Source organism: Dendrobates tinctorius, unplaced genomic scaffold, assembly GCF_039654945.1.
Source record: "Dendrobates tinctorius isolate UK_male_01 unplaced genomic scaffold, ASM3965494v1 ptg000605c, whole genome shotgun sequence".
Classification (NCBI taxonomy): Eukaryota; Metazoa; Chordata; class Amphibia; order Anura; family Dendrobatidae; genus Dendrobates; species Dendrobates tinctorius.
In genome coordinates, this window is record NW_027362260.1 from 61861 (window position 1) to 133949 (window position 72089).

Below are 72089 nucleotides of genomic sequence, written 5' to 3' on the forward strand. Positions count from 1 at the left end.
AGAGGGAAGAATAGGAAGCATTTAAGGAAGCCAGGATGGATGAACACAGAACTTAAGCACATGCTAAAAAGGAAGAAAAAAATGTTTATAAAATGGAAAGAGGGAGGCATATCTAAAGAAGAATATAATGCTGTCTGCAGAACCTGCAGGGAACAAATCAGATTATCTAAAGCTGACAATGAATTGAGGCTTGCAAGAGATGTCAAAAGCAATAATAAAGGATTTTGGGGATATGTCAAAAGTAAAAGAAAAGTCAAAGATGCTATAGGATTTTTACAGGATGAAAATGATGAAATGGTAAGACAGGATGTTGAGAAGGCTGAACTTTTAAATTCCTATTTTGCATCTGTTTTCTCTCAGAAAGGAAATGTAACATCAACTGTTCTTCACTGTCCTATTAAGGGAATAGAAGAATCCAGGATATCTATAAACAGAAATATAGTGAGGAAACACTTAGCTAACCTAAATGAATTCAAGTCACCAGGTCCAGATGAATTACACCCCTACACCCCAGAGTACTGAAGGAGATAGCAGAAGAAATTTCTGAACCCCTCTCCATAATATTTGAAAATTCTTGGAGAACAGGAGAAGTCCCAGAAGACTGGAGAAGAGCAAATGTTGTTCCTATCTTCAAAAAGGGGAAGAAGGTGGACCCAGGCAACTATAAGCCGGTGAGTCTGACTTCTATACCAGGAAAGATCTTTGAACAAATTATTAAACAACATGTATGTCAGTACCTGGATAAGAATGAAGTGATTAAACAGAGTCAGCATGGGTTTGTAACTAATAAGTCATGTCAGACTAACTTAATTTCCTTCTATGATGGAATCACTGATTGGGTGGATCAAGGAAATGCTGTAGATATAGTATATCTTGACTTCAGCAAAGCATTTGACAAAGTCTCTCATACAATCCTTATTGAAAAAATGACTAAGTATGGAATGGACAAGGCAACTGTTAGGTGGATTCATAACTGGCTTAGTGATCGGACCCAAAGAGTGGTCGTAAATGGCTGCACATCCAGTTGGAAGAATGTCTCAAGTGGGGTACCACAGGGCTCTGCCCTGGGCCCTGTATTGTTCAACATCTTTATCAACGATTTAGATGAAGGAATTGAGGGTAAACTGATTAAATTTGCTGATGACACAAAGCTAGGAGGGATAGCTAATACTAGAGAAGAGAGAGAGAGGATTCCAAAAGCTATAAATAAACTGGAGAAGTGGGCAGCAACAAACAGAATGGTTTTTAACAGGGAAAAATGCAAAGTACTACATCTGGGCAATAAAAATGAAAAAAGCATATACAGAATAGGAGGAATAGGGCTAAGCAACAGCACATGTGAAAAAGACTTGGGCATACTAATAGATCACAGACTGAATATGAGTCAACAGTGTGATGCAGCAGCAAAAAAGGCAAATGCAATTCTAGGATGTATTAACAGAAGCATACAGTCTAGATCACGTGAAGTCATTATTTCCCTCTACTCCTCTTTGGTCAGACCTCATCTGGAATATTGTGTCCAGTTTTGGGCACCACATTTTAAAAATGACATCAACAAACTGGAGCAAGTTCAGAAAAGAGCGACCAGAATGGTGACCGGTCTGCAAACCCTGTCTTATGAGGAAAGGTTGTAGGATTTGGGAATGTTTAGTTTGCAAAAGAGAAGACTGAGAGGAGACTTAATAGCTGTCTACAAATATCTAAAGGGCTGTCACATTGTAGAAGGATCAACTTTATTCTCATTTACACAAGGAAAGACTAGAAGCAATGGGATGAAACTGAATGGGAGGAGACACAGATTAGATATTAGAAAAAACTTTTTGACAGTTAGAGTGATCAATGAGTGGAACAAGCTGCCACAAGAAGTGGTGAGTTCTCCTTCAATGGAAGTCTTCAAACAGAGGCTGGACAGACATCTGACTGGGATGATTTAGCGAATCCTGCTTTGAGCAGGGGGTTGGACCAGATGGCCCAGGAGGTCCCTTCCAACTCTACGATTCTATGATTCTATGATACTGACTGCTGAGCTGTGTATCTAATCCTCTCCTGTGTGATACTGACTGCTGAGCCGTGTATCTAATCCTCTCCTGTGTGATATTGACTGCTCAGCCGTGTATCTAATCCTCTCCTATGTGATACTGACTGCTGAGCCGTGTATCTAATCCTCTCCTGTGTGATACTGACTGCTGAGCCGTGTATCTAATCCTCTCCTGTGTGATACTGACTGCTGAGCCGTGTATCTAATCCTCTCCTGTGTGATACTGACTGCTGAGCCGTGTATCTAATCCTACTGTGTGCTGAGCCGTGCATCTAATCCTCTCCTGTGTGATACTGACTGCTGAGTAGTGTTGAGCGATACCTTCCGATATAGGGAAATATCGGATCGGACTGATACCCACAAAGTATCGGATATCGCCGATTCCGATACCGGAAACCAATGCAAGTCAATGGGACAGAAATATCGGAATTAAAATAAACCCTTTCTTTCCTTGTAGGTTAATTCTACATGAAGGAAAACAACTAATAATAATGTAGAATGTATTGGGGGAGGTGGAGGAGACATTAAAGCCATAGAGATTTAGCCCAATCAAATGGAATAGCAGGAATTTTTTTTTTTTTAGACGTTCAGAGTTACAAAGATATTGACTATGTTAACCTTTTTAATATTTTGTCAGATATGTATGTTTCACTACTTCTATGCTCTTCTCCTTCTTTTTTACTTCTCCCACACTTTCTCCTTCATGATCCTCAGCAGCAGCATCTTTTTCATCAACTTCTTCTTCACCTTATTCATCTTCTTTTTCTTCACTTTCTTCCTATTATTCTTTTTATGTTACATTCTTCATCTTCTTCCTATTCTTCTTCTTCATCATATTCTTATTTGTGACAGGCATTCCTGTAGTTGTTATCTATAAAAGTTTGGAGATTACACCAGCCGTTCTGCCTGTCACAAAAGATTTACAACAGGATTTGTCCGCGTTCAGTTCGGCCTGCAGCAGCAGGCATTTTCCAGGGGCACCACAAGGAGGAACGGACTCACCCCCATACACTGCTTAATCTTCTTCTGCTTATAATTTAGATAATATCTGTTGCTCTGATTTTTAGTCTTATGCTTAATGTTCTTCTGATTTTTGTTCTGCTTTTTGTTCTTCTGCTTCTTGGTCTTCTGTCTCTTGTTGTTCTGTATCTTGGTGGTTGTCTTCATGTTCTTTGTCCTCTTGGTCATCTTCTTCAGGGTCATCTTTTTGGTCTTGTTTGGGGTGGTCTTCATGGTGGTCGTCTTCAGGGTTGTCATCTTTGGGGTCGTCGTCTTCTTCGGGGTGGTCTTCAGGGTCGTCGTCTTCAGGATCATCGTCTTCGGGGTTTTCCTCTTCTTCGAGGTGGTCTTCAGGGTTGTCGTTTCAGGGTCATCGTCAGGGAGATCCAGATTGATTACCAAAAACCATTTCAAAAAGCTTGAACTTGGAAATGTAGCAGAAGGTACAAGAAGGCTGAGGAACTGCGGAGAACCAGCTGACAGTACTGGAACCCGGATGGGAAGCAGAAGGAACAAGAGCCATTGGCACTACCGAGGACCAGCTGATGGTACTGGAACCCGGTTACTAAGCAGGAGGTACCTGTGCTAGAAAGCACTACCAAGGACCAGCAGACGTTGCTGGATCTCGGATACTGAAAAGGAGGCACCTAAGCCAAAAGGCACGGCCGAGAACCAGCTGACGGTGCTGGAACACGGATGGGTAGCAGAAGCTACAAGAGCCAATGGAACTACCGAGGACCAACTGACGGTGCTGGAACCCGGAGGGGCAGCAGAAGGAACAAGAGCCAATGGCACTACCGAGGACCAGCTGATGTTACTGGAACCCGGTTACTAAGCAGGAGGTACTTGTGCCAGAAAGCACTAAAAAGGACCAGCAGACGTTGCTGGAACTTGGATACCGAGAAAGAGGCACCTAAGCTAAAGGCACTGCCGAGAACCAGCTGACGGTACTGGAACCCGGATGGGTAGCAGAAGGTACCCATGAAAAACAAAGTTGCAAGGCCTAGAGCCGGCCGCAGTTACCGAAACCCACAGTCCTACAGGGGGTGCTTGTCCTATTGGCACTACGGAACCAGCCTTTATTGACAGATCCCGCAGCCCACATAGGAAGCACCTAAACTGCAGGCAACATAGAGTCGGCTAACCCGACCGCAACACGACAGGACAACGTATTAGTGGCAAAGCGACGTTGACACTACCCGGAAACAGCCGGCGTGCTGGAACCAGGCTTGGTAGGAGAGAGTACCCGTGCCAAAGACACTGCCAGGAACCAGCTGGTGGTGCTGGAACCCAGGGTAAATACTACAAACAGAGTGGAGACAGAGGCCTAATTAGAGCAAGTTTAAAATCTGTAGTTGTGTGAGTGTGGACAGAGCAGGAGAAACTGCCGGACACACAGCTGGGGATCAGCTGACATTACAGAACCCCAATAACACTGGAGCATATGTTGACTGTGCAGACGGCACTTCTGAGCAGCAACTGGTGGTGTTGGAGCCCAGGGTCAATAGTACAAACAGAGTGGAGGCAGAGGCCTATTTGGAGCAAGTTTAAAATCTGTAGTTGTGTGAGTGTGGACAGAGCAAGAGAAATTGCAGGACACACATCTGGGGATCAGCTGACATTACAGAACCCCAATAACACTGGAGCATATGTTGACTGTGCAGACGGCACTTCTGAGCAGCTACTGGCGGTGTTGGAGCCCAGGGTTAATACTACAAACATAGTGGAGCCAGAGGCCTAATTGGATCAAGATTAATATCTGTTGTAGACTACTACTGATTTTAAACTTGCTCCAATTAGGCCTCTGGCTCCACTCTAGTAGGGGAATGTGGACAGAGCAGGAGAAATTGCCGGACACACAGCTGGGGATCAGCTGACGTTACATAACCCCAGTAACACAGGAGCAAATGTTGATTGTGCAGATGGCACTTCTGAGCAGCAACTGGTGGTGTTGGAGCCCAGGGTAAATAATATAAGATAATCCTTTAATCGTCCCACCATGGGGAAATTCAGAGCATTACAGCAGCAAGGCAGGAACAAGTACAGATACAGATGCATAAAGGCATCACATTGACAGTAGGTAGGTACATAAACGGAAAAAAAAAAAAAAAAAGATATAACCGGACTATCACAACTTTTGGATCTATCAGTTCACTGTTTGGGTCGTTCTCCGTTTTGGACAGTGCTGGTTATACAGCCTAACTGCAGCAGGAAGGAAGGACTTTCGATAGTGCTCCCTCTCACATTTAGGATGAAGTAGCCGTCACTGACAGTACTGCACATCTTTGTCACGGTCTCATGCATGGGATGGGAATCATTCTGCACCATGTAGCTCACCTTGGCCAGTATCCTCCTGTCGCCTACTTCCTGAACTGGATCAAGGGGGCATCCCAGGACAGAGCTGACCCTTCTAATCAGTTTGTCCAGCCTATTCCTGTCCCTAGTTGATATGCCACTACCCCAGCACGCCACACCAAAGAAGATGACTGATGCCACAACAGAGTTGAAGAAGGATGCAAGGAGTGCCCCCCCTAACTCCGAAGGCTCTCAGCCTTCTGAGCAGAAAAAGCCTACTTTGGCCCTTCCTGTACACTGCATCCAAGTGATGGGCCCAGTCAAGCTTATTATTGAGGATGACACCAAGGTACTTATAGGTGTCGACTATCTCAATGTCATTTCCCTGAATGTTCACCACTACTGGTGGATTTTTTCCCTTGCGAAAGTCCACAACCAATTCCTTGGTCTTCCCGGAATTAATCCTAAGGTGGTTCCTCTGACACCACTCCACAAAAGCTTGGTTAGTATCTCTGTACTCTCTTTCATCTCCTCCTGTGATGAGGCCTACTATTGCAGAGTCATCAGAACACTTCTGCAAGTAGCAGCTAGATGAGTTGCACTTAAAATTCGCAGTGTACAGTGTGAAGAGAAAAGGGGCAAGAACTGTACCTTGAGGTGCCCCTGTATTGCAGATCACCGTGTCTGACACACTGTCCCGAACCTTTACAAACTGAGGTCGGTTCGTGAGGTAGTTAAGGATCCAGGTGAAGAGTTGGAGGTCCACGCCAACAAGGCCCAGCTTGTCTCTCAGTAGACCTGGCTGCATGGTATTAAAAGCACTAGAGAAATCAAAGAACATTATTCTCACAGTGTTCCCAGGTTTCTCCAGGTGAGAGAGTCCTATCTAGAAGGTGGATAATGGCATCATCCACAGCAATGCCCAGCCTGTAGGCAAACTGGAGAGGGTCCATATCCGAGCTCACTAGAGGACGGAGACGTTTGAGAACCAATCTCTCTAGTACCTTCATCAGGTATGAAGTCAATGCTACAGGTCTATAGTCATTAAGGTCTTTCGGATAAGGTTTCTTCGGAACTGGTACCACACACGAAAATTTCCACAGTTGTGGTACTATACCTATTCTCAGGCTCATATTGAACAGATATGTAATGATCTCACTCAGCTGGTGCCCGCAGGTTTTGATTAGCCTTGCACTGATGCCGTCAGGACCTGCAGCCTTCAAAACTTTGATCTTATCCAGTTCTTTTGCAACCTGGGTACTTGTGAAGAACAGACCCTGGCTCAATTGACAAGTTGCAGCAGGGGGGTGAGGTTATTGTAGCAGAGAGGTGTGAATGAAATGCAGGGGCAGGAGCAGCCAGTGTGTGATTAAATCTGTTAAAGAATAGACTAAGTTCATTAAGCCCCTCTTTATCTACAACCATCCTGGTGACAGTCTGTCTATGCCCAGTTATAGACTTTAGACCCTCCCAGACTTCATGAATCCTTTTCTGTGACAATTTCAGTTCAATCTTTCTCTTATAATTAGCCTTTCCCTGCCTGATTAGATTATTCAGATCTTTCTGCACCTCTCTCAGCCTGCCCTTGTCACCTGATCTGAAGGTCAACTTCTTCTCTTTGAGAAGAGCCTTTATTCCGGGGCTGATCGATGGTTTATTGTTAGAGAAGCACCTCACTACTTTTGTGGGTACCGTGTTGTCTACACGGAAATTAATGTAGTCCGTTATACAATGTGTATAAATACTAGAGACAGAGGCCTAATTGGAGCAAGTTTAAAATCAGTAGTAGTGTGAATGTGGACAGAGCAGGAGACATTGCCGGACACACAGCAGGGGAGCAGCTGGAGTTACTGAACCCCACTAACACAGGAGCTAGTGTTTTTCTCTGTGCAGACGGCACTTCTGAGCAGCAACTGGCAGTGTTGGAGCCCAGGGTAAATCAGGGTGTAGGCTGAGGCCTAATTGGAACAAGTTTAATATCTGATGCAGTGTGAATGTGGAGGGAGCAGGAGATGTTGCCGGACACACAGCAAGGGAGCAGCTGGCGTTACTGAACCCCACTAACACAGGAGCTAGTGTTTTTCTTTGTGCAGACTGCACTTCTGAGCAGCAAGTGGCGGTGTTGGAGCCCAGGGTCAATCAGTTCAGGTGGTAGAAACATGAACACAACAGGAGACCTGGATACTTTTGCCAACCAATTATTTAATCTGGAAGAGGACTGGCAAATTCCGGCGCTATCTAGGCCTTGCTCATTTTCAGAAAAGTAACGTTAGTCGCGTGCGACGGTCTGTTAGTACACCACCTGCGGCACTAAAGACACGTTCCGATAATACACTGGCAGCTGGGCAAGCCAGCACCTCCAATGCATACTGGCTAAGCTCTGGCCATGTATCCAGCTTAGAGACCCAAAACTTGAAGGGGGAAGAGCCGTCTGGGAGTACACTGACAGGGCAAGACAAGTAGTCTGTCACCATCTGACGGAAACGTTGCCTCCTGCTGACTGGAGCCGTCTGTAATGGTGTAGACATTTGTGGCGGACACACAAAACTTTGACACATTTGGGCCATACTGGTCTTGCCTTGTGCTGAGGCGCTGCCTCTGCTCCCTCTTCGTGCAGAGCTTCCTCCACTGCCTCGACGCACAGAGCTGCTTTGTAAAGCACTAGCAGCACTGCTCTCGGGTGGAATGGAGAACATGATGGAATGCACCAGTGTGTCTTGGTATTCCCGCATTTTACGCTCCCGGTTCAACGTTGGTATGAGGGTTTGAAAGTTGTCCCGGTAGCGAGGATCTAGGAGGGTGTACACCCAATAATCAGCCGCGTTGAGAATGTGGGCGATGCGGCGGTCGTTTCTCAGGCACTGCAGCATGAAATCAACCATGTGCTGCAGACTCCCAACTACCAAAGAACCGCTGTCCCCTGCTTGAGGCGTGATCTCTGCCTGCTCTGCATCACCCCACCCTCGCTGTACATACTGACTAGAGCTTTGTGTACCCCCCTCCTGTGGAGAGATGTCTTCCTCCTCCATCGACTCCTCCTCACAAAGTGTCCCCTGCCTAGGCCTTTGTGAGGAAACACGTAGCGCAGACTGTCCAGAAGCAGATGGCATTTGTGACTCCTCATCCTCCACCTCTTCCAAAACCTCCTCCCTTAGTGCTTGCAGTGTTTTTTGAAGCAGGCAGATAAGGGGGACAGTCATGCTGACTAGTGCATCATCTGCACTCGCCATCCGCGTGGAATCATCGAAGGCACGCAAAACGAGGCAGATGTCCTTCATAGAGGCCCACTCAGTGGTGCTGAAGTGTGACCGGCGCACATTGCGACTTGTTTGCACCTGATGCAGCTGGTACTCCATGACTGCTGCCTGCTGCTCACACAACCGCTCCAACATATGTAACGTTGAATTCCACCTAGTGGGTAGGTCACATATGATGCGATGTTCCGGAAGGCGTAATCGGCGCTGCAGAGATGCAATGCGCGATCTTGCCGTGCTGGAACGACGCAAGTGAGCGCACTCTATGCGGACCTTGTGCAGCAGTGCATCAAGATCCGGATAGTCCCTCAGAAAGCTCTGCACGACCAAGTTGAGCACATGTGCCAGACATGGGATGTGAGTGAGGTTTCTTAGGCCAAGAGCTGCCACCAGATTTCGGCCATTGTCACACACTACCAAGCCCGGCTGGAGATTCGCTGGCACAAACCACACGTCGCTCTCCTGCTTGATGGCATTCCAGAGCTCCTGCGCTGTGTGGCTTCGATTCCCCAAAGAAATTAATTTCAGTACGGCCTGTTGACGTTTGGCCGCGGCTGTGCTCATATCGGTCGTAACAGGCTCCTGCTGCGCTGTTTCAGAGGAACTAGAGTAGGAGGAGGAGTCAATATGAACAGACTGGATTCCTGCAATCCGTGGAGTTGGCAGAACACGTAGAATGCCACTCTCCAGATCTGTACCCGGCTCCTCAACATTGACCCAATGGGCAGTGAGGGAAAGGTATTGTCCCTGTCCATGGTTACTGGTCCACGCATCAGTGGTCAGGTGGACCTTGCTACTGACAGCGTTTAGTAGCGCATGTTTTATGTTTGCCTCCACATGTTTCTGCAGGGCAGGGACGGCTCGCCTGCTGAAATCAAAGCGGCTGGGCACAGTGTATTGTGGGACTGCCAATGCCATGAAGTCCCGGAAGGTGTCAGTCTCCACCAGCCTGAATGACAGCATTTCAAGGGCCAGTAGTTTGGCAATGCCAGCATTCAGAGCCTGTGCTCGGGGATGGTTTGCCGAGTATGGCCACCTTTTCTCCCATGCCTGTGCTACCGACGGCTGCCGAGTGGCCTGGGAGTGTGAGGATGACTTGGAACGTGGTGCTGTGGGTGGAATGTCACAGGGTCTCCGGACAACAGTGCCAGAGGTTCTTCCTTGGCGATCCTGTGAGTAAGTCAAACCAGCTGTGTGTGAGCTGGAGGAAGAGGCCCCAACACGAGCTGAAGAGGTGGTAGGTGCTGCTGTACGTTGGCCTACGTCATCAGTGTGTCTATGTAACTCCACCTCGTGCTTGGTCCGCACATGTTTCCACATATTAGTGGTATTGAGGTTGCTGACAGTTTTCCCTCTTTTGACTCTCTGATGACACAGCTTGCATTTGACAAAGCAAATGTCATCTGCAACTGTGTCAAAAAAGGACCACGCACTGCAAGTCTTGGGAGCGCCCGTTATGCCTTTTGAAAGTGGAATGCTCCTAATGGGTGCCGAAGTGGAGGCTACAGGCAACCAAGTCTGCCCCCTCCCTCTCCCTCCGGTTTTGGCCTTTCGGGGAATCTCTTCCTCAGAGCTGCTCCCACCACCTTCCTGTTCCTCACGCCATGATGGGTCAAGGACCTCATCATCTACACTCCCCTCTTCAAACACCTGCTTCTCCTGGGTTGTCTCGCCAGCACCGTACGCACCAGAAAGTGGTAACTGAGTCTCGTCATCATCTGATGCGTACTGAGGTGTGCTGACCATAGGCACTGGCCCACCCGCCTCTTCAGATTCAGAGGGACAAAGAAGTTGCGCATCACTGCATACTCCCTCTTCTCATTCTGGAATGCTGCTTGGCTGGCCCCCTCTTTCCAAACCAACAGATTCCGAGAACAGAAGTAGAGACTGTGATGGCTCCTGTCCAGGGCTCTCTGACTGCCTGGGCACGTTGGCAGGTGGTGAAGAGACAGATGGTTGCTCTTTGATGCTTTGGCCCTGAGAGGATGTGGAAGTAATTGAAGTCGATGCGTTAGCTGCCATCCATCCGACAACGGCTTCAATTTGTTCCTCCCGTAGCAGTGGGGTACGGCGAGGTCCTACAAAACTGTGCGTAAAGGACTGTTGCCTGGTAAAACTGGGGGATGCTGACTCACTGGTGCCAGCAGCAGGCACAGAATCCCCACGTCCTCTCCCTGCAGAATCCCCACGTCCTCTCTCTGCAGAATCCCCATGTCCTCTCCCTGCTGAAACTCCACGACCACGTGCCTTACTCCCTGCCTTCTTCATCTTGCTAGACTGAGAAAGATAGGCAGAAAAGTACAAAGGGGGGCCTAAGGCCTCTTTCACACATCAGGTTTTCGCCGTTAAGCGCGATCCGGCGCTTTTGACAGAAACCGGATCCGGCGAAATGCAATGCCGGATCCGGTTTCCCCCCCATTGACTTGCATTTGCGCCGGATCGTGCCGGATGGCCATGCGTTTCATCCGGTTTTCGCCGGATCCGGCAATGTGTCGCGATCCGGCGTCTGGAAAAAACGGCTACTGTAACGTTTTTTGTCTCCGGCGTAAAAGCCGGACACGCCGGATCCGGCGCGTCCGGCTTTTTCACACAATGAAAGCCTATGTGCGCCGCAATGCCGGATCCGGTTTTTTGGGTCTGAGCATGCTCAGTAGCTCTGCCCACAAGACATATATAAAAGCAAGACAGTGGGACCCACAGCCACACCCAACATGCCACCCAAGAAAGCAACCAAGCGCAGCAGGAGAAGGCAGGTGACCACTGCAGCACCATCAGCACCACCACCACCCCAAATGGAGCAGCAAATGGAACATGCTGAGGAGGGGAGGCCAGCAGCAGATGAGAGACGGTAATTATCAAATCCCCCATTCCTCCAAACTAGGGCTATGGAATATCAAGATATTCATTGGCCCTTTGTTTCTCTTTATTCAACAGCCGCCCAATAGATGCAGCAGCAGCAGCAGCAGCAGCAGCAATGGCAGCAGGTGGAACACCACCCACAGGCATGGAGTCTGGCCACCAGGAAGACAGCACATCATCTTCTGGGAGCCCTCCCTCGCATCATCAGCGTTTGACGGTAAGTTTTTATTTCCAAAATCCATCATCTCTGTAATATATGTCTATTCATTGCCTTTTATTTCAAAACAGGATTCACAAGATGAAGAGGAGCTCCCAGAAGAAGAAGGAAGGGGTGGGCAGACACTTGGAGTGGGCTCACAATTGGTAAGTTTTTTGCATCAAACGCAGAAACACAACATCACACTACACAACACATAGAAAACAATGTTCTGCAGACCACACACAGCAAACAAATGCCTACATCCAAAGACATAACATTTTTTGTTTTCTTCTCTAGTCTTCCCAATCTGGTGCTCGGCCAAGAGGTCCTCGCAGTGCCTCCCAGGGTCATCGGCGACAGCAACGCGGCGGTCACCAGCGTGTAAGTATAAATATTTTTGCTTTGTTTTTTTGCACTTTTTATTTCATTTCTTTTGTGGAGGCTAATTATGTTATTTTTGTCTTTTTCTTTAACAGCCTTCACAGCGTGCTCCCGACTCTGACGGTGAGGATGGAGGACTCGATGTGGACCACCTCATCGATCTCGTCAGAGAAAGGGAGCCGCTCTGGAATATGGCTGACCGCCGCCACGCTGACCTTATCGTTACCCGACGACTCTGGGAGGAAATCTGTTCGCTCCTTGTGGACCGCTGGGAGGACCTCGATGCTCGGGCCAAGATTAAAGAGCGTAAGTATATACAGTACCGGTTGCTTGATGTAAACCAGTGTTTCCCGAACTCCAGTCCTCGTGGTCCCCACGGATCATGTGTTCAGGATTTCTATTTACTATGGAAATCCTGAAAACATGACCCCTGGGGACCATGAGGACTGGAGTTTGGGAAACACTGATGTTGTATACTAACCACTCCTTTCTCGTTTCAGGGAACAGAATTGTGAATCGGTGGCGGTCTGTGAGGGATCGTTTCAAGAAGGAGTTCAATAAAGAGATGCGGGCCCCGAGTGGATCTGGAGGACGCAGGAGCAAGTACAAGTCTGCAGAAGCCCTGTCGTTCCTCTGGGAAACAATGGTCACTAGAAGGTAAATATTACACACCACATGTGAAAAAAAATGTTAGATGTAAATTTTTTTTTTCAGCCAGGGCCATACCATGTCAGTATTTTAATAGTTTTTTTTTCTCTTTATTCCACAGCACGGTGAGCAGCACTCGGGAGCCTGCACGATTGGACCCTTCTGAGGAGATCCCTGAGGAGACCGGCACTGAGGGACACTTCGACCGCCCCGGTACATCTGCACCTTCCCAGCCTTCCCACACATTCGACCCATCTGTCCCATCCACCAGCACAGGAGCATCGTGGCCGCCTACATTACATGAAGCTGCTGGTGAGGAGATCGCTTTCCCTTTACCCCACCCTTCTGCCCCTGCCACCTCTAGTACACCTGCGGGTACTGGGCGGCAGCGGCAGAGGGGTCAGGAAAAGACTTATGCGCCAGAGTTCTTGCATCTGAATGCATCTTTCCAGAACTGTCTAAAAGTCTTGTCAGAGCAAATCTCCGCAGGCTATCAGCAGATCAACTCCAGCATTCTGGAGGTGAAGACACTTCTGCAAACCATGCATTCAGAAGCAAGATCTTCGCCAAACCACACCTTTTTCAGGTCTGTTGTGGAGCGCATGGAAACGCTCTCTCCTGCCCAACAGATGCATGTAATGCATTCATGCCACGCTGTTCTCCAGCAAGTTACCTCCCAACCTCCTCCTCCCACCACAGTAGTTCCTCCACCTGCACCCCCTCCAGCCACTTTCCATCCTCCCCCTCCTATTACATCTACACCCCCTCCAGCCACTTTCCATCCTCCCCCTCCTATTACATACCATCCACCTCCCCAGCACCATCCACCTCCCCAGCACCAGCAACCTCCCCAGCACCAGCAACCTCCCCAGCACCAGCAACCTCCCCAGTACCAGCAACCTCCCCAGTACCAGCAACCTCCCCAGTACCTGCAAACTCCCCAGTACCAGCAACCTCCCCAGTACCAGACATCTCCCCACTTCCAGCAACCTGCCCCGTACCAGACATCTCCCCACTTCCAGCAACCTGCCCCGTACGAGACATCTCCCCACTTCCAGCAACCTGCCCCGTACCAAACTCATTCCCCATACAACTTGCCATCAACATCATCTGCTCCTACAGTCCCTGCCCAACCCTCCACTCCACCACCCACCACCTCTTCTGCTTCCCACATGTCCACCCATTCTGTAGTTTTTTCCACACCTTCACCTCTAACTGTTCCTTCCCCACCACGATCCCAGTCCTCTCTCCACACTCCCAGTGTCGAAGTGTCCCGCAGCCCCTCCAGCAGTATTTCCACCACACACTACACAGATTTATAATGTGTGTATTTAAATAAAAATGACCAGTTTTATGGTTTCAAAGCTTTATTAAACAAGTTTATTAAAATTTTAAAAAAGTTTACTAAAAAAAACATTTTTCAATAAAAGTTAAATTATTTTACACTGGTTGTCTGTCATTTCTTTCTGCGGCGAAAAAGGTTAAATACAGGGTATTTAAAAGGTGAAATGGTATTCAAAACTAGGTATATAACTGTGGGTAAATTTTAGCTTTTTGCCACAGTTGTGTTCCTGGTTGTGTTTGAAGCAAAGTATTTCACCTAAAAAGTTGTGTTTATTGTTGGTGATTTCCTAACAATGTACACAACTTTTGTTAAAAGGTGAAATACTTTGCATAAAACACAACCAGGTACACACCTGTGGCCTAAAGCTAAAAATAGTAAGACCATGACAAGATAGCCAACTTTGGTTGGCAAAGGTATATACTGTTGGTCCAGAAGGTACACAAGTTTGGTTAGGGCACAAATCTTTCACACTCTGTCATCCTGCCAGTGCACTCTGCCTTGAGGTGACATAAAGTATATTGCAAAATTGTCCCTCATTACTGAAACCGTCACAGAACTTCTAGTGGTAATGTCATGGTAATCTTGCAAGGTGGTTTCTTCAGAGGTGTCCTCAATGGAAATGGGTTCCTTGCAGATAACAAAATTGTGGAGTACCACGCACGCTTTGATCACCTCGTCCACAGTTTCTGTCTTGAGGTTGATCGCAGTCAATAGGACCCGCCATTTGGCTGTCAGAATACCAAAGGTACATTCAACCATTCTTCTTGCTCTTGTGAGGTGGTAATTAAAAATGCGTTTTGGTCTTGTCAATCCTCTGCTAGAGTACGGTTTCAAAAGGTGTTCTGACAGCTGGAAGGCTTCATCCCCTACACAGACAAATGGCATAGGTGGACCAGATGTTTGCGGCAGCGGTCTAGGTGGTGGGAACTGGAAGGTGTTTCCATACAGTTTACGCCCCATGGCAGACAGTTTGAAAACTTGAGAGTCATTGGAGCGGCCATAGGCCCCAATATCAACCGCAATAAATTTGTATTCCGCGTCAGCGATGGCCATGAGGACAATTGAAAAATATTTCTTGTAATTGAAATATTCCGATCCCGATCCAGCTGGCTTTACAATGCGGATATGTTTCCCGTCCACAGCGCCCAAGCAGTTTGGAAACTGACATATCTGTTGAAACTTGTCAGCAATTTCAATCCACCTCTCTGTTGTGGGCTCTGGTAAAAACTCTTCAGCTAAGGAGTCCCACAGTGCACGGCATGTGTACTTCACAATTCCAGATATGGTGGAAATCCCGAGTCTGTACTGGAAATGCAGTGACGAAAGGGATTCTCCAGTTGCAAGAAATCTGTGGGGAATTAAAAAACAATAAATTAGTTTTAAATCACAGCATTACATACCAAAACTGAGCTATAACACTTGGAGATACAAACTACCACCAACAAGATTGCAGTGAAAGTGTGCTCTGATGCGATCACATCCAATAAATGTGGCTTACCTTAAAGTCACCATCAGACGCTCTGCGGGTGAAACAGAGAAGCGGCAATAGGTGTCCGCTTTTCTTATGAGGTGTGCAATGCGCTCCACCAAGTAATCAAAATTTTCCATTTTCATCCTAAGAAATCCAAAAAATTTCTCCGGGTTTCGTCGAAGGTCCATGCAGAGTGTAGAATAGACCCCACGCGTCATTCTCTTGGCTGTGATGGGGTGGATCCACAAACGTCGTCTACGATGCCTGATGCGCTGCTGTCTCGCTCTCTCCTTCTCCAGAACAATCACCCTCAAACGATTCGCCTCCGCTATAAAATCCGCCAAATTCTTCAAAATATTTCCAATCACAACATCCATCTTCGCCAGTAACTTGCTCTTCTCTCCAACCTGCACTTTCTCCTCTACAACCTGTCAAAGAAGGGCTGTAGGAACATGCTATATATAGTTTTCCAGTAGCCAATCCCGTTCGGAAGGCCACAAGGGTCAATTTTAAAAACCGGATCCGGCGTAATCCGTCGAAAAACGGATAGAAAAACGGATGAACCGGATGAGACGGATCCGGTTTTGTCTGTCAAGAAAAAGACGGATCCGGCAGAAAACCGGATCCGTCACATCCGGTTTTACGAAACATTTGCCGGATCCGGCGTTCCGACACGACGCCGGATCGCGCCTGACGCCGAAAACCTGATGTGTGAAAGTAGCCTTAGTGTGCTTATTCCTGAACAGCTGGTTACAGGTATAAGAAACACTAATTTTATGAAGTGTGTGTGTCGACTACACTTTAATGGGAGCTAATGTGGCCTACACAACTTTCAAATGTAGTGTTTGTTGAACTTTGTTGTTTTTTTTTGGGGGGGGGGAAACTAAAAGGATGTGACCAAAGATTTGAAAGTCAGAGTATCACCAACTTTCTGGAGCTATTACAATGCAGGCAGGTAACCTACAATGCAAAAGATGAGGCTCCAAAAAAATTGGGTAATACTAATCTGGCTGCAGCTGAAGGGCTCAAGCCAGAAAAAGGCTCCTCTATCTACTCCTATATAGTGTTTGCAACCAACCACTGTAAATGGATAGGGATGGATGCACACTAATAGGAGAACAAAAAATGAGCTGCAATTAAAGAAAAATATGTGTGAGGCAGTGACGCACGCTGAGCGGCCTACAACCAGACGTGGCTGCAGGACACACTACTCAGCGTGAGCTGCACTCACACACAGTCACCTCTCAGACAGCCGTGAACAGTGCAGCAAAGTGGGCACTAGCACTGAAAGGCTGCAGAAAGGCTCCGCTGTCTACTACTAGTGTTTGCAACCAACGTATATGGATACGGATGGAAGCACACTAGATAGAATTTTTTAAAAATAAGCAGCTCAAAAAGAAAAATATGTATGAGGCAGCAGTGAGGCACGCTGGGCGGCCTACCACCAGACATGGCTGCAGGACCCACTCCACAGCGTGAGCTGCACTCACACAGCCCTTGCAGACAACTGTGAACACTGCTGCTAGGGAAAAGAAGGCTACAGTGGTGGTTTATGTAGCCTGGGTAAAGCACAATATTGTTTTGAGAATCGCTATTTCTAACTGTCCCTCACAGTCTTCAACAGCAGCCAGTCCCTAACTGAATTCACAGCAGAGTGACCAGAAATGGCAGCGGCGGTGGCTTTTATAGTGCATCATGACATCATTTCAGCAGCCAATCACAGCCATGCCAATAGTTAACATGCCTACATGCCTAACAGGATGTGCCCACACTTCTGAGGATTCCCATTGGCTGAATCAAAGCGAGCGGGCTCCTAGCATTATGGGAACTTCCGATTCCGGTATCCGATATGAAAAAAGTATCGGAAGTCAGTATCGGAATTCCGATACAGCTAATATCGGCCGATACCTGATACTTGCGGTATCGGAAAGCTCAACACTATTCAAGAGTCTATATGCCTGATTTTCATATAGCTCATTAGGCCATATCACAAGGTTGCCCCCCCTTATCCGCAGCCTTAAAGACAACGTCTTTCCATTTTTGCATCTCCTCTAAGGCTTTTTGTTGTTCATATGTTAAATTAAATTTTTTCTTTTTGGTCTCAGCCAATTTCTCAATATCATTAGACACAATTTTTGTAAAAAATTCCACTGCAGGACAAACACTCAATACAGGGAATTTTTTAGATTTACAAAATAGTTTTTTAAGGGAAATTGCTTACCTCAGACGAATTGTCATTTTCCTCCGCCAAGGATTCCAACACTTGAAGGGCCTCCTGCTCCTCTCTAGTGTTAAGACCCTCCACCGTTTTACAATGAAACTTTTTCAAGAGGACTTTACGGGCAAACAGGTGGACGTCCTTAGTCGTTAGAAGCGGATCTATAGAACGGGATGGTGAAAAGGTTAAACCTTTTTCTAATACCTCAATTTGAGGCAAAGTGAGTACATGAGAAGGCAAATTAATGACCTTACTCTTATCATTCTCATAATTTCTCTCTTTCCTTTGATTTTTAAAAGGTTGAATTGATTTATTATTATTTTGATAAGCATATCTTGTAACAGGTCCCGATCTATAAGAGGATTCTCTGTCACTCTCAGATCCATATGCTCCAACTGATGAAGAGAGGGAATTCACGGACTCACTTCTTTTCGGCTGATTCTTATTTTTATCCACTGGGTCCTGGTGCCGCCTCTCCAGTTAGTTCTGCCACACCGAGTTTTTTTAGTAAAGGACTCTGCGCTCATCAGTCATCGTGTTCTGCTGACTACGGGAAGATGTCTGGTCGCGGTAAAAGAGGGAAAGGTCTCGGGAAGGGCGGCGCCAAGCGGCACAGGAAGGTGCTCCGTGATAACATCCAGGGCATCACCAAGCCTGCCATCCGCCGTCTCGCTCGCAGGGGAGGCGTCACGCGCATCTCCGGCCTCATCTATGAGGAGACTCGCGGCGTCCTGAAAGTCTTCCTGGAGAACGTGATCCGTGACGCCGTCACATACACTGAGCACGCCAAGAGGAAGACCGTCACCGCCATGGACGTGGTGTACGCGCTCAAGCGCCAGGGCCGCACTCTCTACAGCTTCAGAGGTTAATGCGTCTCCTCTCCATCCTCACCCCCCAAAGGCTCTTATCAGAGCCGCCCACATCTACTAAGAAAAAGCTATGATCTCCGCTGTGTGATGTGGCCAGGGAGGGAGATTGCGGGTATTTTGCGGTGTTATGTGACATCAGCGGTTAAAACAGATGGTTACCTGGATATACAGCGCTATATGGGTCGGGAATTACTGTATGGATGAAATATCTAGAGCGCTTTATAGAGATTACATCAAAGTATATACATTTACTGCACTCTATGAGGGTACACTGCAGTGTATTAATGGTATTGGGTAGAGTTGAGCGACTTTTGGTTTTTTAGGGTCGAGTTTCGTTTCGTGAAACCCGACTTTTCCAAAAGTCGGGTCGAGCAAGATCGGCCGGCTATAGGGAAAAGTCTGGGTCGTCCTGAAACACGAAACCCAATGTAAGTCAATGGGGAATAAAAGTCGGCAGTGAGAGGAGGACAGGAAACACACCTACAGTGCCCATTTGAATGCCAAAAGCATCAATTCTTCTTACTTAAGCTTGTCAACCTTAATTAACTTCATAATACAAGTTACGCACCGAAAAATGGGGGTTATTTGGCTAAAGTTGTGGGGGGGAAGGGCTGGCTCCAGGTTTTCATGTGCCCTGGGCGAAAGAGCGCCCCTTTAACACATACCACAACTCATCATGCTCCGATACGGCAGAGAAATAGCGGTATAGTACAATGAAAAATACCTCACTTTTTACATCTCATGACGAGGCCCATCTATTTCTCCATACAGAATCATTGGTCCCATATAATGTTTGAAACAGTATATGATGAGATCCACATCCTGCTACAGTATATGTTGGTCCCCATGGATGAAGCTCCACTGTCTTATGGGCCCAAATAATGCTCCAAACATAATGGGCCCCATTTCTAATGCTCTAGTGTATAATGGGCCCTGTAAATGCTGCTCCAGTGTCTGATGTCCACCTTTGGAATGTTCCAGTGTATGGTGGGCCCCATCTATCATTCTCCAGAGTATAGTGCTCCCCAAAAATTGCTGTCCCAACATTGAAAACAATGAAATAAGTCTCCTCGCTAGGGAATCCCTGTACTAGTCTGGACTCCTCGTCGTCCCCATCTTCCATCTCACTGCACAGTATTTCAACCTTGCAAGTGCTGTGATCCTGAGCAAGCAGGGGGGGCCCACTCGTTGGCGACGGCACTGACACAGGGCCCCTGATAGTACGGTGGTGTGTCTGATGGCGGGTGGGCCGAACCTGCACTTTCATCTGCAGCTTCCTCTTTGTCACCGTGTAAGATGGAACTGTATATGGGAAGGGTAACATGAGTTTCATCAGGGTCAGATTAAGGTCGTGTAGCGTGCGAGGGGAATGTAGTGGTCTGGGTCAATGTACCAGCAGATTCATCGAGCAGTGGCTGGGCATCAGTGCACTTGTGTCGCCCCCAGGAGTACGGTCGCCACAGTGGCATTACCTTCCTCCTAGGGAGTGTGATGTCATGCTTGGGAGCAACGAAGGATCTCTCTAGCAGGTTAACTGATTGGGCGGCGTTATTCCCACGAGTCATGACCCTCCAAACAGCGTTCATGAAGGCAAAGTGTTTGTTTTACGTGGGCAGTATGGTTGCAAAGCTGAACCTTAAAGAAATGTCCAGAAGGGCACCACCAGGAGTGGAGCCTACGGTTTAATTCGACTCCACCTGGGAAACCTCAACCATGCCAGCTACAGAAAAGATGCACACATTGCAAGCTTAATTCTGTTAACGAACGAGACTCCGTCATGCCCCGCGGTCCGAGTCCGGCTTACTAGAGGGACACGTGAGGCTCTGGCACATGAGATTGGCCAATAACTGGTGTGTCATGCCCTTACATGTCCGTGGCTGCATGTGCGCTACACTGAAAAGGCCAGCGTTTGTCGCTTACAGGTGCAGATAACCCGCTGAACAGCGTTAGTGATGGGGATCTGTGATTACAATTATTACCCGCGAACAATGATTTCCCAGTAAGTGCAGGTCAACTGCCGTTCCGGAATTAGGCCTAACCGTCATTCCTGAAAAAATGAAAAACTTACGTGTGCAAACTACAGGTGCTGTAGCTTGCTTAACAGCTCGCCAGCCATTCTCACGCCCAGTATGGATTACACGTGATTGCACAAAGGTGAGAAAGGGTACCGTATCCCCGGATGACATGTATGGATAGCATAGTGTACACATTCAAAATATATGTCTATACATCAGGAGGCAGGCTCAGACGGTGTCAGGCACAGTATGGATTTGACGGCCCAGACTACACAGCGGAGGAGCAGGGAGAGGTAAAGATTGCAAATGCTGGGGCCCTGCCCAAGCAAGGGGGGCCCACTCGTGGGCGTCGGTATTGGCACTGGGCCCCTCATAGTACGGCGGTGTGTCTGACGGCGGGTGTGCACCACCACCGTCAGAGACACTTGATTGCACTATGAGGGACCCTGTGCCAGTGCCCGCGCCCAAGAGTCGGCCTACCCACCTGTCCAGGGCAACGGCACTCGCACGGTGTCGTGCGCTAGGTGGTGACCCCGGCCATGGGGGGGGGAAGCAGCACAGTTAGGGAGTTTTAGAAAGTGGCATATGTTGATGTTGGACATTCAGCTGATGCAAAAGGCGAAATAGGTGAAGTACCAGGAACAGGTGAACCAAAGCAAGCCATTTTTCTGTCACCCTATGTGTCATCAGGGGAAGGTGGGACAAAATCCTTGGAAACCCATGCATGGTTCATTTTAATGAAGGTTAGATCATCCACATTTTGGGTTGACAGACGGGTCCTTTTTCTGTCAGGATTGATCCAGCTGCACTGAAGACTCTTTCCGATAGCACACTTGCAGCTGGGCAAGCGAGCCCCTGTAAGGCATATTGGGCCAATTCAGGCCAGGTGTCCAGTTTAGCGGCCCAATAGTCAAAGGGGAATGACCTGTGTGGAAGAACATCGATATGGGAGGAAAAGTAGTTTGTAACCATAGTTGACAACTGCTGTCTCCTGTCACTTTCCATCAATGCAGTATTACCAGTTGTGTGAGCGGTACTTGAAAAATCAGTCCACAACATTGTCATGAAACCCCTGTCTCCAACGCCACTTCTGCTGTGTGCACCACGAACACCTCTGCCAAGCTGCCCCCGGCCCGTATGGCTCGTGTGAGAACCATCACCGCTGCTGTGTGCTGGGAATGCCTCAAGCAACCGATTTACCAGAGTTGCTTGTTTATTAGCCAATATTAGGTCAAGGTTCTCCTGTGGCATGATGTTTTGTAATTTGTCTTTATAGCGTGGATCCAGGATGCTGGCCAACCAGTAGTCGTCATCGTTCATCATTTTGGCAATGCGGGGGTCCCTTTTTAGGATCTGCAAGGCATAATCTGACATGTGGGCCAATGTTCCCGGTGTCAATGATGCACTGCGAGTGCTGGTTGGAGGAGCACTTTCTGGCAAATCCACATCCCTCCAGTCACGCACAAACCCTGTACCAGACCTTGCCACGCCAACATTTTCACTTGCCCCACGAGATGCATCCTCCTCCCCTAAGTAATCATCCCCATCATCATCCTCCTCCTCCTCTTCTTCCTCCACCTCGTCCAGGAGAGGTCCCTGAGCAGACAATGGCTGAATGTCATCAAGGATTCCCTCCTCGTCAACATTGGCTGCAGACGCCTGCTCCTTAAGGTGCGTCAAAGTTTGCATGAGCAGACGCATAAGTGGGATGCTCATGCTTAGGATGGCGTCTTCTGCGCTTACCAGCCGTTGTGCATTACTCAAAACACTGAAGGACTTTACAGAGGTCTTTCAGCTTCGACCACTGCACACCTGTCAACTCCATGTCTGCTCTCAAAGTGCCTGGCCGTGTATCCTCCCACAAATGCATTATGGCCTGCCTCTGCTCGCACAGCCGCTCAACCATGTGCAGGGTGGAGTTCCACCTTGTTGCAATGTCGATAATGAGGCGGTGGTTGGGAAGGTGGAGCAATCGCTGCAGCTTCTGCATACGAATGGAGTGTACAGGCGACCGGCGGATGTGCGCGCACAGTCTTCGCACCTTCTGGAGCAGGGCTGTTAACTCCGGATAATTTTTGAGGAAGCACTGCACCACCAGGTTCAAGGTGTGAGCCAAGCAAGGTAGTTTTGAAAGGGCTATGGCTGCCACAAAATTACGGCCGTTATCACTAACTACCTTGCCTGCCTCAAGATGTACACTGCCCAGCCATGACTCAGTTTGTCGCTGAAAGTACTCGGCCAGCACCTCGGCGGTGTGTCTGTCGCCCAAACACATCATCTGCAACACAGCCTGCTGACGCTTTCCACTAGATGCTCAATAGGGGGACACCTCGTGTGCAACAGTGGCAGCTGCAGATGGAGTGCTCGTACGACTGCGCTCTGTGGACGAGCTTTCGCTTCTGGAGGAGGAGGAGGAGGAGGGTGGAACGCCTACAGCCAACTGTTTCCTATACCGTGGGCTAGGCAGCACTGTCCCACCACCGCTGTCCTCTGTGGACCCTGCATCCACCACATTAACCCAGTGCGCAGTGATGGACACGTAACGGCCCTGGCCATGCCGACTGGACCATGCATCAGTTGTGAGGTGCACCTTTCCACTCACTGACTGCTTGAGTGCATGGACAATGCGGTCTTTCACATGATGGTGGAGGGCTGGGATGGCTTTGCGAGAGAAGAAGTGGCGACTGGGTAGGTCATAGCGTGGTACTGCATAGGCGCTTTCCACCAACCGAAAGGGCATCATCTCAAACGAGATTAGTTTGGCAATGTGGGCGTTCAAACCCAGTGTACGCGGATGAGAGACTGAGTACTTTCTTGACCAACTCATAGTGTCTGGGAGGGTGAGCTGGACTTGAGAGCTGCATATGGTGGAAGTAGCGGTGGACAGGGCGGACTGAGAGAGGGTTGATGATGGTGATGGAGTTGGTGTTCTTTCTGATGGCCTAGATTCAGTATTTCGTTGATATAACAGTGGGATTCCCTGACTGCTGTGGCCTTGCAACGACACCTCAACATTTGCTGCTGTGCTGACCGGTGGGCTTACAGTGGGGGAAACAATGTAGCATTGCTGACTACCTTCTTTGTGATCAGTTGCACATGTGGTACTTGAGGTTTGGTGTTGTGTCCACGCTTGCAAGTGCATGGTGGTTAAATGTCTAAGCATGCAACTGGTATTCAAATTTTTCAGATTTTACCCTCGGCTAAAAGTCTTTGCGCACTTCTTACAGATAACCTTGGCCTGATCATGAGGATTTTGTTCAAAAAAGTGCCACACTGCACTCTTCCTACTTTGGCAGACATTTTGCGGCCTAGCACGCTGTGATATTTTGACCCTCTGGACAAGCTGTCCAACAACTCTTTTGATTTTTGGAACCTGTCTTTGGAGTGCTCCGTGCCTGCCAGATAACAGCTGTTGCGATGTCGATGTCTGCTGTGGATGCTCCTCATCTGAGCTATTGGAAGCAGCACCCTCTTCCCCCAATGGATGCCAATCTGGGTCAACAACTGGGTCATCCATCACCTCCTCTTCAATGTCATGTGCACCTTCCCCTGTGTCACCGTGTATGGTGGTATAGTGTGCGGGAAGGGGCACCTGAGTCTCATCAGGGTCAGAATCTGGCTCTGTACACTGCGAGGACAATGTAGTGCTCTGAGTGAATGTACCAGCAGAATCATCTATCAGTGGCTGTGCATCAGTGCACTCCATGTCAGATTCATCTTGGCCTGGGTAATTCACCATTTCACTTGATAATCCAGGCGTGGTATGTGAAAACAGCTCCATGGAGTAATCAGTAGTATGGCCTGCGTCATCCTTCAATCTTGGTTGGGGTGAAGGACACAAGGAAAGGTGTGGTTCATGAACATGAGCCTCCAATGACGACTCAGTGCTTTTACTTTTTACAACTTCAGAAGAGGAGGCGATAGAGCTGGAGGCTGAGTCAGCAATGTAAGCCAAAACTTTTTCCTGCAGCTCTGGCTTTAAAAGCGGTTTGCCAACTCCTAGAAAAGTAAGCCTTCGAGGCCTTGTGGAGCCAGACGATGACGCAGGCTCAACACCTCCTGCATTCGGTCCTATTTTGCTCTTGCCACTACCATCAGATCCACCACCAACACCATCATTACCAGCTGCCAACCCCCGCCCAATTCCTCGGCCTCTTCCACCAGCCTTCCTCATTTTTGGTAGAAATGTAGACAAAATCCAACAAACTATATAGTAATGTAAAACAAGGTACAAGGTGTCTATAGGACAGGGGAGATTTTGAATTTCTGCACACACTTGTGGACACTGGACACTTATGGATTGTGTGAGGCCCACTGAATATCAGAGCGCTATGTCACAGGCTTGATGGCACAGGTGTGAAAAAAGTGACTACAGGATAAGGGAGATTTTGAATTTCTGCACACACTTGTGGACACTGGACACTTATGGATTGTGTGAGGCCCACTGAATATCAGAGCGCTATGTCACAGGCTCGATGGCACAGGTGTGAAAAAAGTGAGTACTGGATAAGGGAGATTTTGAATTTCTGCACACACTTGGGGACACTGGACACTTATGGATTGTGTGAGGCCCACTGAATATCAGAGCGCTATGTCACAGGCTCGATGGCACAGGTGTGAAAAAAGTGAGTACAGGATCACGGAGATTTTGAATTTCTGCACACACTTGTGGACACTGGACACTTATGGACTGTGTGAGGCCCACTGAATATCAGAGCGCTATGTCACAGGCTCGATGGCACAGGTGTGAAAAAAGAGACTACAGGATCACGGAGATTTTGAATTTCTGCACACACTTGTGGACACTGGACACTTATGGATTGTGTGAGGCCCACTGAATATCAGAGCGCTATGTCACAGGCTTGATGGCACAGGTGTGAAAAAAGTGACTACAGGATAAGGGAGATTTTGAATTTCTGCACACACTTGTGGACACTGGACACTTATGGATTGTGTGAGGCCCACTGAATATCAGAGCGCTATGTCACAGGCAGAAATTGGCTAGTGCATCACAAACTACAAGGTGTATATAGAATTGGGCAGAATAGGAATCTAGAGTGTAGGTCTGTAAGAACGGAACAAGTACTCCACTTATCCTTCCACAGTGACACACAGATAGCTTCACTGTGGCCGTGATAAAAGCCGTTACACGGTACTGAGAGGAGCGTGCACGTACACGGCTGTCCGGTGTACGTAAAATTGTCAAGCTCCGTGTTTTTTAAGTATACGGACTGACACACGCTGTCTCTCTATAGTTTTGAATGTAATCAAACAGCAAATATATTTAACTGTTTGAAAGCTAGACAAAACTAGTAGGTGCAGGTCTGAAAGAACGGAACATGTCCTCGACTTATTCTCACAGAGTGACACACAGATGGCTTCACTGTGGCTGTGATAACAGCCGTTACACGGTACTGTGTGAGGAGTGTGCACCGCTGTATGGTGTGAAAAAATGCACGCTCAGTACCTCAGCAGGACAAAAAAAAAAAAATTGGGATTGCTTTTAAAAAAGCAGTTTGCAGAGCAGTGGGTAAACAGCAATGCAGCCGTCAGGAAGCCTTAGAAGGCAGCGTAACAACCAACACCCCTGATCCACCAAAATATAGCCTCCCCTTGCACCGCGCACACAGTGACTGGTGTGTTGTACAGGCAAAATCGATAGCAGCAGAATCAGTTTTTTTTTCTTCTTCCCTGCCTAACGCTCTCCCTACAGAATCAGCAGCAGCAACCTCTCCCTATGCTAAGATCGGCAGAAGTAAGATGGCGGTTGGCGTGCACGCCCTTTTATAACCCCTGTGACGCCCACCAAAGCAAGCCAATCACTTGCATGCCCTTCTGAAAGATGGTGGTGACCCGTGCCTATGTCATCACGTTGCCCACAGTGTCCGTGGATCCTGATTGGCTGAAAAGGAGCGCAAAACAAACTTTTGAAACGCGACTTTGGCACGTAAGTCGCCGACCTCGTGGCCGACCTCATCCTAGGGTCGGGTTTCGTTTCATGAAACCCGACTTTGCCAAAAGTCGGCGACTTTTGAAATTTTTCGACCTGTTTCGCTCAACTCTAGTATTGGGTATGAGCATTAAATGGCCGCAAATAGCGCTATATGGCATCCGGAGAACTACTTTGAAGGCTACATTACTACCTGGAGGTGTCTATTTCTATATGGAAGGTTTACAGCTGTGCGTGGGGGGTTTTGCATGATAGATAGGAGGCATACAGCACAATAAGAGGGTACGCTGCAGTATATGGAGCTTCACTGTGCTATTTAGATGTATACAGCACTATATGGGGGTACACGGCGGTATATAAAGCTGCACTGCATCCCCCATATAGTGCTGTATAAAGACTTGTGGAGCCACCAATGAGCAGCAGTGGGCGGAGCGAGTGACGGTTCCGTTGGTCACATGACTTTGTCACCCAATAGCACGGCGATCTCGCAGCAGTGCTCATTTGCATGGCCGGGCTATAAATACCTCCGCTCTGGGAGGAGCAAGATCGTTATTATTCTGCTTTGAGACGGAGGAGGCTGCTTTACTTTTGTTATGGCTGATCCCAAGTCTGCTCCAGCTCCCAAGAAGGGCTCCAAGAAAGCCGTGACCAAGCCTCAGAAGAAGGACGGCAAGAAGCGGAGGAAGAGCAGGAAGGAGAGCTACGCCATCTACGTGTACAAGGTGCTGAAGCAGGTCCACCCCGACACCGGCATCTCCTCCAAGGCCATGGGCATCATGAACTCCTTCGTCAATGACATCTTCGAGCGCATCGCAGGGGAAGCCTCCCGCCTGGCTCACTACAACAAGCGCTCCACCATCACCTCCCGGGAGATCCAGACCGCCGTGCGCCTGCTGCTGCCCGGAGAGCTGGCCAAGCACGCCGTGTCCGAGGGCACCAAGGCCGTCACCAAGTACACCAGCGCCAAGTGAGATCTGCTCCGCCATCACCCCAAAGGCTCTTCTAAGAGCCGCCCACCCCCTCACCATAAGAGCTGCTCCTCCGCTGCCCTGTGTAGTGTCCTCATCAAGGCCGTGCATGTGCTGAGCAGCTCCTTTCCGGAGAAAACGTCTACACTGGGACCTCCTCTCTCCAATAGGTCAGTGATAATGATTGCAGGTGGTGCGTTGCACTCGGCGATAGGTCCTCGCTCTCCCGCAGCTGGTAATGATGATCTCTGCTCAGTGACATTTCCAGTAGATTATCCTCCTGGTTGGATCTCTGCTTTCTCTTTTCATCTCCTCTTACATTAACCCTTTCCATTCCAATTTGTGAGTTTCCTGTGAATGCTGGGGGTGGTAGTAGTGAGGTGCAGACACAACACTGGATGAATCCAGGAGCCGCGCTACAGCGATCTATGAGGGCACCCGGCCGTCACTGCGCTTCACTGGAATAATACAAGTTCATGGAGTCTCTGATTCTACACACTCCTTTTCCTTCCGCTGTCCGGTTTATGTGCGGGTTCTCCCTATACGGATCGCACTCTCTCAGGAATAGATGGCGGCTGCGGTTTCTGATATCACAGGTGAGAAGTGAGATTCCAGTTATCGCTCAGCACTTTCTCTAGTCTCATCCATTGTAAGGGAGAGGGGTATGGTGTGCACAGCCGGGGTCTGCGGTGCTTGAGGCGGATTCTGTACAGAGCAGAGATTCAGCAGGAATACGGTCACTAAGGAGTTGAAAGTAAATTAAGTAGCGGGCGAATGGTCGGTTCTTTATTTCGATGTTCCGCCGTCATTTACTGAGCCGTTAGTGAACCCTAATTTCCCGCTCAGTCGCACATTGCGCTCCGGAGAAGCGTTAGCGATCACAATCTGATGTCACACGCGCTGGGTCCTGGTGCCGCCTCTCCAGTGTGTTCTGCCTATACCCGTATTTGTCCCCGGATCGGTGCTGGCGCCTTCCCACTCCCTTTTCTATATTGTCTTAGTGAACATTATTCCTGACGTTGATTGGAGCAGATCCCGTGCGCGGCGATGGTCGCTGCAGATCACATCGGTGGTTGGGGATCGTTATCTTGTATCTGATATTTCTCCTCTTCTCCGGGGATGGAGCCTCCGGGACTCGTTACATGCGGCTCCCTGCCCTGTACTGGCCGCCACCACCTGTAATGAGGAGCGACTGCCTGGGTCAGATGAGGCTTCTGGAGATCACTGTCCCTAAAGTATTTATTTACTTATTACATTTTGAAGAAGCTGGAAAATAGCAACGGAAAAATCCAAATAACGGACAGATCTAGCGGCGGCGCCGCGATGGGGAGTTTTGTTGAATATTCTTTGTAACTTAGAGGCGGGAAATTCAAAATCACCAACAGTCCTGTATTCAGCCAATCAGAGAAGAGGAGGAGCTTAACTGCGAATTCAATACTAGAACCCCCGCCCCGGAAACCGTCATCCCTCCTGTTCTCGCTCCGGTCCGCACTTCCTCCATGTAAAGTAAAGGACTCTGCGCTCATCAGTCTTAGTGTTCTGCTCACTACAGGAAGATGTCTGGTCGTGGTAAAGGAGGGAAAGGTCTCGGGAAGGGCGGCGCCAAGCGGCACAGGAAGGTGCTCCGTGATAACATCCAGGGCATCACCAAGCCTGCCATCCGCCGTCTCGCTCGCAGGGGAGGCGTCAAGCGCATCTCCGGCTTCATCTATGAGGAGACTCGCGGCGTCCTGAAAGTCTTCCTGGAGAACGTGATCCGTGACGCCGTCACCTACACCGAGCACGCCAAGAGGAAGACCGTCACCGCCATGGACGTGGTGTACGCGCTCAAGCGCCAGGGCCGCACTCTACGGCTTCGGAGGTTAATGCGTCTCCGCTCCATCCTCACCCCCCAAAGGCTCTTATCAGAGCCGCCCACATCTACTTAGAAAAAGCTATGATCTCCGCTGTGTGATGTGGCCAAATGGTTATCTGGATATACTATATGGGTCATGAATTCCTGTATGGATGAAATATCTAGAGCGCTTTATAGAGGCTACATCACAGTATAGGCATTCACCACACTCTGAGGGTACACACACCTTACCCCTCTCCCTATATTAACGTTGGTTGTTATAGACGCCGCATGTTTTACAATGGATGAGAATAGAGAAAGGTGAGATTTCAGTTATCGCTCAGCAATCACCTGTGATATCAGAAACCGCAGCCGCCATCTATTCCTGAGAGTGCGATCCGTATATGGAGAACACGCACATAAACCGGCAGTTCAGGACTCAGCTCGTTTTTGGGAAGATTTGGTGGCTCTGAAAAGAGCCTTTGTGTTGTGGTTGGAGCCCGGGAAGATCTAAGCTCTCTCCCCACGGATCCTGCGGGCCAACTGGATGTCTTTGGGCATGATTGTTACCCTCTTGGCGTGGATGGCGCACAGGTTGGTGTCCTCGAACAGTCCCACCAGATAAGCCTCGCTGGCCTCCTGCAGGGCCATCACCGCGGAGCTCTGAAAGCGCAGATCAGTTGTTAAGGGGTTAAGTGTGACAAAAGAATTGGAAATCAGGAAGGGGGCAAACGCTTTTTCATACCACTGCATATCACATAGTAAAGAACAAACACCCCAGAATAACAAGACCGTATGTAACACCCCAGAATACTGAGACCGTATATAACGACTCGAAAGTACGGGAATGTATATAAAACACCAGAATAATGGGATCGTATATAAGACCCCAGAATACCGAGAATGTTGTGAATTTGCTTTCTGGCCTACCTCTGGTTACTACTAGTGTTGAGCGATACCGTTCGATACCCAAAAATATCGTATCGGATGGTATCGCCCGATACGAAAAAAAAATCGGGTATCGCCGATTCCGATACCGGAAGTCCCATTCAAGTCAATGGGACTTCCGGTATCGGAATTAAAAAAAGGCCTTTATTTCCTTGTTGGCTAATTCTACATAATTGAAAACAAATAAGAATCATGTAGAATGTATTGTGGGAGGTGGAGGAGACATTAAAGGCATAGTGGTTTATTCAAATCACATGGCACAGCATTAAATCCAATTTTTTTTTTCAAGACGTTCGGAGTTAAAAAGATATTGACTATGTTAACCTTTTTTATATTTAGTCAGATATGTGTGTTTCACAACTTCCTTGCTCTTCACCTTCTTTTGTACTTCTCCCACACTTTCTCCTTCATGATCCGCAGCAGTAGCATTTTTTTCATCAACTGTTTCTTCACCTTATTCATCTTCTTCTTCTTCATCTTCTCCCCATTAATTTTTTTTTCCATTCTTCATATTCTTCTTATTCAGCTATTATTAATTTTCATATGCTATTTCTTCATCTTCTTCCTATTCTTCTTTTTCTTCATTTTCTTATGGTGACAGGCATTCCTGTAGTACTTATCTATAAAAGTTATAAGATTACACCTTACGTTCTGCCTGTCACAAAAGATTTACAAAAGGATTTGTCCGCGTTCAGTTTGGCCTGCAGCAGCAGGCATTTTCCAGGGGCACCACGAGGAGGAACGGACTCACCCCCATTTACTGCTTAGTCTTCTGCTTATAATTTTGATTTCTTCTATGCTGATTTTTTGTCTTATGCTTAATGTTCTTCTGCTTTCTGTTCTTCTGCTTCTTGTTCTTCTGTCTTTTGTTCTGTATCTTGGTGGTTGTCTTCATGTTCTTTGTCCTCTTGGTCTTATTATTTAGGGTCATATTTCTGGTCTTCTTTGGTGTGGTCTTCAGGGTCATCGTCATGGAGATCAATAAGGATTACCAAAGACAATTTCAAAAAGCTTGATCTTGGAAATGTAGCAGAAGGTACAAGAAGGCTGAGAAACTGGCGAGAACCAGCAGACAGTGCTGGCACCCGGATGGGTAGCAGAAGGAACAAGAGCCAATGGCACTACCGAGGACCAACTGACGGTGCTGGACCACGGTTACTAAGCAGAAGGTACCTGTGCTAAAAAGCACTACCAAGGACCAGCTGACGGTGCTGGACCTCGGATACCGAGATGGAGGCACCTAGGCCAAAGGCTCTGGCGAGAACCAGCAGACAGTGCTGGAACCCGGGTGGGTAGCAGAAGGTACCCATTGAAAGCAAAGTAGCCAGGCCGCAGTTACCGAAACCCACAGTCCTACAGGGGGTCCATGTCCCATTGGCACTACGGATCCAGCCTTCAGTGCCAGTTCCCGCAGCCCACATAGGAGTCACCTAAACTGCAGGCACCGTAGAGTCGGCTAACCCGGCCGCAAGACGACAGGACAACGGATTGGTGGCATAGTGACCTTGACACTACCCGGAAACAGCAGGCGTGCTGGAACCCGGGTGGGTAGCAGAAGGTACCCATTCAAAGCAAAGTAGCCAGGCCGCAAGCCTGCCGCAGTTACCGAAACCCACAGTCCTACAGGGGGTCCATGTCCCATTGGCACTACGGATCCAGCCTTCAGTGCCAGTTCCCGCAGCCCACATAGGAGTCACCTAAACTGCAGGCACCGTAGAGTCGGCTAACCCGGCCGCAAGACGACAGGACAACGGATTGGTGGCATAGTGACCTTGACACTACCCGGAAACAGCAGGCGTGCTGGAACCAGGCTGGGCAACAGGGAGTCCCCGTGCCAAAGACACTGCCGAGCACCAACTGGTGTTGTTGGAGCCCAGGGACAATCATGGTGTAGGCCGAGGCCTACTTGGTGGCAGTTTTAGATTGCTTGTAGGCTACAACAGACTGTCAACGTGCTCCAATTAGGCATCTGTCTCCACTCTGTTTCCATGATTTCACGTGACTACCAACACCGCCAGTTTATGCGTACAGTAGCCGTCTGCCCAATCCACACGTGTTCCTGTGTTACTGGTGTTCTGTAATGTCAGCAGATCCCCTGATGTTTGTCTGCCACTGTCTCCTGCTCTGTCCACATTCCCACCGCTTACAGTGGGAAGGTGGACAGCGCAGGAGACAGTGCCGGACACACATTGGGGGATCTGCTGACGTAACAGAACCCCAGTAACACAGGAACACGTGTGGAATGCGTGGACGGCAACTGTGAGCAGGAACTGGCGGTGTTGGAGGTCAGGGGAAATACTAGAGACAGAGTGGAGACAGAGGCCAAATCAGAGAATTTTTAAATCTGAAGTAGTTACAATTTGGAGGCAGCAGCAGTTTGCCCTCCACACAGCAGGGGATCAGCTGACGTTACTGAACCTCACTTTCACATGAACGAGTGTGTTTTTCTGTGTGGACAGCACTTCCGAGCACCAACAGGCGGTGTTGGAGCCCAGTGACAATCATGGTGCAGGCCGAGGCCTACTAGGAGCCAGGTGTAAAGCTGAGGTATTTTGACTTTGGAGGGAGCAGGACACTTTGCCCTCCACACAGCAGGGGGATCAGCTGACGTTACCGAACCCCACTTTCACATGAACGAGTGTGTTTTTCTGTGTGGACGGCACTTCCGAGCAACAACTGACGATGTTGGAGCCCAGGGATAGTCATTTTGTAGGCTGAGGCCTACTTGGAGGCAGTTTAAGATAAGACGTTGTTTGAATTTGGAGGCAGCAGCAGTTTGCCCTCCACACAGCAGGGGATCAGCTGACATTACTGACCCCCACATTCACATGAACAAGTGTCTTTTTCTGTGTGGACAGCACTTCCGAGCACCAACTAGCGTTGTTGGAGCCCAGGGAGAACCAGGGTGCAGGCCGAGGCCTACTTGGTGGCAGTTTTAGATTGTTTGTAGGCTACAACAGGTTGTCAACGTGCTCCAATTGGGCATCTGTCTCCACTCTGTTTCCAGGATTTCACGTGACCACCAACACCGCCAGTTTATGCGTACAGTAGCCGTCTGCCCAATCCACACGTGTTCCTGTGTTACTGGGATTCTGTAATGTCAGCAGATCCCCTGATGTGTGTCTGCCACTGTCTCCTGCTCTGTCCACATGTCCACCTTCCCACTGCAAGCGGTGGGAATGTGGACAGAGCAGGAGACAGTGGCAGACACACATTGGGGGATCTGCTGACGTAACAGAACCCCAGTAATACAGGAACACGTGTGGATTGCGTGGATGGCAACTGTGAGCAGGAACTGGCGGTGTTGGAGGTCAGAGGAAATTCTAGAGACAGAGTGGAGACAGAGGCCAAATCAGAGAATGTTTAAATCTGAAGTAGCTAACATTTGGAGGCAGCAGCAGTTTGCCCGCCACACAGCAGGGGATCAGCTGACGTTACCGAACCCCACTTTCACATGAACGAGTGTGTTTTTCTGTGTGGACAGCACTTCCGAGCACCAACTGGCGTTGTCGGAGCCCAGGGAAAATGAGGTAGTAGGCTGAGGCCTACTTGGAGCCAGGTGTAAATCTGAGGTTGTTTGACTGTGGAGGGAGCAGGACACTTTGCCATACACACAGCAGGGGATCAGCTGACGTTACCGAACCCCACTTACACATGAGCGAGTGTTTTGTCTGTGCGGACAGCACTTCTGAGCACCAACTGGCGGTGTCGGAGCCCAGGGAAAATCAGGTAGTAGGCTGAGGCCTAATTGGTGGCAGTTTGCGATTGTTTCTAGACTACTACTAACTGTCAACGTACTCCAATTAGGCCTCTGTCTTCACTCTGTTTCGAGTATTTCCGCTGGCTTCCAACCACGCCAGTTGCTGCTCTGAAATGCCGTCTGCACATCCACACTTGTTCCTGTGTTACTGGGGTTCTGTAACAGCAGCTTCTCCCTAGAGGTGAGTCAGGCAATGTCTCCTGCTCTGTCCACATTTCCACTACAAGTAGTGGGAATGTAGACAAAGCAGGAGACATTGCCGTGCTCAACTCTGGAGATGAGCAGATGTTACAGGACCCAGGTACCACAGGAACAAGTGTGGATTGTGCAGACGGCACTTGACAGCAGAAACAGGCGGTGTTGTAGGCCGGAGGAAATACTCAAAACAGAGTGGAGACAGAGGGCAAATCAGAGAACATATTAAATCAGAGGTAGTAAGAAGTTGTAGGCAGCAGGAGAGTTTGCCGTACACACAGCAGGGGATCAGCTGACGTTACCGAACCCCACTTACACATGACCGAGTGTTTTGTCTGTGCGGACAGCACTTCAGAGTAGAGTTGAGCGAAACGGGTCGAAAAAATTCAAAAGTCGCCGACTTTTGGCAAAGTCGGGTTTCATGAAACGAAACCCGACCCTAGGATGAGGTCGGCCACGAGGTCGGCGACTTACGCGCCAAAGTCGCGTTTCAAAAGTTTGTTTTGCGCTCTTTTTCAGCCAAATCAGGATCCACGGACACTGTGGGCAACGTGATGACCTAGGCACGGGTCACCACCATCTTTCAGAAGGGCATGCAAGTGATTGGCTTGCTTTGGTGGGCCTCACAGGGGGTATAAAAGGGCGTGCACGCCGACCGCCATCTTACTTCTGCCGATCTTAGTATAGGGAGAGGTTGCTGCTGATTCTGTAGGGAGAGCATTAGGATGGGAAGAAGACAAAAAAACTGCTTCTGCTGCTAGCGATTTGGCCTGCACAACACACAAGTCACTGTGTGTGCAGTGCAAGGGGAGGCTATATTGTGGTGTATCAGTGGTGTTGGTTGTTGGGCTGCCTTCTAAGGCTTCCTGACACGCTGGCATTGCTGTTTACCCACTGCTCCACAAACTGCTTTTTTAAAAGCAATCCAATCTCCCTTATCCTCTAGTCACTTTTGTCACAGCTGTGCCATCGAGCCTGTCACATAGCGCTCAGATATCAGTGGGCCTCACACAATCCACAAGTGTCCAGTGTCCAAAAGTGTGCGCAGAGATTCAAAATCTCCATTATCCTCTCGTCACTTTGGTCACAGGCAGCTGTGCCATCGAGCGTGTCACATAGCGCTCAGATATCAGTGGGCCTCACACAATCCACAAGTGTCCAGTGTCCAAAAGTGTGCGCAGAGATTCAAAATCTCCATTATCCTCTCGTCACTTTGGTCACAGGCAGCTGTGCCATCGAGCGTGTCACATAGCGCTCAGATATCAGTGGGCCTCACACAATCCACAAGTGTCCAGTGTCCAAAAGTGTGCGCAGAGATTCAAAATCTCCATTATCCTCTCGTCACTTTGGTCACAGGCAGCTGTGCCATCGAGCGTGTCACATAGCGCTCAGATATCAGTGGGCCTCACACAATCCACAAGTGTCCAGTGTCCAAAAGTGTGCGCAGAGATTCAAAATCTCCATTATCCTCTCGTCACTTTGGTCACAGGCAGCTGTGCCATCGAGCCTGTCACATAGCGCTCAGATATCAGTGGGCCTCACACAATCCACAAGTGTCCAGTGTCCAAAAGTGTGCGCAGAGATTCAAAATCTCCATTATCCTCTCGTCACTTTGGTCACAGCTGTGCCATCGAGCCTGTCACATAGCGCTCAGATATCAGTGGGCCTCACACAATCCACAAGTGTCCAGTGTCCAATAGTGTGCGCAGAGATTCAAAATCTCCATTATCCTCTCGTCACTTTGGTCACAGGCAGCTGTGCCATCGAGTGTGTCACATAGCGCTCAGTAGAGTTGAGCGACTTTTGTTTTTTTAGGGTCGCGTTTCGTTTCGTGAAACCCGACTTTTCCAAAAGTCGGGTCGAGCAAGATCGTCCGATTATAGGGAAAAGTCGGGGTCGTCCCGAAACACGAAACCCAATGTAAGTCAATGGGGAATAAAAGTCGGCAGTGAGAGGAGGACAGGAAACACACCTACAGTGCCCATTTGAATGCCAAAAGCATCAATTCTTCTTACTTAAGCTTGTCAACCTTAATTAACTTCATAATACAAGTTACGCACTGAAAAATGGGGGTTATTTGGCTAAAGTTGTGGGGGGGGGGGAGGGCTGGCTGCAGGTTTTCATGTGCCCTGGGCGAAAGAGCGCCCCTTTAACACATACCACAACTCATCATGCTCCGATACGGCAGATAAATAGCGGTATAGTACAATGAAAAATACCTCACTTTTTACATCTCATGACGAGGCCCATCTATTTCTCCATACAGAATCATTGGTCCCATATAATGTTTGAAACAGTATATGATGAGCTCCACATAATGCTACAGTATATGTTGGTCCCCATGGATGAAGCTCCACTGTCTTGTGGGCCCAAATAATGCTCCAAACATAATGGGCCCCATTTCTAATGCTCTAGTGTATAATGGGCCCTGTAAATGCTGCTCCAGTGTCTGATGTCCACCTTTGGAATGTTCCAGTGTATGGTGGGCCCCATCTATCATTCTCCAGAGTATAGTGCTCCCCAAAAATTGCTGTCCCAACATTGAAAACAATCAAATAAGTCTCCTCGCTAGGGTATCCCTGTACTTGTCTGGACAGGTGCTGTAGCTTGCTTAACAGCTCGCCAGCCGTTCTCACGCCCAGTATGGATTGCACGTGATTGCACAAAGGTTAGAAAGGGTACCGTATCCCTGGATAACATGTATGGATAGCGTACACATTCAAAATATATGTCTCAGGAGGCAGGCTCAGACGGTGTTAGGCCCAGTATGGATTGCACAAAGGTTAGAAAGGGTACCGTATCCCTGGATAACATGTATGGATAGCGTACACATTCAAAATATGTGTCTCAGGAGGCAGGCTCAGACGGTGTCAGGCCCAGTATGGATTGCACGTGATTGCACAAAGGTTAGAAAGGGTACCGTATCCCTGGATAACATGTATGGATAGCGTACACATTCAAAATATATGTCTCAGGAGGCAGGCTCAGACGGTGTTAGGCCCAGTATGGATTGCACGTGATTGCACAAAGGTTAGAAAGGGTACCGTATCCCCGGATAACATGTATGGATAGCGTACACATTCAAAATATATGTCTCAGGAGGCAGGCTCAGACGGTGTCAGGCACAGTATGGATTTGACGGCCCAGATTACACAGCGGAGGAGCAGGGAGAGGTAAAGATTGCAAATGCTGGGGCCCTGCCCAAGCAAGGGGGGCCCACTCGTGGGCGTCGGTACTGGCACTGGGCCCCTCATAGTACAGCGGTGTGTCTGACGGCGGGTGTGCACCACCACCGTCAGAGACACTTGATTGCACTATGAGGGACCCTGTGCCAGTGCCCGCGCCCAAGAGTCGGCCTACCCACCTGTCCAGGGCAACGGCACTCGCACGGTGTCGTGCGGTAGGTGGTGACCCCGGCCATGGGGGGGGAGGCAGCACAGTTAGGGAGTTTTAGAAAGTGGCATATGTTGATGTTGGACATTCAGCTGATGCAAAAGGCGAAATAGGTGAAGTACCAGGAAGAGGTGGACCAAAGCAAGCCATTTTTCTGTCACCCTATGTGTCATCAGGGGAAGGTGGGACAAAATCCTTGGAAACCCATGCGTGGTTCATTTTAATGAAGGTTAGATCAGCCACATTTTGGGTTGACAGACGGGTCCTTTTTTCTGTCAGGATTGATCCAGCTGCACTGAAGACTCTTTCCGATAGCACACTTGCAGCTGGGCAAGCGAGCTCCTGTAAGGCATATTGGGCCAATTCAGGCCAGGTGTCCAGTTTAGCGGCCCAATAGTCAAAGGGGAATGACCTGTGTGGGAGAACATCGATATGGGAGGAAAAGTAGTTTGTAACCATAGTTGACAACTGCTGTCTCCTGTCACTTTCCATCGATGCAGTATTACCAGTTGTGTGAGCGGTATTTGAAAAATCAGTCCACAACATTGTCATGAAACCCCTGTCTCCAACACCACTTCTGCTGTGTGCACCACGAACACCTCTGCCAAGCTGCCCCCGGCCCGTACGGCTCGTGTGAGAACCATCACCGCTGCTGTGTGCTGCGAATGCCTCAAGCAACCGATTTACCAGAGTTGCTTCTTTATTAGCCAATATTAGGTCAAGGTTCTCCTGTGGCATGATGTTTTGTAATTTGCCTTTATAGCGTGGATCCAGGATGCTGGCCAACCAGTAGTCGTCATCGTTCATCATTTTGGCAATGCGGGGGTCCCTTTTTAGGATCCGCAAGGCATAATCTGACATGTGGGCCAATGTTCCCGGTGTCAATGATGCACTGCGAGTGCTGGGTGGAGGAGCACTTTCTGGCAAATCCACATCCCTCCAGTCACGCACAAACCCTGTACCAGACCTTGCCACGCCAACATTTTCACTTGCCCCACGAGATGCATCCTCCTCCCCTAAGTAATCATCCCCATCATCCTCCTCCTCCTCCTCTTCTTCCTCCACCTCGTCCAGGAGAGGTCCCTGAGCAGACAATGGCTGAATGTCATCAAGGATTCCCTCCTCCTCTTCCTCAACATTGGCTGCAGACGCCTGCTCCTTAAGGTGCGTCAAAGTTTGCATGAGCAGACGCATAAGTGGGATGCTCATGCTTAGGATGGCGTCGTCTGCGCTTACCAGCCGTGTGCATTCCTCAAAACACTGAAGGACTTTACAAAGGTCTTTCAGCTTCGACCACTGCACGCCTGTCAACTCCATGTCTGCTCTCAAAGTGCCTGGCCGTGTATCCTCCCATAAATGCATTATGGCCTGCCTCTGCTCGCACAGCCGCTCCACCATGTGCAGGGTGGAGTTCCACCTTGTTGCAATGTCGATAATGAGGCGGTGGTTGGGAAGGTGGAGCAATCGCTGCAGCTTCTGCATACGAACGGAGTGTACAGGCGACCGGCGGATGTGCGCGCACAGTCTTCGCACCTTCTGGAGCAGGGCTGTTAACTCCGGATAATTTTTGAGGAAGCACTGCACCACCAGGTTCAAGGTGTGAGCCAAGCAAGGTATGTGGCTGAGTTTTGAAAGGGCTATGGCTGCCACAAAATTACGGCCGTTATCACTAACTACCTTGCCTGCCTCAAGATGTACACTGCCCAGCCATGACTCAGTTTGTCGCTTCAAGTACTCGGCCAGCACCTCGGCGGTATGTCTGTCGCCCAAACACATCATCTGCAACACAGCCTGCTGACGCTTTCCACTAGCTGCTCGATAGGGGGACACATCGTGTGCAACAGTGGCAGCTGCAGATGGAGTGCTCGTACGACTGCGCTCTGTGGACGAGCTTTCGCTTCTGGAGGAGGAGGAGGAGGAGGGTGGAACGCCTACAGCCAACTGTTTCCTATACCGTGGGCTAGGCAGCACTGTCCCACCACCGCTGTCCCCTGTGGACCCTGCATCCACCACATTAACCCAGTGCGCAGTGATGGACACGTAACGGCCCTGGCCATGCCGACTGGACCATGCATCAGTTGTGAGGTGCACCTTTCCGCTCACTGACTGCTTGAGTGCATGGACAATGCGGTCTTTCACATGATGGTGGAGGGCTGGGATGGCTTTGCGAGAGAAGAAGTGGCGACTGGGTAGGTCATAGCGTGGTACTGCATAGGCCATGAGTTCGCGGAAAGCTGTGCTTTCCACCAACCGAAAGGGCATCATCTCAAACGAGATTAGTTTGGCAATGTGGGCGTTCAAACCCAGTGTACGCGGATGAGAGACTGAGTACTTTCTTGACCTACTCATAGTGTCTGGGAGGGTGAGCTGGACTTGAGAGCTGCATATGGTGGAAGTAGCGGTGGACAGGGCGGACTGAGAGAGGGTTGATGATGGTGATGGAGTTGGTGTTCTTTCTGATGGCCTAGAATCAGTCTTTCGTTGATATAACAGTGGGATTCCCTGACTGCTGTGGCCTTGCAACGACACCTCAACATTTGCTGCTGTGCTAACCGGGGGGCTTACAGTGGGGGAAACAATGTAGCGTTGCTGACTACCTTCGTTGTGATCAGTTGCACATGTGGCACTTGAGGTTTGGTGTTGTGTCCACGCTTGCAAGTGCATGCTGGTTAAATGTCTAAGCATGCAACTGGTATTCAAATTTTTCAGTTTTTTCCCTCGGCTAAAGGTCTTTGCGCACTTCTTACAGATAACCTTGGCCTGATCATGAGGATTTTGTTCAAAAAAGTGCCACATTGCACTCTTCCTACTTTGGCAGACATTTTGCGGCCTAGCACGCTGTGATCTTTTGACCCTCTGGACAAGCTGTCCAGCAACTCTTTTGATGTTTGGAACCTGTCTTTGGAGTGCTCCGGGCCTGCCAGATAACAGCTGTTGCGATGTCGATGTCTGCTGTGGATGCTCCTCATCTGAGCTATTGGAAGCAGCACCCTCTTCCCCCAATGGATGCCAATCTGGGTCAACAACTGGGTCATCCATCACCTCCTCTTCTATGTCATGTGCACCTTCCTCTGTGTCACCGTGTATGGTGGTATAGTGTGCGGGAAGGGGCACCTGAGTCTCATCAGGGTCAGAATCTGGCTCTGTACACTACGAGGACAATGTAGTGCTCTGAGTGAATGTACCAGCAGAATCATCCATCAGCGGCTGTGCATCAGTGCACTCCATGTCAGATTCATCTTGGCCTGGGTAATTCACCATTTCACTTGATAATCCAGGCATGGTATGTGAAAACAGCTCCATGGAGTAATCAGTAGTATGGCCTGCATCATCCTTCAATCTTGGTTGGGGTGAAGGACACAAGGAAAGGTGTGGTTCATGAACATGAGCCTCCAATGACGACTCAGTGCTTTTACTTTTTACAACTGAAGAAGAGGAGGCGATAGAGCTGGAGGCTGAGTCAGCAATGTAAGACAAAACTTTTTCCTGATGCTCTGGCTTTAAAAGCGGTTTGCCAACTCCTAGAACACTAAGCGTTCAAGGCCTTATGTAGCCAGACGATGACGCAGGCTCAACACCTCCTGCATTCGGTCCTATTTTGCTCTTGCCACTACCATCAGATCCACCACCATCATTACCAGCTGCCAACCCCCGCCCAATTCCACGGCCTCTTCCACCAGCCTTCCTCATTTTTGGTAGAAATGTAGACAAAATCCAACAAACTATATAGTATGTAAAACAAGGTACAAGGTGTCTATAGGACAGGGGAGATTTTGAATTTCTGCACACACTTTTGGACACTGGACACTTTTGGATTGTGTGAGGCCCAATGAATATCTGAGCGCTATGTGACAGGCTCGATGGCACAGCTGTGACCTAAGTGACTAGAGGATAAGTGAGATTTTGAATCTCTGCACACACTTTTGGACACTGGACACTTTTGGATTGTGTGAGGCCCAATGAATATCTGAGCGCTATGTGACAGGCTCGATGGCACAGCTGTGACCTAAGTGACTAGAGGATAAGTGAGATTTTGAATCTCTGCACACACTTTTGGACACTGGACACTTTTGGATTGTGTGAGGCCCAATGAATATCTGAGCGCTATGTGACAGGCTCGATGGCACAGCTGTGACCTAAGTGACTAGAGGATAAGTGAGATTTTGAATCTCTGCACACACTTTTGGACACTGGACACTTTTGGATTGTGTGAGGCCCAATGAATATTTGAGCGCTATGTGACAGGCTCGATGGCACAGCTGTGACCTAAGTGACTAGAGGATAAGTGAGATTTTGAATCTCTGCACACACTTTTGGACACTGGACACTTTTGGATTGTGTGAGGCCCAATGAATATCTGAGCGCTATGTGACAGGCTCGATGGCACAGCTGTGACCTAAGTGACTAGAGGATAAGTGAGATTTTAAATCTCTGCACACACTTTTTGACACTGGACACTTTTGGATTGTGTGATGCCCAATGATTATCTGAGCGCTATGTGACAGGCTCGATGGCACAGCTGTGACCTAAGTGACTAGAGGATAAGTGAGATTTTGAATCTCTGCACACTTTTGGACACTGGACACTTTTGGATTGTGTGAGGCCCAATGAATATCTGAGCGCTATGTGACAGGCTCGATGGCACAGCTGTGACCTAAGTGACTAGAGGATAAGTGAGATTTTGAATCTCTGCACACACTTTTGGACTCTGGACACTTTTGGATTGTGTGAGGCCCAATGAATATCTGAGCGCTATGTGACAGGCTCGATGGCACAGCTGTGACCTAAGTGACTAGAGGATAAGTGAGATTTTGAATCTCTGCACACACTTTTGGACACTGGACACTTTTGGATTGTGTGAGGCCCAATGAATATCTGAGCGCTATGTGACAGGCTCGATGGCACAGCTGTGACCTAAGTGACTAGAGGATAAGTGAGATTTTGAATCTCTTCACACACTTTTGGACACTGGACACTTTTGGATTGTGTGAGGCCCAATGAATATCTGAGCGCTATGTGACAGGCTCGATGCCACAGCTGTGACCAAAGTGACTAGAGGATAAGGGAGATTGGATTGCTTTTAAAAAAGCAGTTTGCGGAGCATTGGGTAAACAGCAATGCCAGCCTGTCAGGAAGCCTTAGAACGCAGCCCAACAACCAACACCACTGATACACCACTATATAGCCTCCCCTTGCACTGCACACACATTGACTGGTGTGTTGTGCAGGCCAAATCGCTAGCAGCAGAAGCAGTTTTTTGGTCTTCTTCCCTGCCTAACGCTCTCCCTACAGAATCAGCAGCAACCTCTCCCTATGCTAAGATCGGCAGAAGATGGCGGTCGGCGTGCACGCCCTTTTATACCCCCTGTGACGCCCACCAAAGCAAGCCAATCACTTGCATGCCCTTCTGAAAGATGGTGGTGACCCGTGCCTATGTCATCACGTTGCCCACAGTGTCCGTGGATCCTGATTGGCTGAAAAAGAGCGCAAAACAAACTTTTGAAACGTGACTTTGGCGCGTAAGTCGCCGACCTCGTGGCCGACCTCATCCTAGGGTCGGGTTTCGTTTCATGAAACCCGACTTTGCCAAAAGTCGGCGACTTTTGAAATTTTTCGACTCGTTTCGCTCAACTCTAATCCTAACTACTCCGGTTTTTGCCTACCACATGTGTGCCACTGAGTCCCTGTGTTGCTAACAGGCTCAGCGTTACTTTTCTATTTTTTCCTGGAGCAGCTCTGTGCACTTAACAGAGACTGCTTGATTGCACCTGGGTGATATAGAACCCTGTGCACATTACCGCCACAATGCTCTGTGTCTTCTAGCTGCGGTTTTTCCATCTGCCGCACGGTGGACCCCGGGCGGCGAACACGTTTATTTATATTTTTTTAAGAGTGTTCCGCCGCCGTAACACCCGGTCCCAGACCAGATCCAGGACGACCTGGCCAGCCGCTGCAATTGCGGTACACCGCAGGGCCTTCCCAGGTGGAGGCACATCCGACATACCTGGGGCCTCCTGGCAGTGCGTCCTGTGCTCCGGTGCAGGTGGTGATGGAGCGGATGGTAGCTCTGGGTCCGCGGGGGCTTCGGTCGGGACCTGCGCAGCCACAACAGGTCCGGGCGGGCGCACGGTCTCAGCTCCCGGGTCCTCCGATGACTTCTTCGGGCGAGCGGGACGCAGCCGCACGGACAGCGTGGAGGTGAAAGTTATCGCTGGCGGGGAGTGGTCTGGTGCGGCAGCGGCAGGTACCGATGGAGAGGGTACCGCTGATGTAGGCCCCGCCAGGGCGCGCTGCCGTCTCAACCTCTCCAGCGCTTCCCTTCTTAGCTGCAGACGGGTAGTCAGTTCGGTGATTTCGTCTTGTAGCTGCCGGCAAATGATGCCAGCTTCAGGGTTGGAGCCGTGAGCCATGGCGCCGGGGGCTTGCACTTCCCCGCGCTCCGCAGGCCTCCTTCCATCACTCTCCAAAATGGCGTTCTGGCGTTCTTCTTCTTGCTTCGCCCTTCTGCTCGCCACTGGCTTTCTCTGCCCCTCCTTCCGGGGGCAGCGTCTTCTTCCCGCGCCTCCAAACCAAGCCAGTACACGATCCCCTCGGGGAGTGGGCCATGCATCAGTCACATAGTAATTCAGGCAGGGACAGCCCAAGACTCTTCGCGGTCTTTTCTTAGGACCTCCCACCTCTTCACGCCCTTCTTCTCCGCGCCAGTGGCCATTTCTAATGTCCATTTTACAGTCTATTAAATTTGGTCTTCTGCACATTTTCAAAAGTTGTTAATCCAAGGCACACAGAACCCGATGGCATCGGGTCTCGTCATCCTGTTCCATGGCATCGGGTCTCGTAATCCTGTTCGTGACGCCAAAAATTGGGTCGCCCTCGCTTCTCCCAGGGCTGCGGGGTACTCGGTACCGGGCCGGTGTCAAGGCGGGAATGTGTCACAGCAGCGGTGACCCGGTCCGTGGCCCTGGGCGCCCAATATCAATGGCGGTGATATTAATGGTGTTAAAGTTTATATGACTAGTTCGTGATGCCACCCGTGGTATTTGGCAAGTGAGGTGTTAGCCAACACTGCGTGCAGATCCGCTGGGACTGATGGTGTGGTGCAGCAGAGATGGTGTAGCTCCCCACAGGTGGAGCTGTAGTCCCAGGGCAGTGTAGGTGCAATGGATGAGGAGAGGCACAGAATGGTATGGAGGCTGGTACCCTGGTGTAGTGGTGCGGGAATAACTGGAGGACACCAGAGTATGCGGTTCCAAAGCTTTACTCACTGTTTGCAGTTCACACAACTGCCTGCCTCCGTACCGTGTTCTCCAGGTCAGGGCTCCAGCCAACCTCCAGGCAGGATAGGATTCTCCCTACCACACTCCGCCAACATGTACCTTCACTGAACGACTCCTCCAATGCGCCTTTAGGTGCGAAGCACTCCAGTACTTAGTTACCCTGGAATGCCTCTCTCTAGGTGTTCCTAGTCTTTACTTGTATGACAGACAGCTGTAGCCTGCTCGGGGACTCCTCACTACGTCCCGCCTCTCTATTCAGTTGCTGTTGTGTCCCAAGTCTATGATGGGAGCAAGCCGTTAGCGGCTCACTACTCCTCCGAAGTCTGTTGCCGGACATTAAGTTCCAATCCACCTCGGGGACCGGGCCCCGGCCTTTGCGCTCTCTGGACTGGAAGGGTGCTCTCTCTTTCTCAACCTGCTTCCCACTGTCCTTCTCTTCTCCTTCGTTCCGATCTGTTCTCTCTCTCTTATGGAAGGTTAGGTTATCAATCTTATCAGTCTCTCTCTCTGGTCTTTCTCGTGCCAGCAGCCGAGATCACTGGGGCCTGCTGCAGCATGTCCCTCAGACACCTATCTTCTCTCTTCTTTCTCCTCTAACCAACTAACTAATAACTTTCACTCTTCCCTCTCTTTTATATCTAACTCCACCCGCCTCCCCAGCACCTCATGTGTTACGAAGCCAGGGACCTCAACAGGCACCCTATGACCTTTCCAGCATAAAGCATGGATGGGTTCCTGCTGATCTATCCTGTGTGTGGGGTGCAGGTGTTGGAATGCGGAAAGGAGTTCCCAGCCTACCTGGATAGTGGGGCACTACACCTTAGGAGAAGGTGCAGTACCTCTGTGGCAACTGAAGCCTCAGGGGCGCCACAGCAACAACAGAAGGGTCACGTGACTCTACACCATTTTCCTCCAAGCTAACCTTCAAGGGGGAGCTGGAGTTCGGTTCCTCCACTCTGGCGGTGGAGGTTTGCGTGGATTCTGGAGAGGAGGATAATTTTATGTCCTCAGCCTTCGCTCTTCTGCACGTGATGCCATTGGCCAGGTTACCATTAAAATGAACCATGCATGGGTTTCCAAGGATTTTGTCCCACCTTCCCCTGATGACACATAGGGTGACAGAAAAATGGCTTGCTTTGGTCCACCTCTTCCTGGGACTTCACCTATTTCGCCTTTTGCATAAGCTGAATGTCCAACATCAACATATGCCACTTTCTAAAACTCCCTAACTGTGCTGCCTCCCCCCCCCCATGGCCGGGGTCACCACCTAGCGCACGACACCGTGCGAGTGCCGTTGCCCTGGACAGGTGGGTAGGCCGACTCTTGGGCGCGGGCACTGGCACAGGGTCCCTCATAGTGCAATCAAGTGTCTCTGACGGTGGTGGTGCACACCCGCCGTCAGACACACCGCCGTACTATGAGGGGCCCAGTGCCAGTACCGACGCCCACGAGTGGGCCCCCCTTGCTTGGGCAGGGCCCCAGCATTTGCAATCTTTACCTCTCCCTGCTCCTCCGCTATGTAGTCTGGGCCGTCAAATCCATACTGTGCCTGACACCGTCTGAGCCTGCCTCCTGATGTATAGACATATATTTTGAATGTGTACACTATGCTATCCATACATGTTATCCGGGGATACGGTACCCTTTCTCACCTTTGTGCAATCACGTGTAATCCATACTGGGCCTGAGAACGGCTGGCGAGCTGTTAAGCAAGCTACAGCACCTGTGGTTTGCACACGTAAGTTTTTCATTTTTCAGGAATGACGGTTAGGCCTAATTCCGTAACTGCGGTTGACCTGCACTTACTTGGAAATCATCGTTCGCGGGTAATAATTGTAATCACAGATCCCCATCACTAACGTTGTTCAGCGGGTTATCTGCACCTGTAAGCGACAAACGCTGGCCTTTTCAGTGTAGCGCTCATGCAGCTACGGACATGTAAGGGCATGACACCAGTTATTGGCCAATCTCATGTGCCAGAGCCTCACGTGTCCCTCTAGTAAGCCGGACTCGGACCGCGGGGCATGACGGAGTCTCGTTCGTTAACGGAATTAAGCTTGCAATGTGTGCATCTTTTCTGTAGCTGGCATGGTTGAGGTTTCCCAGGTGGAGTCGAATTAAACCATAGGCTCCACTCCTGGTGGTGCCCTTCTGGACATTCCTTTAAGGTTCAGCTTTGCAACCATACTGCCCACGTAAAACAAACACTTTGCCTTCATGAACGCTGTTTGGAGGGTCATGACTCATGGGAATAACGCCGCCCAATCAGTTAACCTGCTAGAGAGATCCTTCGTTGCTCCCAAGCATGACATCACACTCCCTAGGAGGAAGGTAATGCCACTGTGGCGACCGTACTCCTGGGGGGCGACACAAGTGCACTGATGCCCAGCCACTGCTCGATGAATCTGCTGGTACATTGACCCAGACCACTACATTCCCCTCGCACGCTACACGGCCTGAATCTGACCCTGATGAAACTCAGGTTACCCTTCCCATATACAGCTCCATCTTACACGGTGACAAAGAGGAAGCTGCAGATGAAAGTGCAGGTTCGGCCCACCCGCCATCAGACACACCACCGTACTATCAGGGGCCCTGTGCCAGTGCCGTCGCCAACGAGTGGGCCCCCCCCTGCTTGCTCAGGATCACAGCACTTGCAAGGTTGAAATACTGTGCAGTGAGATGGAAGATGGGGACGACGAGGAGTCTAGACTAGTACAGGGATTCCCTAGCGAGGAGACTTATTTGATTGTTTTCAATGTTGGGACAGCAATTTTTGGGGAGCACTATACTCTGGAGAATGATAGATGGGGCCCACCATACACTGGAACATTCCAAAGGTGGACATCAGACACTGGAGCAGCATTTACAGGGCCTATTATACACTAGAGCATTAGAAATGGGGCCCATTATGTTTGGAGCATTATTTGGGCCCATAACACAGTGGAGCTTCATCCATGGGGACCAACATATACTGTAGCATTATGTGGAGCTCATCATATACTGTTTCAAACATTATATGGGACCAATGATTCTGTATGGAGAAATAGATGGGCCTCGTCATGAGATGTAAAAAGTGAAGTATTTTTCATTGTACTATACCGCTATTTCTCTGCCGTATCGGAGCATGATGAGTTGTGCTATGTGTTAAAGGGGCGCTCTTTCGCCCAGGGCACATGAAAACCTGGAGCCAGCCCTCCCCCCCCCACAACTTTAGCCAAATAACCCCCATTTTTCAGTGCGTAACTTGTATTATGAAGTTAATTAAGGTTGACAAGCTTAAGTAAGAAGAATTGATGCCTTTGGCATTCAAATGGGCACTGTAGGTGTGTTTCCTGTCCTCCTCTCACTGCTGACTTATTCCCCATTGACTTACATTGGGTTTCGTGTTTCGGGACGACCCCGACTTTTCCCTATAGTCGGCCGATCTTGCTCGACCCGACTTTTGAAAAAGTTGGGTTTCACTTAACGAAACTCGACCCTAAAAAACCAAAAGTCGCTCAACTCTAGCGACGACACCTCAACATTTTCAGCTTGTGGTGTGCTAACCAGTGGGCTTACAGTGGGGGAAGTGATGTAGCATTGCTGACTACCTTCATTCGGAGCAGGTGCACATGTGGTACGTGAGGTTTGGTAGTCCGTCCACGCTTGCAAGTGCATGGTGGTTAAATGTCTAAGCATGCAACTGGTATTCAAATTTCTCAGTTTTTTCCCTCGACTAAAGGTCTTTGCACACTTCTTACAGATTACCTTTGCCTGATCATTAGGATTTTGTTCAAAAAAGTGCCACACTGCACTCTTCCTAGTATGGAAGACATTTTGAGGCCTTGCACGCTGTGCTAATTTGACCGTCTGGCCAAGCTGTCCTGCAACTCTTGGTTTTTGTAACCCGTTTTTGGACTGCTCCGGGCCTGCCAGATAACAGCTGTTGCGATGTCGATGTCTGCTGCGGATCCTCCTCCTCTTCTGAGCTATTGGCAGCAGCACCCTCTTCCTCCAATGGATGCCAATCTGGGTCAACAACTGGGTCATCCATCACCTCCTCTTCAATTTCATGTGCACCTTCCTCTGTGTCACCATGTAAGGTGGTATAGTATGCGGGAAGGGGCACCTGAATTTCATCAGGGTCAGATTCTGGCTCCGTACACTGCGAGGACAATGTCGTGCTCTGAGTGAATGTACCAGCAGAAAAATCTAGTAGTGGCTGTGCATCAGTGCACTCCATGTCAGATTCATCGTGGATTGGGGAATTCACGATTTGACTTGATAACCCAGGCATGGTATGTGAAAAGAGCTCCATGGAGTAATCTGTAGTGTGGCCTGCCACATCCTTCACTTTTGGTAGGGGTGAAGGACACAAGGAAAGGTGTTCCTGACCAGGAGACTCCACTGACGACTCAGTGCTTTTATTTTTTGAAACTTCAGAAGAGGAGGCGATAGAGCTGGAGGCTGAGTCAGCAATGTAAGCCAAAACTTGTTCCTGAAGCTCCGGCTTTAAAAGCGGTTTACCTACTCCCAGAAAAGGGAGCCTTCGAGGCCTTGTGGAGCCAGACAATGACGCAGGCTCAACACCTCCTGCCTTAGGTGCTATTGTGCTTTTGCCACTACCAGCAGATGCACCCCCACCAGTACCAGCTGGCAACCCCTGCCCACTTCCACCATACAGTCATGGTCAAAAGTTGAGAATGACACAAATATTAATTTTTACAAAGTCTACTGCTTCATTTTTTCTAATGGCAATTTGCATATACTCCAGAATGTTATAAAGAGTGATCAGCTTAACAGCAATTACTTGCAAAGTCAATATTTGCCTAGAAAATGAACTTTATCCCCCAAAACACATTTCAACATCATTGCAGCCCTGCCTTAAAAAGACCAGCTAACATCCTTTCAGTGATTGCTCCATTAACACAGGTGTGGGTGTTGATGAGGACAGGGCTGGAGATCAATCTGTCATGATTAAGTAAGAATGACACCACTGGACACTTTAAAAGGAGGCTGGTGCTTGGCATCATTGTTTCTCTTCAGTTAACCATGGTTATCTCTAAAGAAACACGTGCAGTCATCATTGCACTGCACAAAAATGGCCTAACAGGGAAGAGTATCGCAGCTAGAAAGATTGCACCTCAGTCAACAATCTATCGCATCATCAAGAACTTCAAGGAGAGAGGTTCCCTTGTTGCCAAAAAGGCTCCAGGGCGCTCAAGAAAGACCAGCAAGCGCCAGGACTGTCTCTTAAAAGTGTTTCAGCTGCGGGATCAGGCTACCAGCAGTGCAGAGCTTGCTCAGGAATGGCAGCAGGCAGGTGTGAGTGCATCTGCACGCACTGTGAGGCGGAGACTCTTGGAGCAAGGCCTGGTCTCAAGGAGGGCAGCAAAGAAGCCACTTCTCTCCAGGAAAAACATCATGGACAGACTGATATTCTGCAAGAGGTACAGGGAGTGGACTGCTGAGGACTGGGGTAAAGTCATTTTCTCTGATGAATCCCCTTTTCGATTGTTTGGGACATCTGGAAAACGGCTTATTCGGAGAAGACCAGGTGAGCGCTACCACCAGTCTTGTCTCATGCCAACTGTCAAGCATCCTGAAACCATTCATGTGTGGGGTTGCTTCTCAGCCAAGGGCATGGGCTCTCTCTCAGTCTTGCCTAAAAACACAGCCATGAATAAAGAATGGTACCAGAATGTCCTCCAAGAGCAACTTCTCCCAACCGTCCAAGAGCAGTTTGGCGATCAACAATGCCTTTTTCAACATGATGGAGCACCTTGCCATAAAGCAAAGGTGATAACTAAATGGCTCAGGGAACAAAACAGATTTTGGGACCATGGCCTGGAAACTCCCCAGATCTTAATCCCATTGAGAACTTGTGGTCAATCATCAAGAGACAGGTGGACAAACAAAAACCTTCAAATTCAGACAAAATTAAAGCATTGATTTTGCAAGAATGGACTGCTATCAGTCAGGATTTGATCCAGAAGTTGATTGAGAGCATGCCAGGGAGAATTGCTGAGGTCCTGAAGAAGAAGGGTCAACACTGCAAATATTGACTTGCTGCATTAACTCATTCTAACTGTCAATATAACCTTTTGCTACTCATATGATTGCAATTATATTTCTGTATGTGATAAAAACATCTGACAAACACACATAAAAACCAGAGGGCAGCAGATCATGTGAAAATATAATATTTGTGTCATTCTCAAAACTTTTGGCCATGACTGTACTTCCTCATTTTTTTGAAAAATGTACCCAAAATACCACCAGCTATATGGTACAAGGTGTATATAGTATTGGGGAGAATTGGAATCTCCCTAGAGATTTTAGGAGGCTGACAATGATGCTCTCAGTCCAAGTATGGCAGCAGGCAGCCTAATAAGCAGGACTGCTGCACACAAAAGTGTGGAAAAATGAACGCTTGGTAACTGTGCAGAAGAGAGGAAGAAAAGTACTTTTGCTTTTAAAAAGGCAGTTTGCTCAGCAGTGTGCAAACAGCAATGCAGCTATCAGGGAGCCTTGTAAGGCAGCCTAACAACCAACAGAGCTGATGCACAAAAATAGAGCCTCACCTGTCACTGCACACAGTGTTGTACAGTGGAAATCGCTACCAGCAGAAGCAGTTTTTTTGTTCTTCTTCCCTGCCCAACGCTCTCCCTTTATTAGGGCTGGTGGAACGCACCAAATGATAAAGTAGTAGTAGGTGCGTTTGCAGCCGGGGTCCACTGTGCAGAGGTGGTACACTGCTGCTAGACAATGGCGGAAGAATAGAGCAGCGTGAAAACAGTCACACGTGGGTTACGTCACCCAGTGTGAGCAGGAGCGGACTCTGTTAATTCACAGAGCCGCACAACCACTGAACGTGGATGCCGGAGCCTGTTTAGCTCACAGAGCCCGGCCAAAGAGCGCACAGCAAACAGCCACAGAACTCTACCTCAAGGACACGGGGTTAGAGTCCCTCTAGGCCCACTGAGCGCGCGGCGTCGCTACCACGAGCGCCGCTATAGACGCTGACTATGGAGTGCGGAGCACTTGCACTGAGGCGTGCCGAGTCACTGGTGTGGACTAAAGCCTGACGCCAACTCTGACCTACCTACGCCTAAGCGCTAGCAGGCTAGGCTGCATAACACATGCGTACCAAGGGTAGGGTTGAAAATACAGTGTATCCTAGCGCATGGCCGAGCGGCCATGTGAACCTTTTACAGCCACGAGCGTCCGGGACCTTCCTGGCTTCTTCGGTAGGAAGGCTGGATCAGTTTTTATGATCACCCCATCATCCAAAAAGGTGGTATATGGTGGATTTACAGACATTGCCTGCAGCTCGCAGACACGACGAGCTGAGGTTAGGGCCACCAGGAGTACTGTTTTTAGCGTCAGCGCCTTTATTGAGATGGAAGCAATAGGTTCCAATGGAGACGCTGTTCGTGCCCTAAATACTAAATTTAGATCCCAGGGAGCTACCTTAGATGCTAATTTTGAGGGCCTGGATGTAAAGGAGGCCCGAATGAATCTATAGACCCATGGGTGATCAGCCAGTTTTTGATCAAACAATGCACCCAGGGCCGATACCTGCACTTTCAAGGTGCTTGTGGACAGTCCTTTTTCCAGTCCTTTCTGGAGGAACTCTAGGATTTCTTTTATTGGCATTTCCTGGGCTGTCCCAGTCAATTGTTGGCCCATGAACTGCAAGAATTTTTCCCAAATTTTTTGGTATTTGCGTGAAGTTACCTCCTTTCTGCTAGCGAGCAGGGTGGTTACTAACGGGACTGAGAACCCTTTTGCTAGAAGGAGTCCCCTTTCAAGTTCCACGCAGTGAGGTGCAGCCTGTGAACCCTGGGGTGTTCTACTGGGCCCTGGTATAGCAGATTTAGGGTATCTGGGAGGATCCGCGTCTGAGCCATGTGAACCATGCCCTTTTCGGCCAGAAGGGTGCAATCAAGAATATTCGAGCTCTCTCTTGTCGGATCTTTTTCAAGAATACTGGTGTCAATGGAAAAGGGGGGGGGGGGGGGAACGCATAGGCCAGACAAAATTTCCACCGGTGTAGTAGCGAGTCCACCACCTCTGGTTGCTCTCTTGGATTTAGGGAGTAGAACCTGTCCACTTTCCGATTTTTCCCTGGTAGCAAACAGGTCTACTTCTGGTGTGCCCCAGGCAGTGCAGATTTCTCCAAATATTTTTTGACTTAGGGACCATTCTCCCTGGTGTAGTACATGGTGGCTTAAATAATCGGCCAGATAATTGTCTGCCCCCTTTAAATGTGTACCCGATAAGGACAGAAGATTGTTTTCCGCCCATGCGAATAATTCCCTGGCCTCTGCCATAAGGGTTGCCGACCTTGTACCCCCTTGTCTGTTTATGTATGCTATGACTGTGTTGTTGTCGGATAATATGGTGACATGTCTTCCTTGTACTTCTTGCTTTACCAGGGGAAGGGCTCGCCTTACAGCCGCCAGTTCTTTAAGATTTGAGGATGCATCCCTCATTCCGGGTTCCCACTGGCCCTCTAGGGTTCGTTTCTCTGTGTGTGCCCCCCAACCACTCAGACTTGCGTCCGTGGTTAATACTACTGAGTTTTGAGTAGTCCAGGGCACTGATCTGGTTAAATTTTCGGTGCTCAGCCACCATTTTAGTGACTCCCGCACTTGAGGGGAGAGAATGATCTCCCGGTTTAAATTGGAAGGACCCTTCTCCTGCTTGGATAGGATCTGCTACTGTAGCTCTCTCGTATGGGCTTGTGCCCACCGGACCGCTGGGATTGTTGCTGTTATCATGCTCAGGAGCGACATTGCCTCACTTACTGATATGGCTCGACCGGATTGTATCCGTTGTGTTTTTTGTTGGATAGCCCCAATTTTTCCTTTCTGGAAGAATGCACTGCTGTTTTAATGAGTCCAATTGAATTCCAAGGAATTCTTGTGACTGCACTGGAGTTAATTTGGATTTTCTCAGATTGATCCTCCAGCCCAACCTGGTTAATATTTCCAGGACCTTTAACTGCATCTTCGCAATTTTGCTTGTCGTTTGCTATGACCAGGAAATCGTCTAGATAGGGTACTAGCAGGTTATTCTCCCTTCTTATAAAGGACGCTACTTCCCCGATGATTGTTGTAAATATATGAGGGGCTACTGATACCCTGAAGGGTAGGTACTGGTACAGTAGACGAGTGTGAATTTGAGCTCTCTCTACCACCAGTCTTCGATATTGTTAGTGCTCTCCCCATATTGGGACATGGTAATAGGCGTCGTAAGATCTATTACTGCCATGTAGCAACCTGGGTCGAGTAGCTTAACTGCTGACCCCAAGGTCTCCATTTTGAATTTCTATGTTCTGATGTATTGGTTCAGGGCTTTGAGATTGAATATTGTTCTTAGTGACCCATCTGGTTTTGGCGTGAGGAACAGAGTGCTGTAATACCCTTTCCCTTCTTGATGAGACGGGACTTTTATTAGTACCTCTTTTTGAAGGAGGAGCTGGATCTCCTTTTCTAGCATAGCCTGATTCTTTTTGGCTACCCGGGTCACTTTTAGTCTTTGGGGTGGAAGGCTTAGAAAACTTAGTCGTAGGCCCCCGGCTAACAGGTCGGTTACCCACTTTGAGGTGTGCAATGCTACCCACTGATGGACAAAGAACTGAAGCCTTCCCCCGACCACCCTGGCGTCATTGCTTAGTATCGGGTCTCGGGGTGGTTTTACTAAAGAGGAATCCCTTCTCTCTTCCCCTCCATGGTCTGCCCCGTGTGGTCCTATCGTCTGGCCGCCCTTGGCTCCCTCTGTTCCCTGTTCCCACGAAAGGATGAGAGAGCTTCAGTCCACCGGCGCCTAGGGAAGGGGGGTGGAAACCATTTTTTCTTATCTGACGCCTTTTCTAAAATTTCATCCAATGCTTTCCCAAACAAGTATTGACCCTCACAAGGGAAGGCACAGAGTTTAACTTTTGACTGGAAGTCTTCCGACCAGTTTTTTTTAACCAAAGTGCTCTGCAGCCTGAATTTGAAAGGGCTCATGCACGGGCGGCACCATGGACGGAATCTACTGCGGCGTCCACCAGGAATTCCGCTGCCTTCTGTAGGGAAGGTATTGCCTCCAGCAATGTCTCCCTTCGGCATTTATTCTTAATTTGGCCTTTCCCTACAGAAGACATATATAGGGCAATTGTTAATATATTGTGCTGCCTTACAAAGGCACTCACCCGGCCCCTTTCCTAGGTACCCCGGTAGCTCTTCATCCTGCGCGTTCCTCTCAACTTTAGGATCCATTTTCCTTCTGCTGCTGGTCTGGCTCTATAACACTGGAGTCCGTGTGCAGCCTCTCAGGGACCATTGGCGCTTGCCTCGTCTCCCTTTTTATGAAGGAGCGGTGCGCGCTTCTGGGACTGCTCCCGCCCGGAAGTGCCCATTACACCGCTCCCCCGGCATGTGAAGTCACTTCCAGTGCAACCCCGGAAGCCGTCGCCACACAGTCGGTGCCAGGCCTCCCCCGGCTCTGCCTCCCACTGGAGCGGCCGCCGGGGAGTCACACGAGGAGGACACCGCTCACAGCGCCCACCGAGCTGGGCTGACAGGCGCGCGCCACCGCGCCCCGCTGCCGTCCTCTCCCTGTGGACCTCGGCCTCCTGACCGGACATCAGAGGGGGATCCCTCCGGAGGTACAGGCTCTGCCCCAAGCATTCCGGCTGCAGGAAACCAAACTGGGGAGAGAGGTGCCGCCCCCTTCTTATGTCTCTGCTACAGGTTTCCTGTTTCCTGGGGGGCGGATACCTACTCATGTCTGCGGTGCTGTCATGGGGAAGGGAAAAATACGACCTAGTAGGAATAACTGAGACATGGTTAGACGACAGCTATGACTGGGCGGCTAACTTGCAAGGATATGATTTGTTTAGGAGGGATCGTAAAAAAAGGAAAGGGGGTGGAGTCTGTCTATATATAAAGCCCACACTAAGAGAAGATCTACAAGAGGGAAATGAAGAGGTGGAGTCTCTATGGGTGGAGATACAAGGAGGGAAAAGTAATAAAATCCTCATAGGGGTTTGTAATAAGCCACCAAATATAACAGAAACCACTGAGAATGTTGAAGCAAATAGACAAAGCAGCAAATCCAGAGGTGTAGCTAGGGTTTCGGTTCGAGGGGGGCAAAACTTCTGAGTGGGCCCCTAACTAGGTAACGCACCCTAATAGTGGATGTAGGCGATGACTGCGCTGTTACTGAAAATAATCCCTATATAAAGGCCAACGTGGATATTACCGCAATATCGTCAGTGGTAAATACCATTCCTACAAAACATATGTGATTACTGCACAGGTATAGTTGGTGTCTTACCGCTGACGTTCTTTCTGATGGAATCGTTCACTTTTCACGTCTTTTCCATCTGGCCCAGACCGACATGACAACTCCTCCAGCCAAGACTCGGCTACAGAGAATACAACAACGACATGTTTCACCTCTCATATTCCCGCCCCATCACCATCTATTCCCAACCTGCACAAACCCCTCATCCTGCTGATACCTCAATACTGAGCCGCTGCTACCGTATGTGTCCCTATTACTGCACCTGATACCCCAATACTGAGCCGCTGCTGCCATATGTGTCTCTATTACTGCACCTGATACCCCAATACTGAGCCGCTGCTGCCATATGTGTCTCTATTACTGCGCCTGATACCCCAATACTGAGCCGCTGCTGCCATATGTGTCTCTATTACTGCACCTGATACCCCAATGCTGAGCCGCTGCTGCCATATGTGTCTCTATTACTGCGCCTCATACCCCAATGCTGAGCCGCTGCTGCCATATGTGTCTCTATTACTGCACCTGATACCCCAATACTGAGCCACTACTGCCGTATGTGTCTCTATTACTGCACCTGATACCCCAATACTGAGCCACTACTGCCGTATGTCTCTATTACTGCAGCTGATACCCCAATACTGAGCCGCTGCTGCCATATGTGTCTCTATTACTGCACCTGATACCCCAATGCTGAGCCGCTGCTGCCGTATGTGTCTCTATTACTGCAGCTGATACACCAATGCTGAGCTGCTGCTGCATGTGTCTATTTACTGCACCTGATACCCCAATACTGAGCCGCTGCTGCCGTATGTGTCCCTATTACTGCACCTGATACCCCAATGCTGAGCCGCTGCTGCCGTATGTGTCCCTATTACTGCACCTGATACCCCAATACTGAGCCGCTGCTGCCGTATGTGTCTCTATTACTGCACCCGATTCCCCAATACTGAGCCACTACTGCCGTATAGAACATAATTTTACCTCTATATAAGTCACTAGTGCGACCACACTTAGAATACTGTGTACAGTTCTGGTCTCCGGTGTATAAGAAAGACATAGCTGAACTGGAGCGGGTGCAGAGAAGAGCGACCAAGGTTATTAGGGAACTAGGGGGTCTGCAATACCAAGACAGGTTATTACACTTGGGGTTATTTAGTTTGGAGAATCGAAGGCTTAGGGGTAGTGTTGAGCATTCCGATACCGCAAGTATCGGGTATCGGCCGATACTTGCTGTATCGGAATTCCGATACCGACTTCCGATATTTTTTCAATATCGGAATTCGGCATCGGAATCGGAAGTTCAGTTGATTGACAGCCTGACGTCATCATGATGCGCGGTGTGTGCGCGCATCATGATGCGCCGTCATTTCGGGCCTTCCGGGGGTCTCTGCCGGCCTGCCAGGGGGCTGTGCCGGCCTGCCGGGGGGCTGTGTGGACTGCCCGGGGTCTGTACCGGCCTGCCGGGGGGCTGTACCGGCCTGCCGGGGGGCTGTGCACCCTGTGGGGGTCTGTACCGGCCTGCCGGGGGGCTGTGCCGGCCTGCCGGTGGTCTGTGCACCCTGTGGGGGTCTGTACCGGCCTGCCGGGGGGCTGTGCCGGCCTGCCGGTGGTCTGTGCACCCTGTGGGGGTCTGTACCGGCCTGCCGGGGGGCTGTGCCGGCCTGCCGGGGTCTGTGCCGGCCTGCCGGGGGGCTGTGCTGATGTCCGGGGGTCTGTGCAAGCATCGTCCGATGGGACTACAAGTCCCATCTGGCGATGCCTGCTACCATGACAGTGATTGACACATTAGCCAATGATGGGACAGTAGTAGTCCCATCATCCGGCTAATGTGTTAAATGTTAAAAAAAAAAAATACTACATACATACTACATGCTACATACATACTACATACATGCTGCATGCTACATACATGCTGCATGCATACTACATACATACTACATGCATGCTACATACATACTACATACTACATATATACTACATGCATGCTACATACATACCACATACATACTATATATACTACATACATACTACATGCATGCTACATACATACCACATGCATACTACATGCATGCCACATGCTACATACATACTACATACATGCTACATACATGCTACATACTACATACATACCACATACATGCTACATACATGCTACATACTACATACATACCACATACATACTACATGCATGCTACATACATACTACATACATGCTACATACATACTGCATGCTACATACATACTACATACATACTACATGCTACATACATACCACATATATACTACATACATACAATACATTCATACAATACATACAACATAGAGTAACATACTTACCAATACTTGTCACATTGTTCCCCGAAGCCATTGTCTTTTCCGGAATAAATATTAACATAACAAACCACAAAAATACTCACCCACGATCCGAAGCAGTCCACGAGTGTGTCCCACGACGATCTTGGGTAGAGAACTGCAGCATCAGATGATGCTGCCGTTCTCTACGGGCTGCAGGAATCCAATGACGGAAGGTAGGTATCCTTCCGCACTGTATTCCTCCGCCACTTAAAAAAAAAAAAAAGTCCCTAGTCTCACTTTATGCCATTGCTGTGTGGGAATTTCCCACACAGCAATGGCATAAAAAAAAAAAAGTCCCTAGTCTCACTTTATGCCATTGCTGTGTGGGAAATTCCCACACAGCAATGGCATAAAGTGAGACTAGGGACTTTTTTTTTTTAAGTGGCGGAGGAATACAGTGCGGAAGGATACCTACCTTCCGTCATTGATTCCTGCAGCCCGTAGAGAACGGCAGCATCAGCTGATGCTGCAGTTCTCTACCCAAGATCGTCGTGGGACACACTCGTGGACTGCTTCGGATCGTGGGTGAGTATTTTTGTGGTTTGTTATGTTAATATTTATTCCGGAAAAGACAATGGCTTCGGGGAACAATGTGACAAGTATTGGTAAGTATGTTACTCTATGTTATATGTACTGTATGTCTATGTATGTATTGTATGAATGTATTGTATGTATGTAGTATATATGTGGTATGTATGTAGCATGTAGTATGTATGTAGCATGCATGTAGCATGCAGTATGTATGTAGCATGCATGTAGTATATATGTAGTATGTATGTAGCATGCATGTAGTATATATGTATGAATGTATGTAGCATGTAGTATGTATGTGGTATGTATGTAGCATGTAGTATGTATGTAGTATATATGTAGTATGTATGTAGCATGTAGTATGTATGTAGCATGCATGTAGTATATATGTAGTATATATGTAGCATGTATGTGGTATGTATGTAGCATGTAGTATGTATGTAGCATGCATGTAGTATATATGTAGTATGTATGTAGCATGTAGTATGTATGTAGCATGTAGTATGTATGTAGCATGCATGTAGTATATATGTAGTATATATGTAGCATGTATGTAGTATGTATGTAGCATGTAGTATGTATGTAGCATGCATGTAGTATATACGTAGTATGTATGTAGCATGTAGTATGTATGTAGCATGCATGTAGTATATACGTAGTATGTATGTAGCATGTAGTATGTATGTAGCATGCATGTAGTATATATGTAGCATGCATGTAGTATATATGTAGTATGTATGTAGCATGCATGTAGTATATATGTAGTATGTAGCATGTAGTATGTATGTAGCATGCACTATGTATGTAGCATGCATGTAGTATATATGTGTTATGTATGTAGCATGTAGCATGCATGTAGCATGCATGTAGTATATATGTGGTATGTATGTAGCATGCAGTATGTATGTAGCATGCAGTATGTATGTAGCATGCATGTAGTATGTATGTAGTATATATGTAGTATGTATGTTGCATGTAGTATTTATGTAGTATGAATGTAGCATGTATGTAGCATGTAGTATGAATGTAGCATGTATGTAGTATGCATGTTGTATGTATGTAGCATGTAATTTTTTTTTTTTTTTTACATTCAACACATTAGCCGGATGATAGGACTATTACTGTCCCATCATTGGCTAATGTGTCAATCACTGTCATGGTAGCAGGCATCGCCCGATGGGACTTGTAGTCCCATCGGACGATGCCTGCACAGACCACCGGCAGGCCGGCACAGCCCCCCGGCAGGCCGGCACGGACCCCCTGGCAGGCCCGTACAGACCCCCTGGCAGGCCCGTACAGACCCCAGAGAGGCTGTACAAGGGCAGGAAAGGGTTTTTCTTATTCCGATACCGGAAGTCCCATAGACTTGAATGGGACTTCCGGTATCGGCGATACCGATACTTTTTTTAAAGATCGGCCGATACCATCCGATACGATACTTTGAAGTATCGGACGGTATCGCTCAACTCTACTTAGGGGTGATCTTATTACAATGTATAAATATATGCGGGGACAATACAAAAACCTTTCTAATGATCTTTTTACTCTTAGACTTGTGACGGGGACAAGGGGGCATCCTCTACGTCTGGAGGAAAGAAGGTTTAAGCATACTCACAGACGCGGATTCTTTACTGTAAGAGCAGTGAGACTATGGAACTCTCTGCCATATGATGTTGTAATGAGTGATTCACTACTAAAATTTAAGAAGGGACTGGATGCCTTTCTTGAAAAGTATAATATTACAGGGTATATACACTAGTTTCCTTAATATTGCGTTGATCCAGGGAGCTAGTCTGATTGCCGTATGTGGAGTCGGGAAGGAATTTTTTTCCCCAATGTGAAGCCTACTGTTGCCACATGGGGTTTTTTTGCCTTCCTCTGGATCAACATGTTAGGGCAAGTTAGGATAGGATATGGGATGAACTAGATGGACTTAAAGTCTCCCTTCAACCTTAATAACTATGTTACTATGTATGTGTCCCTATTACTGCACCTGATACCCCAATGCTGAGCCGCTGCCGTATGTGTCCCTATTACTGCACCTGATACCCCAATGCTGAGCCACTGCCGTATGTGTCCCTATTACTGCACCTGATACCCCCTATACACACACGGCCTGCTCCATACACCTCGTACACAGCGTCGGACTGGCCCACCGGGGAACCGGTGGATTCTCCGGTGGGCCCTGGCATCTGGTGGGCCCTGGCACCTGCTGGCATACAGGGCCAGCAGTTGCCTAGGGCCCCCGCTGCTCCAGGGGCCCCCAGCCAGGGGTGTGTCGCACACCACGCAGCTGCTATGGGGGCCCCTGCCAGCGGAGCAGCAGCGGGTGTCAGGAGCCCATGTCCCCGCTGCTAAAGAGAAATGAATATTCACTGCGAAGCAGTGAATATCATTTCACAGTCTCCACCCCCAGAGGCTACGGCCACCAGCCCAATAAGCTGCTCTGCATCAGGGCCGGCGCCGCCCTCAGTCCTCTCTGCTCCTGGCTCACAGCCAGTGCGCGATGACGTCACTACATCGCGCTCCCGCTGTGTGTCTGGCAGAGGGGGAGCTCCTGACACTGAAGCCGGGATCAGCGTGGGAGCGAGGAGGAGAGGTGAGTATTGTGGTTTGTTTTTTTTTTTATATCTCTCTCGCTCTCTCTATCTGTCTCTCTATCTCTCTTATATATATCTATCTTTCTATCTCTATCTATTATCTATATCTATCTATTTCTATATCTATCTTTCTATCTCTATATCTCTATATCTCTCTATATATATATATATATATATATATATATATCTATATCTATTATGTCTATCTATCTCTATATCAATCTATCTTACTCTATCTCTATATCTATTATCTATCTAGCTACCATCTATATCTATCTATATCTAATATCTATATCTATCTATCTCTATACCTATCTATCTATCCGTTATCTATCTCTATATCTTTTCTCTGTATCTATCTATATATCTATATCTCTCGCTATCTATCGCTCTATATCTATCTATCTTTATCTATTTATCTCTATATCTTTTCTCTGTATCTATCTCTCTCTATATCTATCTATCTCTATATATATCTATTATCTCTATATCTATATCTATTTCTCTCTATAGCTATCTATTTATCTCTATCTCTATATCTCTCTCTCTGTATATCTATCTATCTCTATATCCATCTCTATATCTATCTTTCTCTATCTATCGCTCTATCTTTCTATCTAAATCTATATCTATCTATTATTACTATCTATCTATCTCTATATCTTACTCTATCTCTATATCTATCTGTTATCTCTATATTTATTATCTATCTATCTCTCTCTCTCTATCTACCGCTCTCTCTATCTTTATCTCTATATCTATCTATCTCTATATCTATATCTATTATCTCTATATCTATTATCTCTATATCTATTATCTCTATATCTATTATCTCTATATCTATTATCTCTATATCTATTATCTCTATATCTATTATCTCTATATCTATTATCTCTATATCTATTATCTCTATATCTATTATCTCTATATCTATATATATCTGTTTCTCTCTATAGCTATCTATATATTATCTCTATATATCTATCTATATATTATCTCTATATCTATCTATCTATATATCTGTTATCTCTATATCCATATCTATCTCTATATCCATATCTATCTCTCTCTATAGCTATCTTTCTATCTAACACTATATCTCTATATCTATCTCTATATCTCATTATCTATCAATCTCTATCTCTATCTCTCTTTATCCATCTATCTATTGATCTATCCATATATCTCTATATCTATCTATTATATCTATCTATTATCTCTATTATCTATCCATCTATCTATATCTACAGTGCCTACAAGTAGTATTCAACCCCCTGCAGATTTAGCAGGTTTACACATTTGGAATTAACTTGGCATTGTGACATTTGGACTGTAGATCAGCCTGGAAGTGTGCAATGCACTGCAGCAAAAATGTTATTTCTTTGTTTAATTTTTTTTTAAATTGTGAAAAGTTTATTCAGAGGGTCATTTATTATTCAACCCCTCAAACCACCAGAATTCTGTTTGGTTCCCCTAAAGTATTAAGAAGTATTTCAGGCACAAAGAACAATGAGCTTCACATGTTTGGATTAATTATCTCTTTTTCCAGCCTTTTCTGACTAATTAAGACCCTCCCCAAACTTGTGAACAGCACTCATACATGGTCAACATGGGAAAGACAAAGGAGCATTCCAAGGCCATCAGAGACAAGATCGTGGAGGGTCACAAGGCTGGCAAGGGGTACAAAACCCTTTCCAAGGAGTTGGGCCTACCTGTCTCCACTGTTGGGAGCATCATCCGGAAGTGGAAGGCTTATGGAACTACTGTTAGCCTTCCACGGCCTGGACAGCCTTTGAAAGTTTCCTCCCGTGCCGAGGCCAGGCTTGTCCGAAGAGTCAAGGCTAACCCAAGGACAACAAGGAAGGAGCTCCGGGAAGATCTCATGGCAGTGGGGACATTGGTTTCAGTCAATACCATAAGTAACGTACTCCACCGCAATGGTCTCCGTTCCAGACGAGCCCGTAAGGTACCTTTACTTTCAAAGCGTCATGTCAAGGCTCGTCTACAGTTTGCTCATGATCACTTGGAGGACTCTGAGACAGACTGGTTCAAGGTTCTCTGGTCTGATGAGACCAAGATCGAGATCTTTGGCGCCAACCACACACGTGACGTTTGGAGACTGGATGGCACTGCATACGACCCCAAGAATACCATCTCTACAGTCAAGCATGGTGGTGGCAGCATCATGCTGTGGGGCTGTTTCTCAGCCAAGGGGCCTGGCCATCTGGTCCGCATCCATGGGAAGATGGATAGCACGGCCTACCTGGAGATTTTGGCCAAGAACCTCCGCTCCTCCATCAAGGATCTTAAGATGGGTCGTCATTTCATCTTTCAACAAGACAACGACCCAAAGCACACAGCCAAGAAAACCAAGGCCTGGTTCAAGAGGCAAAAAATCAAGGTGTTGGAGTGGCCTAGTCAGTCTCCTGACCTTAACCCAATTGAAAACTTGTGGAAGGAGCTCAAGATTGAAGTCCACATGAGACACCCAAAGAACCTAGATAACTTGGAAAAGATCTGCATGGAGGAGTGGGCCAAGATAACTCCAGAGACCTGTGCCGGCCTGATCAGGTCTTATAAAAGACGATTATTAGCTGTAATTGCAAAAAAGGGTTATTCCACAAAATAATAAACCTAGGGGTTGAATAATAATTGATCCACACTTGTATGTTTAAAATTTATTAAAATTTAACTGAGCAACATAACTTTTTGGTTTGTAAGATTTATGCATCTGTTAATAAATCCTGCTCTTGTGTGAAGTTTGAAGGCTCTAACTTATTTGCATCTTATCAAACCTGCTAAATCTGCAGGGGGTTGAATACTACTTGTAGGCACTGTATCTCTATATCTCTCTATATCTATCTTTCTAACTCTATATCTATCTCTATATCTAGCTATTATCTCTATATCTATCTGTCTCTATATCTATTATCTCTATATCTATCTATATCCATTTTTATTTATAGCCATGTATCTATATATATTTATCTCTATATCTATATATGTCTATATTATTTTTATTATTATTATTATTATTATTATTATTATTATTATTATATCTGTATATCTCTATCTATTATCTATCTCTATCTATCTATCTCTATATCTTTCTATCTATAGCTATCTATCTCTATATCTATCTATCCATTATCTATTTTCTATCTATCTCTATATCTATCTACCTATCGATCTATCTTTCTATATCTATCTTTATATCTATATCTATCTCTATGAATCTTTCTATCTATATCTATCCATTATCTGCTATCTATCTCTATATCTATCTATTTCTACATCTATCTTTCTATCTATATCTATCTAACTCTATATCTATATATCTATATAGCATTATACCCTATGAGGGGGTGCATTATTCCCTATGAGGGGGGCAGTATTATACCCTATGAGGGGGCAGCATTATACCCTATGAGGAGGGCAGCATTATACCCTATGAGGAGGGCAGCATTATACCCTATGAGGAGGGCAGCATTATACCCTATGAGGGGGTGCATTATTCCCTATGAGGGGGGCAGTGTTATACCTTATGAGGGGGGCAGTATTATACCCTATGAGGGGGTGCATTATACCCTATCATTATACCCTATGAGGAGGGCAGTATTATACCCTATGAGGGGGTGCATTATACCCTATGAGGGGGTGCATTATACCCTATGAGGGGGTGCATTATACCCTATGAGGGGGTGCATTATACCCTATGAGGGGGTGCATTATACCCTATGAGGGGGTGCATTATACCCTATGAGGGGGTGCATTATACCCTATGAGGGGGTGCATTATTGTATTCTATGAGATGGCTGCATTATATTCTATGAGATGGCTGTATTATACTATGTGAGGGGGCTGCTTTATATTCTATGAGGGGGCTACCCCAACTCCTGCTACATAATTAAGACATGTACAACCTTATATTATACCCGGATATTAGCGTGTTTTACCGCATAATTGGTGGTCTGGTATTTAACTCTATGCAGCTACATAGTGGGCCCCAAGAATGATTTTCTCTGGTGGGCCCAAGGTGTTCCAGTCCGACGCTGCTCGTACACATACGGCTCAAATCCGTACACCTTGCACACACGGCTCCACTCCGTACACAAACAGCTCCGCTCCTCCGTACACCTCATACACACACGGCTCTGCTACATCCACCCTGTAAATCAATCCTGAGCCCACACAGAAACTTCACCTCATCCAGCACCATGACAACCAGCACAGCAGAGCCCTGTGCTGAAGCCCGTGATCATGTGACCCCCTGACTCCGCCCCTCTTGTGACCTCATCACAGGTCCTGTGCGCACAGAAAAGCTCAGGACGACATTGCTGGCTGTGAGGTGGGGGGCGCACTGCTGGCACCAGGTCCCTCAGCGGCCGGGCACCAGTGTAGGGAGATCGATTCTCCCTGCTCTGCTGCAGAATGTAACTGTATGGGTGCGCTGTGCACGCCGATACAGTTACAGTAGCATAGCTCAGTGGGCCCCTCAGAGTTCGGGGCCACTGCCCCCTCTGCCCCCCCGGTAGCTACGCTACTGAGCAAATCCCAATGAGGTGATTATTATGGGGGACTTCAACTACCCCGACATTGACTGGGAAACTGAAACCTGAGGATCTCAGAAAGGAAACCAATGTCTGTCAGTGACCGAGGATAATTATCTGTCACCACTTGTGCAGGGCCCAACTAGAGGGACGGCCCTTCTGGACTTAGTGTTAAGCAACAGGCCAGATAGAATAACAGAAGTCCGAGTGGATGGCACCGAGGGAACAGTGACCACAATATAACACAATGCCACTTGTCCTTCAGTAAGGCGCCCTGGAAGGGGGCTACGAAAACGCTGAATTTCAGGAAAGCAAAGTGTGAGCAGCTTAGAGAGGAGCTTCACCGAATTGATTGGGACAATGTCCTCAAAAATAGGAGCACAGAAAATAAATGGGAAACATTTAAATCCGTTTTACACACCCACTGCGAGCTAGCCATACCGTACAGAAATAAAAGGGCTAGGAACAGGAGAACACCAATGTGGCTAAATAAGGATGTAAAAAGGGCAATAAAGAACAAGAACAAGGAATTTAGGAAGCTAAAACAAGAAGACAATGAAGAAGCATTAAAAAGTTATAGAGAAAAAATAAAATGTGTAAAAAACAAAACCATTTAGCAAAAGTGGAAACTGAGAGACACATTGCTAAGGAAAGTAAAACAAATCCCAAACTATTATTTAATTATATAAACAGTAAAAAGATTAAAATTGATGGTGTCGGCCCTTTAAAGAACAATGAGGGTGAAATCATAGAGAGCGATGTTGGAAAAGCAAATGTTTTAAATACTTTTTTCTCAACAGTGTTTACACAGGAAAAGGATTTGCCAGGGGAAATGCAGAGTGATAATTAGAGTTGAGCGATACCGTCCGATACTTCAAAGTATCGTATCGGATGGTATCGGCCGATCTTTAAAAAAAGTATCGGTATCGCCGATTCCGATACCGGAAGTCCCATTCAAGTCTATGGGACTTCCGGTATCGGAATAAGAAAAACCCTTTCCTGCCCTTGTACAGCCTCTCTGGGGTCTGTATGGGCCTTTCGGGGGGCTGTGCCGGCCTGCCAGGGGGTCTGTGCAGGCTCCGGTGGTCTGTGCCGGCCTGCCGGGGGGCTGTGCAGGCTCCGGGGGGCTGTGCCGGCCTGCCGGGGGGCTGTGCCGGCCTGCCGGGGGGCTGTGCCGGCATCGTCCGATGGGACTACAAGTCCCATCGGGCGATGCCTGCTACCATGACAGTGATTGACACATTAGCCAATGATGGGACAGTAGTAGTCCCATCATCCGGCTAATGTGTTAAATGTAAAAAAAAAAAAAAAAAAAAAAAAATTACATGCTACATACATACAACATGCATACTACATACATGCTACATTCATACTACATACTACATACATGCTACATTCATACTACATGTATACTACATGCATGCTACATACATAACACATATATACTACATGCATGCTACATACATACTACATGCTACATACATACCATATACATACTACATGCATGCTACATACATACTACATGCTACATACATACTACATGCTACATACATACTACATGCTACATACATACATACTACATGCATACTACATACATACTACATGCTACATACATACCACATACATACTACATACAATACATTCATACAATACATACATAGACATACAGTACATATAACATAGAGTAACATACTTACCAATACTTGTCACATTGTTCCCCGAAGCCATTGTCGTCTACGGAATAAATATTAACATAACAAACCACAAAAATACTCACCCACGATCCGAAGCAGTCCACGAGTGTGTCCCACGACGATCTTGGGTAGAGAACTGCAGCATCAGCTGTTGCTGCCGTTCTCTACGGGCTGCAGGAATCCAATGACGGAAGGTAGGTATCCTTCCGCACTGTATTCCTCCGCCACTTAAAAAAAAAAAAAAGAAGTCCCTAGTCTCACTTTATGCCATTGCTGTGTGGGAATTTCCCACGCAGCAATGGCATAAAGTGAGACTAGGGACTTTTTTTTTTTTTTTTTTTTTAAGTGGCGGAGGAATACAGTGCGGAAGGATACCTACCTTCCGTCATTGGATTCCTGCAGCCCGTAGAGAACGGCAGCATCATCTGATGCTGCAGTTCTCTACCCAAGATCGTCGTGGGACACACTTGTGGACTGCTTCGGATCGTGGGTGAGTATTTTTGTGGTTTGTTATGTTAATATTTATTCCGTAGACGACAATGGCTTCGGGGAACAATGTGACAAGTATTGGTAAGTATGTTACTCTATGTTATATGTACTGTATGTCTATGTATGTATTGTATGAATGTATTGTATGTATGTAGTATATATGTGGTATGTATGTAGCATGTAGTATGTAGCATGTAGTATGTAGCATGTAGTATGTAGCATGTAGTATGTAGCATGTAGTATGTAGCATGCATGTAGCATGCATGTAGTATGTATGTAGCATGCATGTAGCATGTATGTAGTATGTATGTAGCATGTATGTAGTATGTATGTAGCATGTAGTATATATGTAGTATGTATGTAGTATGTATGTGGTATGTATGTGGCATGTAGCATGTATGTAGTATGTGGTATGTATGTAGCATGCATGTAGCATGCATGTAGCATGCATGTAGCATGCATGTAGCATGCATGTAGCATGCATGTAGCATGCATGTAGCATGCATGTAGCATATATGTAGCATGTATGTAGCATGCATGTAGTATGTATGTAGCATGCATGTAGTATGTATGTAGCATGCATGTAGTATGTATGTAGCATGCATGTAGTATGTATGTAGCATGCATGTAGTATGTATGTAGCATGCATGTAGTATGTATGTAGCATGCATGTAGTATGTATGTAGCATGCATGTAGTATGTATGTAGCATGCATGTAGTATGTATGTAGCATGCATGTAGTATGTATGTAGCATGCATGTAGTATGTATGTAGCATGCATGTAGTATGTATGTAGCATGCATGTAGTATGTATGTAGCATGCATGTAGTATGTATGTAGCATGCATGTAGTATGTATGTAGCATGCATGTAGTATGTATGTAGCATGCATGTAGTATGTATGTAGCATGCATGTAGTATGTATGTAGCATGCATGTAGTATGTATGTAGCATGCATGTAGTATGTATGTAGCATGCATGTAGTATGTATGTAGCATGCATGTAGTATGTATGTAGCATGCATGTAGTATGTATGTAGCATGCATGTAGCATGCAGCATGCATGTAGTATTTATGTATTTTTTTTTTTTTTTTTTTAACATTTAACACATTAGCCGGATGATGGGACTACTACTGTCCCATCATTGGCTAATGTGTCAATCACTGTCATGGTAGCAGGCATCGCCCGATGGGACTTGTAGTCCCATCGGACGATGCCTGCACAGCCCCCCGGACATCAGCACAGCCCCCCGGCAGGCTGGCACAGACCCCCGGCAGGCCGGTACAGACCCCCGGCAGGGTGCACAGCCCCCCGGCAGGCCGGCACAGCCCCCCGGCAGGCCGGTACAGACCCCCACAGGGTGCACAGACCACCGGCAGGCCGGCACAGCCCCCCGGCAGGCCGGTACAGACCCCCACAGGGTGCACAGACCACCGGCAGGCCGGCACAGCCCCCCGGCAGGCCGGTACAGACCCCGGGCAGGCCACACAGCCCCCCGGCAGGCCGGCACAGCCCCCCGGCAGGCCGGCACAGCCCCCCGGCAGGCCGGCACAGCCCCCCGGCAGGCCCGAAATGACGGCGCATCATGATGCGCACACACCGCGCATCATGATGACGTCAGGCCGTCAATCAACTTTGAACTTCCGATTCCGATGCCGAATTCCGATATTGAAAAAATATCGGAAGTCGGTATCGGAATTCCGATACAGCAAGTATCGGCCGATACCCGATACTTGCGGTATCGGAATGCTCAACACTAGTGATAATGTAAACTCCCCATTAAGTATTACCTGCCTAACCCAGGAAGAAGTGCAGAACCGCCTTAGTAAGATTAAAACGGACAAATCACCAGGCCCTGATGGCATTCACCCTCGGGTATTAAGGGAGTTAAGTAATGTGATAGACAGGCCTCTATTCCTTATATTTAAAGACTCTATAGAAGCAGGGTCTGTTCCTTTTGATTGGCGGCAAGCAAATGTGGTACCAATATTCAAAAAGGGGTGTAAAAGGGAACCTGGAAACTATAGGCCGGTAAGCTGAACATCTGTTGTGGGTAAAATGTTTGAAGGGTTTCTAAGGGAAACCATTATGGAATATCTCAATGTTAATAAATGTTTAACTCCATATCAACATGGATTTATGAAGGATCGCTCCTGTCAAACTAACCTGATCAGCTTCTATGAGGATGTAAGCTCTCAAATGGACCAAGGAGAATCATTGGATGTCATTTATCTCGACTTCTCTAAAGCATGTGACACTGTCCCACATAAAAGATTGGTAAGTAAGAGGAGAAAGCTTGGGCTAGGGGAAAATGTGTGTAGATGGGTAGGTAGCTGGCTCAGTGATAGAAAACAAAGAGTGGTTATTAATGGGGCATCCTCAGATTGGGCCAGGGTTACTAGTGGGGTACCACAGGGGTCTGTATTGGGCCCCCTACTATTTAATATATTTATTAATGATCTAGTGGATGGCTTACACAGTAACATATCAGTATTTGCAGATGATACAAAAATATGTAAGGGAGTTAACACAAAGGAGGAAAGTTTGCAACTACAGACAGATTTGAGTAAATTGGAGAATTGGGCTGAAAAATGGCAAATTAGGTTTAACACAGATAAGTGTAAGGTTATGCACATGGGAAGGAGAAACAGATGCTACAATTACTTACTAAATGGGAAACTGCTGGGGAAATCAGACGTGGAAAAAGACTTAGGCATCTAAGTCATTAAGAAGCTAAATTGGAGTGCCCAGTGTCAGGCAGCTGCCACCAAAGCAAATAGGGTCATGGGAGGCATTAGAAGAGGTCTGGGGACACGAGATGAAAACATAATTCTCCCTCCGTACAAATCACTCGTCAGACCACACTTGGAGGATTGTGTGCAATTTTGGACGCCGGTGCTCAAGAATGACATTACTGAACTTGAAAGGGTTCAAAGGCGGCAACTAAAATGATAAATGGAGTTGGTTCACTACAATACCCAGAAAGGTTATCAAAATTAGGTCTATTTACTCTAGAAAAGAGAAGACTTAGGGGAGACTTAATATATATGTACAAGTATATCAGAGGGCAATACAGAGATCTCTCCAATGAACTGTTTGTACCAAGGACTGTGACAAGAACAAGGGGGCATTCTCTTCGTTTGGAGGAAAGACAATTTCTGCACCAGCATAGAAGAGGGTTCTTCACAGTAAGAGCAGTGAGGCTCTGGAATTCTCTTCCTGAGAAAGTGGTGATGGCCAACTCACTGAATGAATGTAAGAAAGGAATGGAGGCTTTTCTTGTGAGTAACAGTATAGAAGGTTACAAATAACAGAATATTACAGGTAGATGGTTGACCCAGCTTAGGGGAAGGAATTTTTTTCCCTATGGAGAAAATTGGCTTCTACTCTGTGGGTTTTTTGCCTTCCCCAGGATCAACAATGCAGTAAAAATAGGCTGAACTAGAGGGACATAAGGTCTTCCTTCAGCCTTCAAAACTATGTTACTATGTAATGTTACTGGTGATCACTGTATTACCTGTACACTGACACTATATACAGAGCTCCTGTGTATAATGTCACCAGTGATCACTGTATTATCTGTACACTGACACTATATACAGAGCTCCTGTGTACAGTGTCACCAGTGATCACTGTATTACCTGTACACTGACACTATACACAGAGCTCCTG

The 72089-nt window shown here is 47.9% G+C and overlaps 2 protein-coding genes, 1 long non-coding RNA gene and 1 pseudogene across 3 annotated transcripts; 3 read left to right on the forward strand and 1 right to left on the reverse strand.

Annotated features, from left to right (window-relative positions):
- Nucleotides 1-18264: 18264 nt before the first annotated feature.
- On the forward strand, nt 18265-18576 carry LOC141078818 (histone H4-like). Its single transcript, XM_073565232.1, has one exon. The coding sequence runs from the start codon at nt 18265-18267 to the stop codon at nt 18574-18576; it is 312 nt and encodes a 103-aa protein (XP_073421333.1).
- An 8520-nt stretch (nt 18577-27096) lies between these two features.
- On the forward strand, nt 27097-27555 carry LOC141078821 (histone H2B 1.1-like). Its single transcript, XM_073565234.1, has one exon. It carries the CDS (start codon nt 27135-27137, stop codon nt 27510-27512), a length of 378 nt encoding a protein of 125 aa, XP_073421335.1. The 5' UTR covers nt 27097-27134; the 3' UTR covers nt 27513-27555.
- A 173-nt stretch (nt 27556-27728) lies between these two features.
- On the forward strand, nt 27729-29424 carry LOC141078822 (histone H4-like; annotated as a pseudogene).
- Nucleotides 29425-29802: 378 nt separating this feature from the next.
- Nucleotides 29803-56478, reverse strand: LOC141078823 (uncharacterized). Its single transcript, XR_012228118.1, has 2 exons — nt 56230-56478; nt 29803-30006 (listed from the first exon to the last, which is right to left on the reverse strand). It is a non-coding gene; the product is annotated as an uncharacterized lncRNA (long non-coding RNA).
- Nucleotides 56479-72089: the final 15611 nt, after the last annotated feature.

Coding starts and splice junctions, on each gene's coding strand:
- LOC141078818 (XM_073565232.1), top strand. CDS start 18,265: ATGTCTGGTCGCGGTAAAAGAGGGAAAGGTCTCGGGAAGGGCGGCGCC.
- LOC141078821 (XM_073565234.1), top strand. CDS start 27,135: ATGGCTGATCCCAAGTCTGCTCCAGCTCCCAAGAAGGGCTCCAAGAAA.